Below are 72,089 nucleotides of genomic sequence, written 5' to 3' on the forward strand. Positions count from 1 at the left end.
GACTAGGGAGGAGCTCTGGAATCGGGGGAATGATATAGTCTCCAGTTTCCTGGGAAATGCCACCTAGATTCCTATGTCCAGTGCAATATGCTTTTGGACTGAAGGAGAAAGTCCACTCTTCTCACGTAAAGGACAAGGATGATCCCTTGCCAAGGACCGCTTAAAGGAATGGACATAGGAAGTTCTCCAGATAGGCTTTTAAAAATTCTTATTGTTAGTATGTGTGTGTGTGAATTTGTGTGTGTGTGTGTGTGTGTGTGTGTGTGTGTATGGACAAAGGAAGTTGTCCAAATTGTTTTTTAATTATTATTGCTATTTTGTATGTGACTGTGTGTATGTGAATTTGTGTATGCACATATGTGAAGGTGTGTGTGTCTATGCTTGCACATGTTGAGATCAGATGAGGACACTGGGTGAGTTCCTCTATCGCTCTCCACCTTGAAGCAGGATTTCTTACTAAAACTGAAGCTCACGGTTTTGATTTGGTATGCTGGTCAGTGCATTCTGGGGATTCACCTCTCTCAGACCACAATGCTGGCATCACAAGGACTTGCGACTATGCCTGGCTCTCATGTAGGTTCTCATGTTTTGTCTCAAGCTCTCTTATCCACTGCAACACTGTGCTATTGTAATATGTAGTGCTGGAGATAGAACCTTGGGCTTCATGCACTCTAGGCAAGCACTCTATGAACTGAGCTACATCCCTAGCCTCCGTATGACATTAAGGCGGCATTTTATTTATCTCAGAACAATGTGAATAGCAAAAGATCTCAAGGAAGTTGGTCAAGGCATATTTCTCGGCTCAGGTTTGCTACCTGTGAATTAGGGCAGTGTAAGAGTCCTCCAAAGCAAATGAATGTCTAGGTAAGGAAAGAGAGAAAGTCAAGATAATTACAGAGTGACACATGGCATGTGGTGAGCAAGTGAGCTTTTACTGACAACTTGAAGCAGCCTGGAGTCAGCTAGGAAGAGGAACCTCAACTGAAGGATTGCCTTGATCACTGTGGCCAACACTATCCCTCTGCAGGTAGATCTGGGCTGTCGGAGAAAAGCAGCTGAGTATGAGTGAACTGGAGAGCAAGCCAGTAAGTAGCAGTCCTCCATGGCTCCTGCCTTTGTGACTTTTCTCAGCGATGAACTGGTAGCTGGAATTGCAAGCATGCATGTGATTTGAACTCAGGTCTTCGCTCCTTCAGCTCCTGGACTGTTTTGATACATTTGATGGTTCTAGATACTGTTTCTTCCTCCAGGAGTCGCTTTTGTTTCTCTGCATCTGCATTGACTGCCTAGGTTGGTAGAGTGGCCTTCGGCTTGGAGTGATCATGCCTTACGCTCCAGTTCTTCAACACTAGCCAAGCAGAACCTAAAGAGCACAGTGGATGAGGGCAGCTTGAAAGAGAACGAGACAACCAGGCAAGCAGGCAGGGGCAGGGTGGGTGGATGGTGGCAGTGGTGTGGGGTGGGGTGGAGTGTGAGCAATGCAAAGCCAGAAAACTTAGGGAGATAAACTGACCTAGGCTGGAAAAAGCCCCAGATTTCACCAAAGTGTGATGCAGACAGCATTGAGATGGGCATTTGTGAATTACTGATCATCTGACCCTGGGGAGTGCCCTGGCCTCCGCATCGAGATATCATTGAGGAAACAGGGTTGGTGTGGATGTCTCTGGAGACTAGAGGATTCTCCTGTAAGAACACAGTAGGACCTTAGTAAATCTTATGCTTTCCACACTAGTGGCTCATTTAGGAATCTGAAAAGCCTAGGGCAGGGGAACTGCCCTTCCTTGGAAGGTTTCTTTCTGGCCCTGGAGAAAACCCCTTTGTCCATAGGCTGTTTTAAGGGTTTTGTCATCAGAGAGAAGAAGCCCAGTTGTTCAGAAAGCCTCCTTCCCCAGCTTTCACGCAACAATGGCTGAGCAGAAGATCTCTGTCAGAGAACCCTGCTGTGTGGCCCTGGAGGAGGATTTCATCCCAACAGCAGCAGCGATAAAGTTGGCAGGCACCCAACACACTTAGCATGAATAGCAGGCCACTTTGTCAATGGAACACTCAGCAGGGCTTCACTAATTAAAAGTGCCCCAAAGTAAGCAGTTATTGATTTGCAGGTAAAGATTAAAACAGCTCCACGCAGAGGCACTTCTGTCCAGCCGTGCTGAACCACAAGTCAGACTGCAGTCCTTGGCTTTACAATGACTTCCCAGACACTGGGGAAGTGAGGAGAGTCATAGTGGGGTGTCTTGGGAGGCCCTGGAATTCTTGTCATTCAGGATCATAGGCTAAAGGGAAGAAGGTAGCATGAGACCAGCTATACTGATTGAGGACTTGTTCAAGTTAAGACAGAGGAGGCACACAAATGACAATTATGGGTCATCATGGGATGGCAGGGAGGTGCTCCCTCTTATTGGACCCTGGACCAGCATTCGCCATGACCATGGGCAAGGACACACAGGTTCAAAGAATACCGGTTAATTTGCATGGATAGAGCTGGACAGTGAGAATGGGGCTTAGGTTTGCATGCAAGTGTCTGAGAGTCTTCTGGAGGGCGGACCTGGGCAGTCTCAGCCCCCTGTCCTTCCCTGCATTCATGGAGGAATGGAACTACACCCCAGAGAGTATAGCTTCTGAGAGAGGAATGGGACTGAAGACACCTGCTTTTCTTCTTCCTTTCCACTGGGGCTCAGGGCCTAACAAGGTCCTGAGGGCGAGGATGGGACCATTTCTAACCTGTGCTAAGTGTGTGTGTGCGCACACGCATGTGTGCACACGTGTGTGTCTTTTCCATGGCTGCCCAGAATTATACTAGGCCATGACTCATTTCTGGCTGCTTGTTTTTGTGAGAGTTTATTGGGATGGAGTGGGTGATATGTCTGGCTGTGGACATCCTGCCCTCTGTGCCTTGTTTATAGTCTGTGAAATAAAGATGGTTATAGGACCCAAATGAATGCTGTATCAAGCCAAGGTTTGGGGTTGGGGAATGACAGGTGGCTGGGATGGTGCAGGGGGGCACTGGAAGGGTTTAAAAGCTGCTGTGCTCAGGGCTTCTCAGTGTGACGTCTTCCTTGTGTGCTCACAGGGTCTGGTCAACTTGCCTCCTCCACACTGTGACAATGGCACCTTATACAGACAGCCTTCCTCCAGAGCCTCATTCCAGGCAGATGTTTTTATCTGGCAGCCATAAAGTGGGACCGGGGAAGAATTTACAATCTCGACTATAAAGTAATATCAGCAAAGGCTATATCATTGGGTTCAGGCAGAGGTGAGGCAGAAGTTCAAAAGTTCAAGACCTCCAGGCATTTCCTGAGTGGTTGACATCCTTCTCAGTGACGAGCTGTGCAAGTACTGTACCGAGGTCTGTAGGCTCTCTAAAGTTGCAAGTGGCAGCTGTGGATACATTCCATGGAACCTAATGAACCTTGTGGGCTCAAGTGGTACCCCTAAACAGAGCTGGGTTGGAAAGCACCCGATAAAAGGCCCTGTCTCAATGCTATGAGGATAGGAGGGTGTCTGGTTTTGTCTGTTTGGGTATATGAAGAGAAAAGTAGGGCATGATTACAGAATCATCTGAGGGGTGATGTAGATATCTCCATGGGTTAACGTACTTGACATACAAACTTGACAGACTGAGTTTGATCACTGGATACCAGTGTGAATGGGGAGAATTAGTTCCTGAAGGTTGTCCTCTGACCTCCATGTGCACACCACAGGCTCACATGCATGCACCTGCTCTCACACACACTTCATACATGCCCAATGGTAATAAATAAAATAAAAAAAATCACCTGAGTTTTCTGTCCTGTAGGGACAATAGACCTAAGTTTTGGTCCTCATCCTCACTAACAGTCTGACCCTGGGAAAGGCCCTCTGCCTCTCTAAGTTCTTATCCCCACTCATAGAGAAGATAGTACTTCTGAAACTGAACTCTGTGGGGCACAGAAAAACAAGCAGCTTAGTGCTCTTCCTTTGCCATCCTCATCCTTTCTTACAGGGCTTCCAGCTTTGCGGTTCCCACAAGTGGATCTGAATAAGCCTTGGGAATGAGTCTCAAACACGATGGAAGGTGAGGACTAGACCCAAGGGTGTCCTTTGACCTCCACAGATGTGTTGTGGGCATGCTCATACCCACAGTTACATAGATGAACAAGCACACATGAAATAAGCCTTGAAGATGGTGGCTCTGTCCCTAGCTTCCTGCCAGTACTCTGAGAAAACCCCTCCTTTCTGCAGCAGGAAGGGGATTCCATTGCTTTTTATGAAGTGCTCACTAATCCCTACAGCATCTTTGATAGTAGCCCTGACTTGGAGTTGTTAGGTGTGGAAACTGAGGCTGAGCTAAGCTGTGCATGACATTTTCAAGGACAGTGGCTACCTATGCAGCTCCATCATGGAGCTGTTAAAGTCATAACAAGTGGGTGTTCTTTGATCCTGTTGCATATCCCCATGTCAGAGCCTTTGTACTGCTGAGCTGTCATGCCAAGACACCTCATTCTTCTCAGGGATGGCTTCTACCTGCAGGGGTTCTTCCGGTACTGCTGGTCTCCTTGGACCATCTCCTATCACTAGCGGTTGTGTTTGGTGTGAAGTATCTCCCACAGGCTCACATAGTTGGACACTTGGTCCCTAACTGGTGATGCTATTTGGGAAGGTAGTGGAACCTCTAGGAGGTGGAACCCCAAGAGAGGAAGTGAGTCACCGGGTTTTAGAGTCCAGCCCAGTCCTGTTTACTCTATACTTCCTGACTGTGGACACCTTGTGACTTAATGTCTTCTGCTCTTGTAACACCTGCATTGGTATGGTGGACTATCCCCTCAGTCTGTGAGCAGAGATAAACCCTTCCTCCCTTAAGTCACTGCTCGTATTTTTCATAACAATGAGAAGAGTAACTAACACAATAACCCATCACTCATGTCAAACTGTCATAGTTCTCTGGTGGGAAGAGTCTCTTCTGATCTTCCAGTGTTTTCTACCCATAAGGATATGGGCATCACAGTGGCATACCGACTCACCTTTCACTTTATCTGGCTTAGATGATGCTTAAAATGTACAGCGCTGCCAGTGTTTGCTAACTGACCATTCAGAGGGCCTCCCCTCCTCCTGTTGGGGATGTCTCTGCTTCCTGGGGTGTCTGCTGAACTTTTTATGATCAATTTTCCCCTTTGATACCTTCAGAAAAGCCTTTTCCTGTCACCTTTGGAAGGAAGGTCCTTCAGTTGGTGACTTGTTATAGATGTTTTTCATCCTTTATTTCCTATTTCTCCAGGTCCTCTCAAGTGGAGTCTTCCTACCTGTCTTTCATAGGTGACCATAGCTAGATGACTGATCTCTGCTAGGGAAAGTCCCTACCCTAAGATCACAGAGGGCTTTGGAACAAGATCTCATTCAGGCCATTCTTAGCCCAAGAAGACAGTGTGATGACCAGATCCACACTTCCCCAGCTTTGCTGTGTGTTCATGTCTCCTGGTAGGAGGATAGGTTCAGTGGTCACAGTCAGAGGTACCTGGCTGTCACTGAGTTAAGATCTCTTGAGGAGCCTGCTTTTTGTCCTGCTGACCTTCATAGAACCTGGGACACACTATAGGTTTCTTTCTCTAGGAGGGAGGCCCAGGTCACAATCCCCCCATCTGTTTTCATTTGGGTACCCTTCATGAAATACCTACAGATACTACAAGTAGCCTTCATGTGAAGGATTGAGCCAGATATTTAAGGAGGATAGAACTTGAGAATATGGCATTAAGTGGGATGACTATGGTCCAGAAAGGCAAATATCATGTTCTCTCTCACATGAATATCCTAGTTTCTAAGATTCAGATATGTACATTCATGTTGGAGTGTGTGTAAGGATGGGAACTAGACAGAGCTGCAAGGCTGGGAGTGGGGTTCCACTGGTAATCGATTTCATGTGGTTTGAATGTGGAGGGGGAATACTGTGGTCAGAAAGGTACAAATTCTGGAGACATGGAGACTGGGAGACTAGAGAGTGGAGAAATCAACCGAAATGAAGCATGAAAACGTCACAAGAGAACAAGTTACTATGCATGCTAATTAAACATAAAGAAAACTGAAGGAAAGAAATCTCCTTCCCAGGCTCTGGCTACCATCTTTTCCTCCTGTCTACTCCTACCTGGGGCCATTATGTTCCACTTCAAAGAACATTGTGTTGTTCTTGAGGATAAGGATCCCTGTGTAATTGTTTGGAGCTATAAATGATTTAAATTGGTTAGGATACTAATTGCCATGAAATGACTTTATTACCTTCTGTTGATAAGAGGGCTGTAACCTTCCTCCCCACCCAGGGGTCACCCAGCGGTCAGGGCCCTCCTAGTGAGTCCTTAGAACAGCCTCATCTGGCAGAGGTAACTACAGTGGCACCTGTGTGGTGTTCCAACTTCCCTCTACCGTTCCATCAGCTTCTGGGGGCCATAACAAGCCTCTGCCAGTCTGTTTTCAAGTTCTGATCTTTCCCATAAAGAGTACCGGGGTCTGGCTCAATTTCTTTCTTCTAGTTGTGTAAAAAATCATAACAGTGGGAGTCAGAGAGACAAATGAATGTGGGAGAGAAAGATGTCTAATCACAAAACAGAATTTAGCTGTTCACCTAACATGGTACTAGGAAGGAGAATAGATAGCATAAATATGGGAGGCTACACATATGCAGGAAATACATAACCCACCATTATGGATTTATATGATTATAGATGTTGTACACAATTTACATGTTTGCATTAATTATAAACCATATATATACACATTAACTATATCATTATAATTTTGTGTATGTAGTGGTTCCATGTTTTGGCATCAGACAGAAATAAATTCTAAATACAGACATTTGCTGTGTGATGTGCAAGTCCCATTGCCTGTGGGACAATGTGAACCCATGTCATTGGACTGGTATGAGGCTCAGTGCTTGGCACAGGGTAGGACTTCAGAATTGGGTTCATATCATCACAAAGAAGGTTCACAGTGCTATGGGAGTGAGAAGGAAGAGACATCATAAAAGAGAAGGCAGAACTTATCTATAATTTTTATCTGTAAAGATAACTTTTTCCAAGCTACAAAATCACATGTATGTAGTAGCTATTAGACATTCTTTGATTGGATTATGTAAAAGATTGCCTAATTTCAGAGGGGCGAAGGGGGGCCGTGGGGCTGTCCTTTGATGGAGATGTGACACGCAGGTGGAAAGGCATCCCCACACAGAAGGGTAGACATTCCTGGCTGGAGGATGAGCAGGGCAAAGGGCAGAGATACAGAATGTTCGCAGTGCAGTCCAGGGGCCTCAGTGATGACACATTCCCAGTGCAGAGCTCTGAAGGGCATCTCTGTGAGAGGTCTGGAGAGGTGGGGGCTGAATGGGCCTTTGGGAAGCTTCTCTGTTAGTTCTTGGGGTTTCACTTAAGCCTCTTACTTTTGTTTCCATACTGGCGATGGCATTGTCCTGGAGGCCACAGAGAACTGACATGTGAGGTTGTCCTCTGGCTTCCACATGTACATATACACTTCTGTTCATACACATAAACATGCACAAACATACATATGATGCATATACAATGATAAAAATGTTTTAAAAAGAGAGAAATTAGTGACCCTTGCATTCTCTCTCTGGTCTTTAAAGTCAGCGCCTGTCAGAATGCAATTTGCCTTGTCTGTCAGGATTCCTGAGCCTCGGAGAAGCCAGGAAAAGGAGGGGTACCTTTTCCAGAGAAGAGGAAACACATGATGTTGATGTCTTTTGAGAGTTCCTTGGCATGCCAGAAATAGAATCCAGAGCTACTGGGAGAGCGCCTGGGTCAGATAATGCTGCTCCCGGCAGCAGAGGGGTTGAAAGACTGTTTGGGAAAATGACCCTCCCCACACAGGTTGAGTTATTGCCATGTGCAGAGGCTCTGATGTAATTGTCAATGTCTCCCACAGAGGCAAGAAACTTGTTGTTCTAGGAAGAAGTAGGTGGAAGGACATGTCCTTTGCTGCCTGAGGTTACACAGTTCATAAGGGTTTGGAAGTCCCAGGGGTATAGATAAGCAATTAGCTAGAAAGTTCTTGGGGAAGAAGAGTCCCCAGGGAGGAAGATGTGCCTCTGACTCAGCCTTTCCTACAGTGCTGAAGCTGAGCTTCTTGTAGTGCAGCAACTCGTGTCTCCAAGGCTGGAAAGATGGCTCAGAAGGTAAGGGCCCTTGCTACGAAGGCTTATGACCTGAATTCAATCCCTGAGTGACTTGGCACACTACACTGGGAGTATCTGAGTTACTGAAAAGCAATCTAGAAGCTACTAGAATAAATCCTTGCTTCTAATGCAGCCAGTAAATACAATGTTAGAGAAATGGCAGGAGCCACATTTGTATAATGAACTTCTGGCCACAAAATGGGCCCCTGCACCATGGTTTGAGCCTAAATGTCTCCAAAGGCTTGGTTAAAGCTTGGTTTCTGGCCCGAATGCTCATGGGAGGTTGGGGAAGTTGGGTTGCTGAAGGTGTGCCTTTTAAAGGGGATGTTGGGATGGCTATGCAGTGAATGGGCCTCTGCCACACCCTCCTCTGAGTGGTACTGTGCCACCATAGGCCCAAGGCCACATGGTCAGAGAACTCTGATCTTCAACCCCTGAAACCTTTTCTCCTTGTAAACAGTTTATCTCAGGAATTTTGTCACAGGCACGCAGCCCAATCGTGAGCCTTTGAGTTAATTTTCTTTTGTGTTTCTTCATCTGTCCCCAACCTTCTGTATGTCAGGTTCTGGTCTGAAGGGCTCAGAGTGGCTGACTACTTCTCAGTAAGAGGAACTGTGCTCTGTAGTTCTGGTTTACTGGTTTCCCCAGGACAAAGCTGGTACTGCTATCTCTAACTTACAGATGAGGAAACTGAGGCCGAGACTAATCAGAGGACATACAGAACTAAGACTTAGTCTTCCCAATTCTTGGCCTAACTCTGTGGTAGGTCAGGGCTCATAAAGATTTAAGGTGTTTTTTGATTCAGAATAAATTTTCTAGAACTTACTCTGGAGCTATACACAGAGTTCAACCCCAACTGCCTACCTGAGGGGAGCAACAACCACAAGCCTCTGAGACTTCTGGGCAGAAAGCAAGCCCAGCAGGAGGTCTCCCTGGTCTCTCTGGGACTAGAAACCTCTTGGGATGGGGACCCAAGCCATCGCCTGCCCAGGCATGAAATGCTAATATCATTCCAGTGTCTGCCCAACTTTCAGGCTTTTAAGGATCACTCCCCTCCTCCCAATGTCTCCTGGATGCTGTGTATCACAGGCCAGGTGGGAACCACTGCCTTTCTCCTAGAGACAAGAAAAACTAGACTCAGGTCCAGCACTGTGACCCTTTAATACAATTCCTCATGTTGTGGGCGTCTCTAACCATAAATCTATTTTCTTTGCTACTTTATTTTATTTTATTTTATTATTTTTTTTTATTCTTAAATTAAGATATATGCTTCCCTGCTCTCATATCCACCCTTCCTATATCCCAAGCACCCCATTCCTCCGAGCTCCCCCCGCTCTCCCCTTCACACTTTTCTCTCCCCATCTTCCCTTGGCCCAGTCTTGCCCAACCCTCAAGTTCCCAATTTTGCCTGGCGATAGTGTCTACTTCCAATATCCAGGAGGATTACTATATCTTTTTTTGGGAGTTCACCTTCTTATTATCTTCTCAAGGATCCCAAATTTATAGGCTCGATGTCCTTTAATTATGGCTAGAAACCGAATATGAGTGAGTACATCCCATGTTCATCTTTATGGGTCTGGGTTACCTCACTCAGAATAGTGTTTTCTATTTCCATCCATTTGCCTGCAAAATTCAAGATGTCATTGTTTTTTACCGCTGAGTAGTATTCTAGCATGTATATATTCCACAGTTTCTTCATCCATTCTTCCACTGAAGGGCATCTAGGCTGTCTCCAGGATCTGGCTATTACAAATAATGCTGCTATGAACATAGATGAGCATATGCTTTTGTTGTATGATTGGGCATCTCTTGGGTAGATTCCCAATAGTGGAATTGCTGGGTCCTGGGGTAGGTTGATCCCGAATTTCCTGAGAAACCGCCACACTGCTTTCCAAAGTGGTTGCACAAGTTTGCATTCCCACCAGCAATGGATGAGTGTGCCCCTTACCCCACAACCTCTCCAGCAAAGGTTATTATTGGTGTTTTGGATTTTATCTTTGCTACTTTATAAATGTAATTTTGCTACTGTAAATATTTTTGGAGATAGAGGTTTGCCAAAGGGGTTGCTACCCACAGGTTGAGAACCATGATCTAGCATCCCTGCAAAGAAACCAAGAGCTGCGCCAAGGGCTTTTCAGCACAGAGCCAGGCAGGCTAGCTGGGCCCTGTGTGCACAGAGAGCTTTGCTGTCTGTTAGTAATTCCAGTGAGGACGGGTCATGCTTCCCAGACCAGCAAATGATAGACACAAAATTCTGTTTTAAATTAAAAACATTTTTCTATTTTTCCTTATTCTGAGATTTTTTATATCAAAGTCAATAGTAATGTGCCAGACAGGATCCAAGTGCAAGGTCACCGCCATGTGATATAGGCAGAGGTCAGCATCACCTTTCAGCTGACCCGGGCAGAGTCCAATCTGTTCAGCTCCACATCTGTTTCCAAGTGTACAATGCTCAGTGTTCAGTACAGATGTCATGGATGGGTGCATGGATGCGAAGCCCTTCCTGGGCCTCCCCACATCTTGTGTTTCCCAGGGCTCATCTCCCCAATGCAAGGGAGAAAAGAGTTCTTCGAAAGAATCTGTTACAGATGAGGTACAGGGGGTGTGACTGACCAGCTGGAGGTGGCACAGCCATTAGAGAAAGCACAGGGGGGAATGGAGAGTGGCTTATTCTGGAGTTTATCCCCAGCCCTCAGGCAGCCAGGCTTCTGCACTAGGAGAATGACTTGGACTGGTGTGTTGTCTTTTGCTGCCATGCCAATGCAGTCTCCAATAGCAAGCTCTGGGTAGCTTCCCGGGCTGTGTGTGGGCCATTGATGGGTTGTGGGGGGATTTTCTCTGAGGTCCAGGGTTGTCTGCTATCACTGAGAGAGTAGAGTAGCTTGCTTGGGAAAAGAGCAACCAGTCCCTATGTTGAAGTGGCACAGATGCTGCCCCACTTGGGGTATGGAGGTGGCAGGATGAGGGTAGGAACACAAGGCTGTTGGATAAGATAGCCAGGCAAGGGCTGCAGATCCCATGGGTGCCATGGGACAAGGGTGATCTGGGCAGGGAACCAGGCTGAAGTGAGCTGAGTCTGAGAGTGTGGGTAGCAACCCGTGGGAGGCACCAACATGGGCAGAGCAGTATGTGTCAGCACAGGACCCTGTCAGGAAAGATCAAAGGGGACCGATGAGTCCTAACCTTGACCAAGAACTGTTCTTGCTGCTTCCCAGGTGCCTTCATGATTCAAGAAGCTGGTGGTGGGTAGTGTGGCAGCTGGTCCTGCAGTCCTGGGACTTTCAGCATACCTACCTGAACCTAACCTCACAGCATGGATAGCAGCCATGTGTCTAGGATTTCACCTCACTCCTCAGAGAGTCACTTCTTCAGTAGCAGACCATGAATAGAAGATTCTAGGTCTTAGTCACTTCATCCTGGTCAAAACTTTAGTACTGACCTCTAAGGAGCAAGGTGCCTTTTCTATGGCACACTGTGATGTGGGATTTGAACTGAGATTTGACACTGGGCAGTCTACTTTAGAGCTGACTGCCCAACCCCTGTGTTCTATGCTTTACCCTGTGACTCTTTTTTTGTGAACTGTGAAGTTTTGTACAAGTGAGAATACCACTGTCACTCAAAGGAAGAGCCAGCTAGTGAGATACTTGTTCCAGATCCCCTCTTTTAGGCATCTCCTTGGGCTTCCTATTTCTGGAAGGATTCGCATTGTGCTCACTACTGTAGGCACCTTCCCCAGGGCTACCTCACAACAGGGCTGGGGTGAGATGAACCCAGACGACTGTCCCTTTAGCACCACTTGAGGACTGAGCCACTCACAACCATGTCCATGTTTGAGGGCAGGGTCAAGCTGGCCTCACCAGGCTGCTGCGATGTACTGATGCTTCCAATCTTTTCCTGCTTCCTCCTCTTGGCTCTCTGATTCTGGAACCAGATCTGCAGTCAGGGAAAGAAAATGGATATGTGTCAAGGAAATACATTCCAACTACTAGCCCCGCCTCCCCATCTGGTATCTTCCCCCAAATGCAGAACATTAGCATCCCCCAAAGAATGAGCTCTTCACAGTTTATAAAATCACATTTTGGGAGGAGGACTTCATTGCATGTTGAGTCTGGAGTCTTCAGGGAAGAGACCAGGGTAACAGGAGTTGGGGACATGCATAAGTGAGAACTGAGAGGGTTTGGGTGGGGTCTGTGGTCAACAGAGCTTGAAGATCTTAGGGCCTGCTAACAGCTGCCTCCTGGAAACAGGAGCCAGCGTGTCAGATTCATCAGTCTCCAGCCTCCAGCATGAAGAATCTTGATTATCCTTCCTTCTTTCTGTTTCTTGAGGGCTGGCATTGAGTTCGGGAGTGCTGAGGTGAGGGGGGAGGGAGGAAGTACGTAAGACAAGCCAAAAAAACTCCCTCCCTCCTCCTTCCACCTCACTCACCTCCCACCCTCCCTCTCTCACTCCCTCCCCCTTCCTTCCTCCCTTCCTTTTCTTTTTTTATGTGAATGCTTTTGAGTTTTTAAATGCCGTGCAGGCCATCTGTGGGCTGTCTTCCATCAGCGGGCCACCAGTTTGCAAACCCCGTGGGCCACTTGGCATCTATAGGTTGAACACTGGCAGATCTCTGCATTCCTGGGTGCCCTGATGGTCTCTGACATGCAGCCATTTGTACTTGGTGATTATGGGGAAGCAGGTGTTGGTTTCTAGACTTGATGGCAGATGCAGGTGTTATACACAGTTCCAAGTAGGAGGAATTTAGCCAGACTAAGACTGGGCTGGGCTCTAGCCAGAGGAAGAGAGTTGAATGGAACGTGGTACATTGGGCTGGACCTCTATTTTGGTTCTGAGTAAGAGCAAATAAGCTGCAAGTTTTTGTTTTTTTAAAGAATGATGTCGAAGTCTCTGTGTTCAGAGAGAGTGCCGGCAATGTTGCTGTGAGACAGAGCAGAGCCTCATGCCAGCCTGAGACTTTTCTAGCAGAGCGTGGTGGTAACAAGATGGCAGATGTTAGATTAGGCGGTTAGTATAGAAACCCTGTCTCTGACCATGAATCCTTGCTCTGTCTGCTGCTCTGCTTCCACCAAGGAGATAGAGGTGTTCTTTAACAGGCTGGCCAACAGTGCCCTGGTAGCCACGCCTGTCATTCCAAATGTCGGAGTGGCCCTCCAGCTGAGAGGGATTTGCACAGTTTTAAACCATTGAGAAAAGAAACAAAAAGAAGAATAATATTTCCTGACACTGGCAGCTTGTACAAAAATCAATTTTCTACACTTGTAAATAAAATTTGGTAGGAATGTCACCATGCTCACCTGTTTCTTCCTTGGCTGTGGCTGCTTTCAGGCCACCATGGCAGGGACAATGGCCCTCTCTGACAGTGACTGTGTGTCTAGCAAAACCCAAAGTGATTTCTCTTAGTAAAAATGTTGGTTAACACCAGTCCTCAGTTGCTATGGCTGATAGCATGGATAGGCATTAGAAGTATGAATGAGCAGCTGAGAGGGGGCATGGAACAGAGATGGGTGGAGAGCATCCCAATGGAGAGATTCTTATTAGACGAGGGTAGTCTCATAGCCTGAAACCCAGGAGATAAAGTTGGGGCAGCCCTGCAGGGCTGAGGGCCCAGCAGGAAAGTGGGTGAAGTGGTCACTGTACCTGTACTCGAGCTTCAGGCAGGTTGATCCTGGAAGCCAGCTGGGTCCGGACATGGATGTCGGGGTAGTGGGTGAAGTGGAAGAGCTTCTCCAGTTCCTGTAGCTGCTCCGTGGTGAAGGTGGTGCGAACTCTCCGCTTGCTCTTTCTTTCTTCTGTGGGAGAAAGCATGCAGGTTGGGTCGTGTTGCTTCATTCTCCAAGCCCATGGCCACTGCTGAGCCTTGGTCCCTGGCTCCTTGGTGGTGGGGGCTGCAGGCCCCTGGCCCCTTGACTTTATTTGATTGCCTCAGACCCTTTGCCTGCTGGAATGAAACAACTTGTTTCCCTGTGTCTTAGCTACTCTGAGCGTGAGACAGGGGAGTGGGTTCTGGTGGCTGCAGCTGAAAGATCCGGAGACCAGAGCACCATATAAGCTTTCCCTGAACACAATAAAGTTGGCATTCTTGTTTCAAGAATGACCTGTCTCGTGCAGGTGCTGCACTATGGGCATAGTACTGTAGTACACATAGCACAGACAGACGCTACACCTTGGAATTGGAGGTTAGCAGCAATGTATTCTAGAACCCCCTCTAGGCTAATCCTCTTCTCCCCAGTGAAGTCAAGTTAACCTTCTAGAAAATTTTCTGATTCTGTGCCTTTCTTCTGTTTAAATGTCTTTAAGGCAAACCCCTTTGTCTTTAATGAGAGATGGCAAGCAGACCAAACCCATCCTATTGTATTTTAAAATAAAGTTTTATTGAAACAGAGCTCTATGCATTTTGTATCATCTCTTACCAATTTTGCATTACAATGGTGGCACTGAATCATTGCATCTGAGAGCATATGGCTATAAAGACTGAAATAATTACCATCTGGCCCTTTACAGAAAAAGTATGCCAACCTTGTCTTACGTAGTGCAGGTCAAGCATGGTGGCCGCACAGCCCTGCCAACTTATCTCCAACCCACCTGACTAGCCTCAGTTCCATTCAGGTTTGGCTCTGCCATTTATGGGGCCCAGCACAAAATGAAAATGTGAGGGCCCCTGTTCAGAAGAGTCCAAAGTCTTTTCCTTTATTACCTAGATTGTCACTCTCTGTCATGGGATTTATTTGTTTATGTGTAAGTATATGTATGTGTACATGCCTGTGTGTTGTGTATGTGCAGGAGGACAAAAGGTGCTCTGTTCTGTCATTCTCTGTAATATTCCCTTGAGACAGGGTCTCCCACTGAACTTGGAGCTGGCTTGGCAGCCAGAAAGCTCCAATGATTCTCCTGTTTCTGTTCCCAAGCGGGTTACAGCTGTGTATATAGATACATCCTGCTTTTCTACATCTGTGCTGGGGATTTGAACTCAGCTTCTCATGCTTTTACAGCTAATGCTCATATCCTCAATCCTCGTGGTGACTTTTTAATTTTGAGGGAGGAGACAGATTAAATGAGAACATTCATGGGGTATGCTAGTTTTTCCAGGGACCTGGGAGTTATCCCAAAGCTTTGAGAGATTTGACCCCATCCTGCAACTTGGTACCTGACTTTGAATATCCTGGAAGTTATAACTCAGCCAGCCCCTTTCCAAGGTGGAAGGAGGTGGGAGCAGAGGATGGGAGGCAAGAGCCCATCCTAGGGCAGCAGCAGTGGGAAGAAGGAATTGATGGATCCATGTTCTGATATTCTAGCCTTTGCTTGATGCCTCACTAGGCTCCTTCTAAAACAAATTCTAACCTTTGGTAAGGAGTTCAAGAGAGTGACCCTATGCATTCAGCTCTACCTGTGGGACCTCCCTCTAGGCACAGGTCTCTGTGGAACCATGGTGGTCACTCGTACTGGCATACCCAGCTCTACTGCCCTCACTCTGCCAACCTTTGTACCCAGACTCATTCAAATTGCTCAGTTGTAGCATATCCCATAGCTGTTTTCCTGCAACAGATGATAATTTCTGGGACAGACATAATTCTGATTTATACAGGCTCTTTGGGACATAAATTCAATCTTAAAAATATTTATATATTTTATTCTTTGATCTTTACTTGCCTTTGGGTACATAGGGTCCAAGGATAGACATCAACTGATGGGCCTCAACACAGAAAAGGCTCAAAGTAAATATGATAGAAATAATATTTCCTAGTGACAAGTAAAAAGTTAGAAGTTATTAACAATTTCATAATAATTAGTACCTATGGTCTAATTATTAACTGTCCTTCTTTTAGATGAAAGAACAAACCAGTGATAATATCAAAGCAAATGTTTGAAAAGAGAAGCAATTAGAAAGGGTTTATACCTAGAGAAATAAAGTGGTACTATTAGCATCATTATTCTCACAATGATGGACATATACCAAAGGAACAAACAGATACAACGAGCTTTCATAATTAATAAATGTCCATGTCATTATTTGTGAGCTGGTGGCCCAAAGAAAAATATGACTACATATGCACAGCAGTCATACAAAAAAAGTACTATGTACACTTTCTTCTCCCAGGGAGATCTTTCAGAATGGGAGATTCGGCCGCCTTTATACGTTCGCCACTCAGAGAGCCAAGCAACAGTGGATGCCGGTGGAGTGACCAAACTCTGTGGCCAAGGCATCTGAAGATAAAGCTGCAGTAGTCTTAATTGGACCAGTTACAGAATGTAGAAAAAAAGCACACAAACTCTCAGCCCAAATTGTCTTCACTTTCAGATGAGGATAGAGTCTAGTACCAGGGAAGACTCAACACTCATGCTTGGAGGACACAAACACTGGGGAGGCAGCTTATATCTGCCTCCTTTCTGGACAGCGTACCCCTGGAAGGCAGGAGGCTCTCAGATTAACCAAGTAACCAATGCCCAGAGAGCATCACCAATATTTGTTCCAAATGAATAGCCTAGAGGATAGAGGACACATTTTTATAAAATACACCTGAAATTTTGTAGAACATCTGTTGTCATGTGCCACATAGATGACTGATGAGAGCTGACGTGCTTTAAAAGGAGAGGAAGAACTGGGAAATGCTGGCAGTTTAATAACTGAAAAGATCCACTAACATTCCTCTCTTCTTTTACAGGGGATGATGCTTGTCACAGGATGGTAGAAACCACACCACAAGACCTGAGCTCGTTCTGGTTAACCTTCACAACTTGAGAACATTTAATTTACTCTGTACTGTACTTGCTGTCTATAAGGTGAGTAGGAGAGGTGTTGAATCATAGATGACCAAATACAAATCCACCCTGACCAGATTCTGCAATCCTTCTCCCCAGGGATGCTTGCCTGGGGACCTTTAGTTGATGAGAAAAATGGCATGTGCATGTATGCACTGTGGGGTGGGGATTGTAAGTGAAGTGGGGGTGTGTACTTCTCTTTTTCAGAATCAACCATGTTGTTTCCTGTGTTGTAGGAATGAGATTGCATGGTCCATGCATCCCTAGTATACCAACTTTTATTGTTAATCCACTTTTAAAATCTCCTCAATTTGGCTTTTTACTCCACTCTTTTGACTTCACAAGTTTTTTAAGAATGCATGCAACGAGGACTAAAGTATCATCTCCCAATAGCTTTTGTGCTGCTTCTTATTGCATCTATTTATTTGTGTGTGTGTGTGTGTGTGTGTGTGTACATGGACATTTGCTAGGGAGAAGATATGGAGGTCACAGAACAACTTGTGGTGGAGCGGCTTTCTCAAAGATTAAACTCAGTCATCAGGATTGACGGCAAGTGCCTTTACTTGCTGACTCTTTTTTTTTTTTAGCCATTGTGGGCCATCTCTGGTAGAAATCTCACTTCTACCATCTGCTTCCTACCTTTCCAAGTCTACCCTGCTTTTAAGTAACAATAATAATAACAAAAACAACAACAATAACAAATTTATTATTGGACAAGGTCTTATGTAGCCAAGTCTGGCTTCAAATTTAATATGTAGTCTAGAAAAATATTGTATGTCATTGGCCTTGAGCTACATGTGCTCTGAATGATTTTTTTTCCTGAGGGATGATAATGCGATGGTGGTAGGAATGTTCAGTCACTCTAGTGATCCTTCCTAGAAAAAAGATCGTACCTAAAATTCACATGCATGGGGACATGGAGGCTGAGTTCCAAATGGACCTGCTTAGCTCAAGATGTCAAAGCCCTTTTTCAAGACTGGTTGTGGTTCTTGAGATATCAGTAGTCAATGCTGATTATTTTCTTTTTATAATATGACTATTTCTTTGTCCTTATATTTATTGTGATTTTTCGTATAGCTTTTTTTACAAATAGTATATTTGATTATATTCTTTACCCTTCTAATGCTGATTTTTATTTTACTTCCCTTCTTGGGAACAACCTCAAACCAGAGAGACAAAAGTGGTAGTGAGAAAACTCTAGAGATGAGGTCACTCACTCCCAGTGGCTGGGTTCTCAACTAAGGTTAAGTCCATTTGGGAGAGACACAGATAGACTTGAACCCTAGAGTCAGGAAAATAATTTAGGACCAGAGGCTGGACATCATGCAGAAAGATCAAAAATGTGTTATCCAAAATAGCAGCTGGTAGATCAAAGTGGCTATTGAAATAAGTAAAATAGAAAATTCAGCTGCTCAGCCATGTTATCCATAGCAGAACAGCCAAGTGTAGTGAGGGGCTACCATTTTGGACTGTAGTTGTACAACATAACCATCACTGTGGAATGTTCTGTTTGGCAGCTCTTTCTCACTGAACTGTCTGCTGGATTCTGACAAAATTGTATTCTGGGCCAAGTTTTGTGTTTTTTTCTCCATTCAATATCATATATTTGCCACTAATCTCCAGAAAAGGACATATGAGATTGGTGTGGTGCCAAATTTGATGGTCTCAGAAGAATCTGAAGTAAAGACTTTGCCATACTTGCCTCTCTACCTGTGTCTGGGAAGGAGGGGGCTGTTAGCAGTAGAGATTGTGTCAAGATTCTCTGGGGTTTACTCAGAGTCAACCTCACCATGGACTACACGACTACAGGGAGGGTGAAGATCAATGCTTTAACTTTCCCATCTTGTGCTGATAGAGGTTGCCAGAGGCCAGGAAGGTTGTTGCCAGGTAATTGACCATAATCCGTCACAGGAGACGGAAGCAGGTACCAGAGGAAGAGCAGTGTAAGCAGATTATGGATAGAGGAGAGACTGGAACATGATGCAGCCCATACATTTTTGGATCCTCGGAGATTTCTTTATCAAAGCATTGAAAATCTGAGCCCACCAGGGAAGCTGTTCCAGGCCTGGGATGGAGTCCTTTACAGATGCAAGAACCGGACATTCTGTATCTCTGCTCTGAGAGGATTAGGAATCATCAAGCCCCAATTTTACAAGCAGGAAGGGTCACTGGTAGAGAGTAAAACAATCCTAGGGTTCCTGGTCCAGGCCTAGCATCTTCTTACCAGGTTCTTGGCCATTTTGATCTAGAAGTTGCTATTTTGGACAACATATTTTTGACCTCTGTGCAGGATATCCAACATCACGAAGCCCATGACTCCAGCTCATCTCAGCAACTCCATTTTTGAGATGGACAAGAACACCCGGGGCAGGGAGAGGTGGATGAAGGCAGCCAGGACAGCTACCTCTTTCATGTAGCTCTTTCTGGCCATTGTTAATTCTGGGAGGTGTGAATCACACTTCAGTGAGTCTTCAAAGAGAACGAGTTAGCAGAACTTAATTAAAACTGAGCCATTTAATACATTGATTATAATAAATACACAATTTGTGCAGGTGATTAAGCCACCTAATTATAAACTGATGTTTTGCTCTCAACTCCCTTCCCTGATTGTTCCTTCTCTGCGGTTTGCTAATTGGCCCTGGCTGTGCAGTTAAAGGCCTGGGGGTGTGTGGGTAGGTGACATGAATGGGACAGAGAAGAGAGGAGAGAAGAAAAGGAAGGGAAAATGATGTGGGATTCCCCTCTGTATGCTATGAATACCATTGGTTAATAAAGAAGCTGCACTGGGCCTATTGCAGTGCAGAATAGGGAAAGGCAGGAATTTCAAGCAGATAGAGAAGGGGAGAGCAGGTAGAGTCAAGGAGAAGCCATGTAGCAGTGGCAGGAGACAGACACTGGACAGAACTTTACCAGTAGGCCACAACCATGTGGTGATACACAGATTAATGGAAATGAGCTAATTAAGATATAAGAGCTAGCCAATAAGAAGCATGATGTAAAAGCCCAGCAGTGTTGTAATAATACAGTTTCTGTGTGATTATTTTGGGTCTGAGTGGCCAGTAAATGAATGAGCAGCCCTCACCAACAGATTGGTGTGCCAACATGGGCTGACTATACCCACATAAAATCTGAGAGAGTTTGAAAAGAAATTCTAGACAAAACCAACAAACCAACCAACCAACCAACCAACCAACCAAACAAACAAACATAAAACAGAATTTAGTGCAGCTTTTTGGTACCTGAATTTTTCCCCATGTGGGCTCTGTTTGATGGTGGCAAGCAGGGGTGCTGTGGCTCCTTTAAGACAGGTCTTCTTGATTCAACATTAGCAGCCAAAAAAATTCCCATTAGGTTTCAAAATGGTGGCTTCCTGGTTTGTGCTAATTGCACAAACAGTTCTGGCTTTTTCAGGATGCTGAACACTTAATTGGGGTTTGTGAGCAAAGTGCTACAACTTGCTTAAAGCAACACAGACCTGCTGCTGTGTGTCTGGAAGTGAGGCTGTGAGCATGACTCACAGAGCTAGCACTGAATGGGCCTCTGCCATGTTGGACTGGGTGGATCCAAAAGGCAAAGCAGCCTTAGTCCTGTCAGAAAAGGATTACAGATACACAATAAAGACAGATTAAATGAGAAAGATCTCTACATCGGATAAATGTATGTAGGCTTAGGAAAGAGAAGAAAAAGAATATAAATAGTTATAATAGGAAGTAAATGATTTTTTTTAAAACCAAATCTTTAAGGAGACAGAGTAAAGACAGTCATAGAGTAAAGGAGTAAATAAAAATAAGCCACATAAAAATGGAACATACACAGAGAGTCTGGATTATGTATATTGTGTTTTCTTTGAATTTTTTGACTGCAGAGAGATATTTGATTCTGGGGGCTGCTAAGCTAAACCAACATATATACTTTAAAGATATCTTAACTTCAAAATTTGGGTCTAATGATATGTTGCTTTGGAAAAGAGGTTCTGCTTTTGTTTTCACAGAGGATGAGAACCTGTGGATTCCTTCCAGACTAATATGGTTCAATAGAACCCTCTGAAAGGTCTCTATAAACCCCTAAAATTACTTTACCCAATAAAAAGCAGGAAGCAGTTTGGAGAGAACTATGCCCAAATTCCCCAATATTGTTTGTAAATGTTTGTTTACATAAATGGGAATATGCTATAAAGATAAATACTTGCATTGGTATGGATCTTGGGATATTGATACAAATTTAAGGTCAATTTTGTTATATGTATATTTATGCTTTTGATTAAGGTGTTGTGTTTGTGCAGCTCATTTAAAAACATAATATATAATTAAGAAAAACAGGTTACTAGATAATCATCTATAATAGTCAAGACTGTAGTCATGTTAGTTACGTTTTCTAGATGTACAGAGATATATTTCAGAAGGATAGTTATTGTTCAAACCTTTCAAAGACTAACATAATTTAAAATGTTTTAATAACTTAGGACTTTTCATGACAATGAGACACATCTGTTCCTGGTACACGAATCTACTTCAAAGAATGATGGGCACTGAAGAGGCTCCTTATGGAGTTGGTTAGCCATTTGAGCAAGAAACTGCTTTTGCCTGGCTATCTTGATGTTATGCAATATGAACTGATCATGCAAGACCCACAGAAAAATGATTGCTGAACTTGCCTAAGGGTCAGATGGCCCTTTGGGATTCCTGCTTCATGGAAGAGTCTGCCAGATGTTACACAGGACACAGAAGAAAGTGATTGACAAACTGCCAATATAGGTGGAACTGTCTTTGAAATTTCCTACTTAATGAAAAAGTATGCCAGACATTATTTGGGATGCAGAAGAAAGTGACTGACAAACTTCCAATATAAGTTGAACAGTCTTTGAAATTTCCTGCTTCATGAAAATGTCTGCCAGATACTATGGGCCTATAGTCTGAAGATGGGTGCTCCAATGTTACAGAAAAACTTTGGGTGACTGTTCAGGCAGCAAGATGTCTGTCAATTCTAGAGTTTTGGAAGTTGCTTACAATGCACTTCCTGTTAACTTAGGTAATATATTCTTCTGGAGTTGAAGAATAGATAGTTATAATTATAGTTTTTCTTAGTTATAATAAAAGATAAAATAGATATAAATATTGTAAATGAAATTCTTGCTTGTTACCTGTTTTGTTATATGTAATTTTACTAGAAAGGTTAAAACCTTTCTTTTTATTTAGACAGAAAAGGGGAGGTGATGTGGGATTCCCCCCTGTATGCTGTGAATACCATTGGTTAATAAAGAATCTGCTTTGGGGTAGCCTATTGCAGCACAGAACAGAGCAAGGCAGGAATTTCAAGCAGATAGAGAAGGAGAGAGAAGGCAGAGTCAAGGAGAAGCCATGTAGCTGCTGTAAAAGACAGATATCAAATACCAGATGGAACCTTACCAGTAGGCCACAACCATGTAGCAATACACAGATTAATAGAAATGGATTAATTTAAGATATAAGAGCTAGTCAATAAGAAGCGTGAGGTAATAGGTCAAGCAGTATTGTAATAATACAGTTTCTGTGTGATTATTTCTTGTCTGGGTGGCTGGGAAATAAACGAGCAGCCTCTGGCAACAGGAAGAGAAAAGAAAAATGAAGGAGCATAAGATAAAGGGGGGAGCAGTGAAAGACCTGTGAGAGGTGTGATCCTGCCCCCAAAGATATGCCCAAATTCAAACTCCTCTTAACAATGAATGGGATTTTATTTGGAAATAGTCTGTAGATATAATTAAATTAAGACTCTCAAGATATGATCATTCTGGAGATAGGGTAGACATGAATCCAATGACTGGTGTCCTTCAGAAAAGAAGGAGGGTCTCTCTGTCTCTCTCTGTCCCCCCATGCATGCCTAAGCACACATACACACACACAAACACACATGTGCACGTGCACACATGCATAAACACACACACACACACACACACTCATGCACTCATGTATAAACACACACACACAAATACACACAAGTGGGAGGGAGGAAGGACTTCTATCACTATGGAGGCTGTCAGAAGCACTCACAGACAGGAGAGAGGTCAGGGAACTAACCAGAGGGAGCGGAGGAGGAGAAAGTAGCATGGGGAGGAGACATGGTTTTCAAAGGCTGAAGGTACAGGGCATCTGAAGGGAGGAAAGGTTCAGAAGTACATATCTTGTGCATAGAGCAAGAAGGTCTGAATGAATGATGGAGATGAATGGAGACACAAGCAGGTCAGGTGTGTGCAGAACCTTGAATAGCCCAGTAACGAGGCAGAGGCAGAGGCTGAGCAGCCAAAACATGAGGACCAATGAACCTACTGTCTTCTTTTTGAAAATAAAGTTTTATTAGAGCACAAATATATCTATGCTTTTCACATTGTCTATCGGTGTTTTCAACCTCCATGGTAAAGTAATTGTGACAGAGACCATCATTAAAGCTTAGAATTACATTATTATCTTTTGCAGGAAAAAAAATCTTGGTGACCCTTGCTGTACGATATTCCTCAAACACCCAGAATATCACTCTGCCCAAGTCAGCTCCATCAGACAAGATAAGCACAAGGTAGCACTGCTCCATGTGAATCTGGCAAGAACTATCTCTGCAATTGGCCACAGCTTGTTATATGTGGTGTTATTCCTCTTTACATCCTTAGTTGCCTTCCTGCCAGGGGAACACACTTACTGCTTCTTCACCAAGGAAGCCAACAAACAGTTCATGAGCAGGGGAAGGGATGTAAGAAGATTTTGCAGAGGCTGGGTAGTTCACACAAGCCTCCTTTTCTCCTAGGGCTAGGGTTTCAGAGGTTCACCAGTGGGCTAGGCAGAGATGACATCTTCCTTTTCAGGCTCTGAGTCTCCAGTATTGAGAGAGGTTTCTTCTTGACTGGCTTTCCCTTGACTTTGGAAGGTCCCTGGGTGAAACCCAGGTCTCTGAAGAGGGCTAGCTTCTCCCAAGAGAAGTAAATGGTGGTTGAGTCCAATATCCTTTCACAGGTTTCTACTGATTTGAGATCTGAGAGGGTCCCAAAGGGAATGGACCTTAGTCCTTGCTAGGAAATTCAAGCCATGGGCAATACCCTGGATTGGCTTGGGAGCCTGGGTGACAGGTCCGGTTCTGGCTCTTTATGAACTTTAGATCTGAACAGCCCATTTTACCTCTTGGAGTTCCAGCCTCCTCAAATACCGTGGACACCAGATTCATTTCGAGCTTCTAGATTACAGATCTGTGGCCTTGCCTCAAGCTGATGTCACTATCTTAGACACGGAACCTGAAATGCCACAGTTAATCCAAGCTTCTTACATGGTGGGGGTAGGGGTGGAATTGGTTATTTGCATGGAGCTGTGACTATAAAACTTGACAGGAAAAATCCATCTGGTTCATAGTTTCAGAGGTCTGTAGTGCACAATGGCAGGGGAGGCATGGAGGAGCAGCCCAGGACATGAGACATCACGAGCTGTTTACTTTGTTGTAGGCTAGGTACAGAGTGAAAGAGAAACTTGGGGCCAAGATATATCTTCAGAGACCCACTTAGTGGCTACTTCTTCCGGGAAGGCCTTCTCTACTAAAGGTCCCATAGTTCTCAAAATAGTCTCACTAGCAGGGAACAAGCATTCAAAACATGAACCTGTGGGGGAGGTTTCAGATTCAAACCATCACTGAAGGTTAAGTCTACCAGCTACTCCATGGAGTACTGTACATGTAAAATGGAACAGTAAGGGGCCTGAAGCTTTGCTGCTGCCCTTGGATACTGCCCTTCTGTGCGGGGGGGGGGGGGGGGTGGGGGGTGGGTGGGTGGGTGGGGAGTTCTGTCCCGGAGTAGGGACAGAACACAAGGAGCTTAAGGGCAATGGCCAGCCACCACATCCTGAGTTATACCCAGGGCTCCTCAGATGGTAGAGAGAGACAAGGGTGGTTGACAGGGTCTGCCTACTAACCACCTTGCTCCTTCCCACATGGCATTGTGACTGGACTTTCTGCATAGAGGAAGTCTTTGCTAGGGAAAAAATGACTCCCATGGCCTTCTTTTGGGTTTTCCAATAGCATGTCAGAGCTGGGAGGAACTGTACGGAGATCTCTCTCTGCTCTTTCATGTTACCTTTGAGGAAACTGAGGCCCAGATGAGGAAGTGATTTGCTAAAAGTCCTCCTGTGCACTGACACCGTGTCTGGGCTTAGTAGTCAGTGATCTTGAGTCCCTTCCGTGTGCACCCAGCCCTGTGTACCCAGCACATCCCAGACATCTGCAGCCACCTTTGTACTTGCTGCCACATTGTTGCCTGTTTGCCCTATGTCTGCTTCAGTCTTCTTCATCTTTACTTTGTGTTTTTGCTCAAATGCACACCTTTGAAGAGAGATCCTTCTGTCCTGACCACTACCAGTTAATCCGCACTATTGACACCATAGGAAGCTAGGGTAGTAAGCAGTAACTCCAGAACTACTGACATAGTGGCTTTTCATCTGTGAGTAGCCAAAGTCATGAACTGCCAGAGGGACCTGCTCCAAGGGTTGGGAAAACTTTAAACTATGACCATAAATTACTTCCCTTGCATGGCCATAGGCCTCCAGGGCTCAGGGCTAGTACTAGCTGCTTATGCAGTTTTTGTAGGTGATTTCTCACCTTTTGTTAGGTTGGCCTTCTCTGAAGTGACCATGAACTAGAACAAGGAGGAAAGTACTAGCTCAGGGCACCCTCCAATGCTGTGGTTGTTATTTTGGCCAGCACTGTCTGGTGTCTGCTCTGGGCTTAGCAGGAACATACAAACGGAACATACTAGAATCTTCAGTGGAGGTTTAGAAAGAGCAGTCTCTTTTAGCTATCAGTAGCAGTGGCACCTCCTCTCTCTCTGTGATGGGGAAGGTGGCATTCATTTATACAGGTGCAGCAGATGAGACCCAGGTTAAAACTCCCAGTGAGCTGGCTTCTGTGAATTCTTAATTGACTGGAAGATACCAGCGAACTTCTGAAAGCTGAGCCCAAGCCCTTTTCTATCAGGAAACCAGCCACCTCCCCTGCTGCTGGTGGCAGCATCTCCCCCAGCTGAGCACAGCTTCTGTAAGGAATCTCTGTGGGAGACTGGCTGGGGGCGGGACTCTGTGTGGGGAGGTAATGTCATTAAGGAACCCCTGAGCTTCCTGCCTAGCATTTTCTTAGATGAAAGGGGTGAAAACAGGAAAGACCAGGGTCTGGTGTGAGATACTCCAGGCTCACAGACTTGTGACCAAATGGCCTTTGAGACTTCATAAGCACTAACATCCCTCACTCCTATTACCTGAGCAGCTTCACAGAGTAAAGCTGAGATCAGAGAGAACAGGAACTTCCCTAAAGTCACACAGCAGACTAAGACAGGTTGGAGACACCCTCTGCCGTCCCAGATTCCACAGCAAGGGGTATCCACTGCCCTGAGTGAATGCTGACTTGAAAAAAAGCTGAAAACTATCTGGTCATTTATGTAGGTGTATGTCCTTGAGAAGCTACAGACTTGGGTATGGGGAATCTATGAGGACCAGACCCTGGCAAAGCTTCATCTACTAGAATCCATGCAAGCTGATGCAAACTGAGCTCAGCTCATGGGGAGAATGTGCTAGGGGCAAGGTTTTGGGTGTGCCAGGGCCTGAGTTCAGCTTGTGGCTTCTAGTTTTGTAACTTGGTGACATTGTCCACCGCTTTATCAGCCCAGTTGCCGTAATTTCTGCCCAAATGAAAGGACAGTACCTACCACTTCATCAGTGCAGGGTGAATGTGACTGACAGTTCCTGGTCATAGCCTGGTCAACAAGAGTAAGCTCTATGGCCCTGCATTTTTCAATCGGCCGAGCCAATGGGCTTCTGCGCTCTGAATAGCACGGTTCTGATTCAGACTGAAAATCTTAAAAAGCATCTGGCCTAGACCTACTATCACTTTGGATGTCACAGCTCCTTGTTTTATTGATGAGAACTGTCAGAACCTCCCCAGAGCCCTCGGAACAAAAGCGAATGACCAGAAGTCACTTACCTTGGGACTGATCCTGTGGGGGCCTCTCTAGCCTCGTACCTGGGGTTGCTGTCTGTCTGGAGTCCTCTTCTCCTACACTTTGCGGTCTGGGTGTGTTTCTTCTCTCTGAGGGCCTCCTCAGGATAGCGTCAATGGAGAAGGACAGGCCCAGCTTCTCCCGAGCCTCATTGTACCCTGAACTCTCCTTCTCCATGTCCCCGTGGATTGTAGGGCCTGCCTTGGCCTGCCCCGAAGCCAGCTGGGAGGGACACTCTGTGTGTGCCCAGGATGATGCCAGCAGAGGGTGGTGTACTTTCATCCTGGAACTCCTGGGGACTCGGAGGGCACACAGAGGTGGTGTTCAGGGATCCTGATGCTGTGTGACTCGAGCACGATCCCTTGGGCACAGGGACTTCCATGGACCTCGGACGCCTACAAGATCAGGAGTGGCTTCCAGCGGAAGAGCTGACAGCTGCTTGTCCTGTGTCCACAGGTCACATTTGTCACCAGACAGAGGTTCAGTTTTCCAGAGAGGGTCTTGGAGGTGATGCCATTCCCAATCAGCAGTCACTGCTCAAGGGTAACAGAAACAGAGGGAAATGATGCAGAATTGGTAGGGAGAGGTCTGGAGCCAGCGTCCACCTTTGTCTTCTTTTCTGACTTGTGTCCCCTTCCTGCTGACCTCAGATAGTCCCTGAGAGGCTGGGGTGCCACCTATGGGCCCTACGTGGCCAAGTGAGCCCTGAGCCTCCCTGTGACTTGAGGGGCCTTTGTAAATGCCCTCTGGACTTCCTCAGATCAGCTTCCAGTCTCTAGAATGAAAGAAATTTCCAGGGCCCATGTGCCTTTGTAGATCTTCAGGAAGGGTGGCGCTGGGTCACTAACACACTGCGCCTGGCAGTTTTCTTCTATAGACCTCAGGCCTGTGTTCTGACTGCCCCCTGCACACCTCCCCCCGCTTTGGCTGCTGTTGGCTCCGTTCTATTCTCTCCCTGACCTCCAGTCACATACTAAACTCTTTAGCCACCTGCTTCTCTTTCGTTTGGAGTTCTTTCTACTTCTTTCTTGCTTGGTCACCCTTTACCTGTCTCTGAGACAGTCCCAAAGTGTCTTTGTCCAATAAACCCCAGGCTTGGAGCTGACAGTCACTGCTCTATCTTGCCAGGAATTCCGTTCAAAGGATTGTGTGTAATAAAGGAGGAGGGTTGGCTGATAAGGGGAATAAGTCCCACCCCAGGAGATGGGATGGGATTCAGGTGTTGGAGCAGAGAGCTGTGGGAGGCAGCCAGGATTGGAGGATAGATACAGGATGCCACGCAGAGGTGTAGTGCCAGAGAAATGGCCAGGTGGGACAGACGAGCAGAAGGTGTGGGAGGAGTGGCCAGGCCCAGTAAAATGCGTTTATACGCTCAGGCTTAGGATCGCTCATAGGATTTGCAGAGGCTTAGAGACTGAGCCAGGGTGTGGTGGCGAGGGTCAGCTCTGGGTAGTCCCTCACAGATTTGTGTTCCTTGCCTTGCATGGAAGACATTCTAAAACCCGTAGGGAGCATGTGGAGAAATCAGGCTCAGACCAGAGGGATACAGGGGATGGGAGGAAGGACTTGAGGACTCCCCTGGGAAACCTCAGGCTGTTACAACAGAGTGACTGGTTTCATCCAGGGTTAGAAGAAGGAGGTGGGGCTGGCAGGGCTGAGCTGTGGAACAGGCCAAGTGGTCCTGTGTGCTGGAATCTCGGGGTTAGCTGGGAAAAATGAGGTTCCGCAGTGATCTAGGGGGTCACCCTTGGAAGTCTGATGAAGCAGGGATTTTCTGACAACGGAGCCACTGTCTTCTGATTTAAGGGAGGGGCGAGAGCAGAGTGGAGAGGTTAGTGAGTCAGAAGTGGAAGTGGTTTATGGAATGTCTGCTCCTGCTGGTGGGCTGCTGAGTCATGTGACTAGCTCCTCTGGTTCCTGGTGCTTTCCTTAAGCACTCAGAAAATGATTGGCATTTCACTTCTCTGTCCTCATCTTGACTTTAGGTTAATATTTCACACGGCTCAAGTAAAGGGTATGTAGAAGCCATGTGTTAATGAACTGTAATCAGACAAATGGACAGTTTGCTTACATGAAAGTTAAATTTATGCATCTTAATCTAATTAGGCCACAGAAGTATATATAGTGTGACATATACTTCCATTGTTTTATTCTGCACCGTGTAGGTAAGTGTTGGGAACGCCCACAGGCTGTGTCTCCAGGTTATTGCCTATTACAGAGCTCAGCGAGTAATTGCCACCACTAAAACCCCGAAGCTGCCTCCAAATTCAACACTTCTGGTTTCAAGGAAATGATACCATTTTTTTTTGCAACTATGCTTTTAGATAACTACTTAATTGTTACATAAAAGTAAATAAATGAATAAACAAGCCAGGCGAGATGGAGAAGGATGAGCATTAGGCACACTTGCTGCCTTTGCAGAGGATCTACGTTTGGTTCCCAACACCCACGTGGCGGCTCACCACTTCAACACCCATTCCCCCAGATCAGATGCCCTTTTCTGGCCGGTCAGTACTGCACCCATCCATACAAGCACTCACATACACTATAAAAAACAAGTCTTAAGGAAGTCTGTATGCAATACAAAAGTATAAAATAGACACCTTACGATATACAAATCAAACTGTATTTGTGGTGGAAGAGTTTGTAACATGTGTTTGAAGATGTCTTTCCTTTCCTTCTATTTAATAATTAAAGCATGTCTTTGAAGCCACTGGTCAGTGCATGTGTACACAGAATAATCCATGAATTAGTACTAATAAGAAATTTTCTAGTGTTCTGTTTAAACTGGATCTAACCAGCCAATCATTTAAATGCTTCAGCGAAGACACAGGAAGTGCATCTTATATTTTTTGGCTTTGTACAAAGTTATAACCACTTTGTTTTTGGTATTTAAAACTTTAAAAAAGGTAGAAATGAACCAAATATGTCAATGAGTGTGGAGATTTAGAGATTTGGTGGTTTTGCATTTTAAAAAGAAACAGCTTCCTTAAAATCGCCTCAAATTCTGATGGAAATGCTTACAGAAACTGGTAACAAAGACCTAGAGAAGCAAGTTCAGAATGCTGATTTACTTTGGAAGCAGATGGTGTTCTTTTAAGACTAATAAAGGTGGACAATTTCCATTCAAGTGAAGTGGGCTGTTTCAAATACTTGAGACTTCCAATAAAACTTTTCGAAAAAAAATGTTTTTTTTTTTTTTTTTTTTTTTTTAAAAGAGCTAAGTGGATGGGGAGAGCAGCTCAGTGGTTAGAGCATTTGCTGCCCTGGTGTAAGGATCAGTGTCTGGATCCCCTGAACTCATGTAAATGCTGCATGAGTGGGGTTGTCCACTTGTGATGCCAGCCTTGCGGGGAGGAGACAAGACATCCTCAGAGCAAGTGCCTAGCAAGACTAAACACATTGGTGAGATTCCCTTCAATTAACAAGATGGGAGAGCCATTGAAGACAATCCTTCAGCCTTGGGCTTCCACACGCACATCTATGCGCACCCACATACGACGCGCCCCCATACTTGCAGAAGATGTGCACATGCATGTACATACACACACCAGAAAATCCAAACAAATGGAATGAGTCTGTTTCCATTGACAGCAATGTAGTGCCTATTAAACAGTGATTCAGAAATAAACAATTCCCAGAATTGAAACATAGGCTTATTTTAACAGTCTCTAAATTTACTCTCAGTCAGTAGTCCAGCAGTTTCTCCTTCTCAATACAACACAACACAGTACAGTACAAAACAACGCAATACAGTATAATACAATACAATACAACAAAACAGTACAATACAACATAACACAATACAGTATGACACAACACAACACAATACAATATAGGATAGTTCAATACAATGCAACACAATACAGTACAATACGACATGACACAATACAGTAAAATACAATACAACAAACAGCACAATACAACACAATACAATACAGTTTAGTACAATAGAATACAGTACAATACAATACAACACAACACAATATAGTACAATAAAACACAATACAACATAATACAGTACAGTGCAATACAATACAACAGTACAATACAACACAACACAGTATAGCACGAAGGCAGAGTCCCACAGAGGAAAGTCCCCACTAAAGAGGACATCTTGCCAGCCAGAGGTAGTCAGAGGTGAAAGGAGGGCTTCCAGTTTATGAGCAGTTGAGAGATTAAAAACAGAGAGGCAAGGATAATGTTCTTTGGGCTCAGGCTCATGCCAGGGTCTGAGTACTCACTGTTCTCTTTAATTCACTTTATAGCTCTAACACTTAGGTGTTATTGAGACTACTTTTACAGCTGAGGAGATATGTCGGAGAGGTGGAGTAGAAGAAGCAAAGCTGCACAGCTAACCAGTTGAAAGTGCTGCGTTAAACCCTCACACTTGGTTGTCATCCTCAGAGTCCATCGGCCGCAACCCTCTCATTTAACGGTGGAAGAACTGAGTGGAGGAGAGATAAGTGATCATTGTTGCTATACCTGAGGCACGGTGGGGCCATAAAGAGTTCCTAAAGCCAACAGTTACTCATGAATTGGCAGCTCCAAATGAGAAGTATAAGAAGTGAGCTTTCCTAGACATGGAAGTAGTGTACATAACATTCTTGATCGGTTCCAGTTGTTGTTCCTTGGGGGAGCCCTTAGTTATGATTGTGCATGTTGGTTGCTTCCTTTGATTTAGTCTTTCTGTATCCTGGGCATGCAATAAATATGCTCAAGCAACAAATAGCTCAAGTTGCATTTTGCTGTTTGCTAGTCAAGGGAGGTTCACCTGGCTTTGGCCCTCAGGCCTGCTGGGTGGTAACACTGCAGAGCACAGAAGCACTTCACCGTGACAGGGAAAGGTGAAGGGTGGGACGTGATGCTTAGAGTTCCCCCCAGGCAGCACAGTGCTGTGGGCAGTGTTGTGGACAAGTGCCCTCTCACCTACTGGACATCAGGGAAAGGGAGGCGCATGGATCTGGCAGTAAGATGTGGCCAATTTGCTTGGGCTGTGTGCATGTTTGGGAGGCAGCGGGCCTCAGCTTGAACTCTGCAGATGATCCAACGCCCTCTCTGGAGGCTAAACAAAGGGGGCTTACTAGCTCACAGAGGGAAGTGCATAGGTGGGCCGTGCAGGCTGGGTTCAGCCAGTCACAGGAACACGCGAAGGCCAGGGCCTTTTCTTTCTCTCTTGCCATCCCCAGGAGGCTGTTCTATTTTATCTAAATAAATTAAAGCATTTATTTAATTAAAAGATAAAATCATATATATTTATGATATACGACAGAATGCTTTGGAATATATGTGGCATGGAATGGCTGAATTGCACTTAATAGAAACAGTTCATACATTTAGTATTTCTATGATAAGAACATTTAGAATTTATTCTTAGAGATTTTAAAGATTACAATACATTTTTTCTAAGCCAAGGTATATTTTTAATTGGTATATATTTTTGTACCCCGAGTTAGGACCTCCAAAGACCAAACAACCAGATCCAAGGCAAAAGCAAAGAGCCTTTTTAATTGTGAGTTTGAACCAGCGTCTCTCACCCGTCAGGCACAGCAGTTGAGTTGCAGAGACCCTGGGTGACAGGAGAACAAAGCATTTATTGGGATTGGGCAAGCGGGAGATCTGTGGGTCAGCAAGTTACATAGTAACAGCCTCAGAATTGGTGCATCTTTGGACTGGGAGTACCTGTTCTGAGTTGATTTGTCAGCCGCAGCTGTGGAAGGTTGCTGCATTTTGAAAACATCTGGGGACCGTTACTATGGTTACCACATTTTTCCCTTATCAGTAAGACCTGGTCAGAGCCCACTAGCTAACTTCTGATTGGTTCCTTACCATAGAGAGGATATTTTGTAGTTGACCCCAATAGCTAGGGCAAGACCCAGGGAACCATATATCCTGTTATATCCTGCTGAGTCAGGAGCCTATATCCTGCTGGGTCTCTCCTGCAGGCAGTCATGGCTGGGAATGGCCAGGGCAGGGGTCTGGGCAATAGCTTGGGTTCTTCATATATTTTTATATAAAACAACTTTTCAGTATTTTCATACATATATACAATGTATTTTGATCATATTCACCCCTCTAATCATCCTTCCCTCCTCTTGCTACATACCTTTACTGAGACAGTCCTCTTTCTACTTGAAATCCAGACTGTGTGGATGAGCGGAGACACGTCATATCTTTCTGAGTCTGGCTCATTTTGTTTGACATGGTGATCTCCATGTATATCCATTTCCCTGTCAGTGGCACAATTTCATTCTTTTACATGACTGAATTATACTGCACTCTGTAGCACATCACATCTTCTTTATCCATTCATCCACTGACAGGCATCTGTCCTGATGAGGAATCTTGGCTGTTGTGAATGGAGCTGTGGTATTTGTATTGTGCCGTATATACTATATAATACATTGCCTATTTCTATTTTTGGGTGGCTGAGTAAACTCCACAGTGGTTTTCACATTGGCTTCACTGCTTTGCACACCTATCAAAGTGTAGAGGGTTTCCTTTTTTCTTCTTATCCCTGTTTTCTTGATAATAGCCATTTCAGCTCAGGGGACATGGGTCTGACTTGGATGAGGCGTAGTTTTGATTTGCATTTCATTTTGGGCTAAGATAGTTGAACATTCTTTCATGTACTTACTGGCTATTTCTATTTTTGAGACCTGTTTGTTCACTTAATGTGATGTTCATTTACTAGATGGAGAACTTACATTGTGGATATTTAATTTTTGAGTTCTTTATATATTCTTGAAATTAGATAAATATTTTAAAAAAGATTTTCTTCCATATGTAGGCCTTTCTTGACTCTGTCCATTGTTTTCTATTCTATGTTGTCTTCTTAACTTCATGTAATCCCAGTTACCAGTTATTGGAATTATTTACTGAGCTATTGAAGCCTTTTTCAGAAATTCCTTGCCTATGCTTATTTTGAAGTGTTTCCCTTTAGGAGTTTCAAAGGTTTAGATATAACTGTGCAGACTGAGTATCCTAGTTACCTTCAACTCTCACCCAGGGTCATCTGGTAAGGGAGTCTCAATGGAGGGATTACCTATGTCAGATGAGCTCATGGTGGCACCATTCCCTGGGCAGGTAGTCCTGTGCTGCAAAAGTGAGCTCCTAAGCATGAGCCTGTGCACAAGCCAGCAAGCAGCATTGCTTTGAGGCTTCTTCTTTGTTTCTGTTTGAGTTCCTGCCCTGACTTCTCCACTGATGAGAAGTGACTTCAAAGCACAGGCTAGATAAACCCTTCCTTCCACTAAGTTGCCTTTTCTCGGTGTTTTATCACAGCAGAAGGAAAACTAGAACAGGCAGAGACACTGGTATGGCTCCATCGACTTGTGAATATCCACTTTCACTAGCCGCACTCTTAGGGGCCATATTTTCCCTAAGATATGTTTGTGGCATCTTTGTTGGGAAGCATATGGGCTGATTTCTGGCTCCTCTATTTTTTGGTTGGTCTACTTGTCTGTTTTGCTCTATTGTCCTGATGCTTTTGTTCCTCTTTTATTGGAAGCAGGTACTGGGGTATTTCAGCCTCATTCCTTCTGCTTAGGATAGCTTGGAATCTTTGGGGGTCTTTTGTGGTTCCATATGAATGTGGAATTGTTTGTCCTAGTTATGTGAAGATTACCATTGGAATTTTGATGGTGATTTCATTGAGTCTGTAGATTATTCTTAGAAACATAGCCATGCCACAATAATATTCTGCTTAACCATATGCTTGGAAGATCTTTCTATATTGTAGTGTTTTCTTAGATATCTTTCTTGGTTTTCATTGTAGAAATATTTCATTTCCTTAGTTAAGTCTATTCCTAGCTATTTTATTTTATTCTTTTGAGGCTATGACTGCCATAGTGTGCACATAAGCAATGTTCAATTCTCTAATCCTTAAACAAAAGTTAAAAAAAACCAAAAAAGAAGGTATCAGTTTGGATTCTGTGGTTTGGACCTGGTTTGATTTCCAAAGGTTCATATGTTGAAGACTTAGCCCCTACTATAATGTATAACAGAAACTGTAAGAGGTGTGGTTTAGTGGGATTAGGTTATCAAGTTACTGTCCTTAGAAGGGATTAATGCTTGCTTCTCAGAACTGGGTTAGTTACCATGAAAGCAGATGCTTATAAAATGAGCTTGATTCTCTTGTTTGCATTCTTATTTTCTCTCATGTCATATAACATACTCTCTCTCTCTCTCTCTCTCTCTCTCTCTCTCTCTTTCATTAACTGATACCATATACTCAGTTGTGATGTAGCCTGATGGCTCTCAGCTGAGGCCAACAAGATGGGGGTTTCTCAAATATGGAATTTCTGTCTCCATGATATTTGAACCCCAAAGCCTTTTCTTTATAAACATTTAATCTCAGAAATCCTGTTATAGCAATATAGATGTCAAGTAAGAAGATATTGACTACTATATCCTATATTTACATAAAAGATCCAAATATTACTATTTCAGTGTGTAATTATTTTATATTAAGTTATTTATTATCATTGAAGGTGTGTATGTGCATGCACATGTGTATGCACTACACACACGCATGGAGGGGAAAGGACAATTTTGTGAAGTTGGTTCTCTTCTTCCACTTTTACCTGGGCTCTAGAGAATCAAAGTCAGGTGATAAGATTTGCATCTTTTGGCAGGAAGTGCTTTGCCCTCTGAGCCATCATGCTGGCCTCCCATGCGAGATGTCGAGTGGAAGGTTTACCTTCTCTTTTAGTGATAAATTTGCAGTCAGGTGGGTAGCTTGCACTTAGAGCATGTCTTGACTGGCACCTGCCAAATTTGTGGTGTTGAGTAGAGAGATTGCTCATTCTCTTTAACCCTACAGCATGATCTCATGTTGATGTACCCAGAGTGCAGATAATCCCACTTGTCAAGGACTCCTTTTCCATCCTCCACCCTCTCTTACACTACAAATGATAGACTCATTGGGCTACATTCCAACTAAGCAACCTGTCAGTTTTCCCTTACTTAAAATTGTAAGTTTGGACTTTGCAAGCTGATATTTTGTTTGAGGAGTCCCTGGATTTCAGGCACATTTATTCCACATGATAGGCCTTTTTATTCATACCACTTGTGCAAAAATTTGTCAGGAACAATGTAAGAATTGCAACAGCCATGATCGATTTTGGCCTTTGACTTAGTGGAGAAAAACTAAGCATGCAGATGACAACTAATTATGAGCTAAGATGCAGACTCTTGATTAGTCTCCCATGGCCACAGGAACTTAAGCAGAACTTGCACCCTAGCTCAGTGTGAGGCCAGGGTGGGTAGTTTCAGCCGCTCTGGCCCCTGTCCCCTTTAATGGGTGTTTTATGGCTTGAAAGATTTTCGGATGAGCTGAATGAATTACTCTTTGCTTTGGAGAACAGGAAATTGGAGGTCTTTTATATGCACATGACATGGTTTTATTGTCACAAACCAGGAACAGCCTCATGAGTCTAAAAGGAAATGTGGCTCACAATGAGTCGTTTTAAACCCCCTGATCATCATTTTGGCAGATGACCTCCCAACATTGAGTTGGCTTTTATTCAACAACTTATGAATTGCCTTTACTCTTTTAGCCAGTTAGGCTACTGGGTCAAAGGACTCACCCAGGAGGCTGTATTTGTTTAACATTAGGCATCTTATGGGTGCAATACTTGGGCTTTTTTAAAGCCCTTCTTGGGAGATTAGTAAAATGTACTTTGAGAAACATTTTAGCTAAAGTTATTTTGACTTAGTTTGATGTGCTACCACGTTGTTTTTTCACGATCAGATCCACAGTGGTGGTCTGAAGGAAAGCAGCTTTCTACATAGGATCCCAGTAAGGATTTCTACAGGCAGTCCTATTGCAGTGTTCTCAAAGACATTCCACATGCATTCTTACAGATATACCTCAAGGTATTTTGCAGTCAACCACACAGATTCTCACAGGTGTTGTCACATGTATTTCCACATGCTCCCTACAAGTATTCTCACAGAAATTTTTGTAGTATATATTTATATATATTTGAGTGCTTGTGTATGCTGTGTGTGTGTCTGTCTATGTGTGTATGTGTATGCTTGACAAAGAGGCTAGAGTTTAATGTTAAGTGTCTTCCTCAATCACTCCCCATCTTGGATTTTGAGACAGGGTCTATCATTGAACCTGGAGGTCACCGGTTTGACCAGACTAGGTGACCAGCAAGCCCCAGCAATCTTTCTGCCTTTCCTCCTCAGTTTAGGATCATGGGTTTTGTACCACCATTCCTGGCTCTCTACATGGGTGTTGGGAATCTGAACTCACGCTTGTGATTTTAACAAACATTTTACTGTCTGAGTCAGTTCCTCAGCTCTACTCCCAATAACTATTCTCACAGCTATTCATCAGGATTCCCCATAGGGTTTCTATAGACCCCCTGCAGGTATCCTGACAGGGTTCCTGTGGTATTCTCACAGGCATCACACACAGGTCTTTCCAAATGGGCTATTATACATTTCCACAGATTTCTTGAAAACTTTCACAGATATCTCTCAACGTATGTTCATAGTAGGATGGCTATGTATACATGTGCCTGTAACCCCAGGGCTGGGTTGACAGGGACAGGACGATTCCTGGGGGTTTCTGGCCAGGCACTCTTGACCAAATGGATAGGTCCGGGTTCAATGAGAAGTTCTGTCTCAAAAACAAAGTAGAGAGTGATAGAGGTGTATGAGGAGACCAGGTATGTCCAGGGTGGTATGGCTGTAGGCAGAAGAAGGCACCTAAGTTAACCCCTGGGCTCTGTAAGTCGAGCGTTGGCATATTGACTCCTTTGTTCTCTGCATTATGATATTTATCAGTTTCCTGCTTTACACGGCTATGCTGGGTTGAATATGTTCAAAATTCTCCAGTCTTTTCCAGGGCTGTGAGTAGACGCTGTATAAAGAACCAGATGATCTATTTGCTAAATGTGAGTGTGGAGTGCTGGGGCCAGGCCTCCTGACTGCCTGGCTGGAGTCTTCATGTTTGCATGAAGTAGACATATAATTCTAATTTACTGTGGGGAAGTCAAAGAGAGACTCTCTGACTAGAGTGTGACCACAGAGTTCTCTCTATGTGATTTCCAGATGCAAGCTGATGAGCCCGAGGGACTGCAGTCAGGCAGGCAGCCACGTGGTGCATGCGAATGAGTGTGTGCACGACTCGCTTCCTCATCTGGATACATCACAGATCTCAGTTCTCAGCTCTGTGGAGTAAGCTTGTGGAACCTGGTGACCCTAAGTTTGAATCCCAGGTTCTCTGGGAAAAGCAGGAGGTAGAATCTCCGTGAGCCTTTGTCATCTTATCTATGGAATGGCCCTCAAGGCAGTGACTGCCCAGGTCTGTCTCACGTAAGCTGAGATGAAGTGCAGTGCTGACAGAGCCAGTGAGCAGCAGAGCTGGTACATGACCCCCGGGATGTGCTTCTCCTCCAGCCCCAGCTGAGCGGGGAAAGGCTGTTTGTGTTCAACTGTCACCACGGTGACTCTAGACCTTCTTGCAGCTGTCTCCCTGGTGACAGTTGCTATGACTGTCTCAAAGGTCCAGCGGCTGCCACCCGTCACATGGGAGACTGCATGACTTCCGTCTGGAGTCCTTTTAATCTGCGGTTTATTAGGTTTGTTATCTGTGATAAGTTCTTAAATGAGCCACAAATTAAAAAGATTATAAAGCATCCCTGGAGTTTGAGATGGATAACTTGTGCTGTGGGGTCCATTTATGGACCAATTATGATCCATTGACATTTCCACAAGCATCACCAGGCAGTAGCATACAAACGGCTCTCTTATTCATGCCCGGGAAGGAGAGGGAAATGCCAGCTGAGTGGCGGTTATGGGGCTATGATGACTGAACATCTTTTCTATTGTACCCACCAGCTCCCTCTGTTCCCAAACCTATTGTTCATACCCTTTGCCCTCTTCTGCATTCCATCCAGCCCTTTCCCTGGGTGATTGACATGTTCATTCATTCATTCATTCATTCCTTTCTACATTCCTTTCTTCTAGCCCAGCCTTTTTAAAAAATGTGTGATGAGATCTCCCAGCTCTTTGAACAGATGTCAAAATAGCATACACAGTGGGGATGAAGGTAATGATAATTAAAAAACAAAAACAAAAAAGTGGGCTGTTTGTGAATATTTGTAGGCTCCAGGAACTCTACTTTTCAGAGTTGGTGACAGGAGCACAGTAGTAGTCGAATAACTTTGTAAGATCGGAGAGGGTAAGTGCCTTGTCCAAAGCCACACAGCAAAGAGAGGAGTCATGGAAATGTGGTCTATCTCTGTTTCTTCTTTTATAAGATGAGCTGTTGATAGAGCCAGTATGACACAGGCTAGACTTAGGGCATCTTGGCAGGGCTTCTCATAGATGGCGGTGCAACTTTTCTTTGGATGGACTCTGGAAGGATCCACCAGTCCTGTTGTACTGTTCTTTGTAATGATTACCTAATTTATTCTATTATTAACAAAAACTAGGGAGTCAGATTGTAGGGCAAGAACTTGGTTGATCTACAAAGCGATGGAGAAAAGCTCAGATGACCCTCCTCTCTGTTTTTCCAAGATCCAAAAGGGCCAGCTAAAGTCCTAAACCCCTTCTCCTTCCTTCTTGTGTCCCTCTCTGAGTTTGCCAAAAGACTGTTTTATTCTGGGCAGCTAAGTGTGGACTCCATCATCTGAATCAAGGTTCAGTTTATTGGCAGTTTCAGGGGACAGAGGGAATAATATCCCACAATAGTTCTCGGAATGTTAGCATTCACAGATGTTTTGAGTAAAATGAAGCTCTTCTAAGCTATCCAGGAAGAGTCGGCCTCACAAAGAAGGTTCCTGATGTCTAGATCAGCTGTGGAAAGGCAGAGATCTGTGGCAATGGGTCTCTCAGCCTTGATTCTGCCACACAGACTGCAGCCACCCGCCCTATAGAACAGACACACAGAGGGAAGACACTTGCTTTCTCTTCTCTCTGATCCTGTCACTTTCTGATTCTGAGATTTTTAATTACATCTCACAACTCAGTTTCCTTTCTTGTCATATACACACATCACACAAATCCTGCCAGTTAGCCTGTCGGACATCACCCACTTTCCACCACCGCCACAGTGGACCCTGTATACCAGTGTCCTTGGGTCCCCACCCGTCCTTCCCAGCAGGCAACACTGACGGCTTCTACTCCAGCCACCCTGTTGCCATGAACCCAGATGATAACCAACGGCATGCCAGGTTCTGGGAAACCTCTCTCCTCAAGCAGCTTCAAGATCCTGCAGCAATATCTTCTTGGCTGTGCTTTTCTGCTCATGATGTTCCATCTGCCCAGAATGTGTGTCCTGATGTACTCTCAAGACTCATTCCTTCCAGTTTTTCCAGCTTCCACTTTCTCAGACAGACATCCAGTGTCAGTCCTGCTCTGGCACCCAGATGTCTTCGTTTCTTTCTCCACTGAATCGCTCACCTACTTACTAAGCATGCCTGCGGCTTAACACTTGTGCCCTGCCTTCTCTCCCCAAATTGGACTTTGGGCCAATAAGGATCAGGTTTTTTTCTTTTTTTGTCTATTTATTTGTTCTTATACCTTCAGTCCATTGTTCTTCCCAATAAATACTTATTCATCAAATAAAGGAATTTGGGCTGCATAGATAGGTCCATGAATAGAGTGTTTGCTGTGCATGAGAGCCCAGGTTCTATTCCCAGAACCTATTTAAAAGCCAGGCATGGTGGGCATGGACCTGCAGTCCCAGTACTAGGAGGCAGAGACAGGAGGATCTTGGAGCCTTGCTGTCCAGTCAGCCTAGCCTAATTGATTCTAGGTTTAGTGAGAGACCCTGTCTTAAAAAAAGTGCACAATGATTGAGGACTACAACCTGTGGCACACACACAAACACACACACATACACACGCGTGCATGCATGCACACATGCATGCATGCACACACACGCACACTTGCATACACGTGCACACACATGTACACGCACACACACAGAAACCTGAAGAGGTTGCATGAACTTTCCATGGTGTGGGCAGTCTCTCTGGGCATAATAATATTTATGTATTTGTGTCATAAGCTTTGAAGTTCAGGCCTCGAATCACATGATGGTTGCTCAATCCCTACTGTGGCAAAGATCTGTGCACTGAGACACACTCTATTGCCACGTGCGTTGTGAGCACCTGCACCTACATTTCATGTGCATGGCATCCTGGGAGCTCTGTGCTCCACTGTAAATGCACCTGACTTGCAAGTGATGCAGGGATATCATAAGCCACACAGAAGGTGGAGCTAAGTGGGGACTGGGACACCTGAGGGAGCTGGCCACTCCATGTGATGTATGTGTGTTTAGGCACATGTGAAGGCCAGAGGACAATGTTGGGTGTCATCCTCAGGTGGCATCTACTTTTGCTCACTAAGTAGGCTATGCTGCCAGTCACGGAGCCCAAGGGGTCCACTGTCTCTGCTTACCAGCACTGGCCTTGACAGCATGGCAGCTATGACTGATTCTTATTTTTTTTTTAATGGATTTCAGGGTTTGGACCTAGGTCTTTGTGCTTTCAAGGCAAGTGCTATACCAAGCGAGTGTCCCTGGGTTCTGCCCCTTTGGAACTTTGTTAGTAATGGAGAGCATTTCTGGACAGCTCCTCCAGGGACAGGAGGATTCACAGCTGGCTGGGGAGCTAAGTGCCCAGGCTGTAGCTTGAGTTCTGTTTTGACGGAATGGAAAGACAGTCTTGCAGATTGGGCATGGCAGGGCCAGGGTTGAAGTCCAGAAGAATTTGAGAGAATGATATACCAAGGCATCAGTTTAGCTCCCAGTCCACACCCATTTTAGTTCATGTTTCTAGGGTGAAAATTAAGGAGTTTCTACCATATACCAGGGAGAAAAACATTGGCAAGCCCCCTTTTCAGACAAAGAAGCTGAGGCATGGTGTGAACTTTGGTAGCCTTGGCAGCCAGATCAAGACGGAAGTTGGCGTGTGGGTCTCATTGTGCTATCCTGCATTGCCTCTTCCCTAGGGTGGGAAGATGCACTCTCAAGAGTATGCTGGTGTAGGGAGGGTTGTTGGGGAAGACAGTCAGGTGGAAGGGCATGAGATCTGTCCCATGGTGAGGAAGTTTTCAGGATGTTCCCAGCCATCTTCCCGTGAGCCAATGCTTGGACCCTGTAAACCATTATTTTTAGAAAGAGATTTCTTCCCAGGGACTAAAGAAGGTTGACTCTTCAGGCAATTTCATCCATGTCACTTTCAAAACCCTGAGACTGCGTCACCCTCTGATTGAGTTCCAACAAAGTCTCTTTCCTGCTAGGCCCAGAAAAGTCAGACTGACCAGATGGATAAGGGCTGGGCAAGAGAGATGTGGAGTAAGGTTTGCAGCAGAGCCTCTGGGACAGAAAGGGAGTGAGTCCTGCTTCGTGTGCCAATTGCACACAATGTGTCCCATTACAGGGCTAATAAGGAATAAACCAGAGGTGCTTCTGTCCCCTGACCCACATATGCTCCGGATTGCTTAGACCTGGCCAGCCAGCTCCTGGGGGGGGGGAGCAGGAAGGCTGAGACATGGGCCAGAGTCTTGACTCACCCAGTGTGTACTGGAAAGGGGCCACATGTGTATCCCTACCAGTCTGCCTAGGTCAAACAGTCTAGAGGTCTGGGGTACACACAATTCCTTGTAAGATCTTGCCTGAAGTCATGAATAATTTTTTTCTTGGATACACATTGTCCCTTGTGAGATCTTGCTTGAAGTCATGAGTGATGTTTTCTGGGGTACACAGTATCCCTTATAAGATCTTGCCTGATGTCATGAATAATATTTTTTCTGGGGTACACACTGTTCCTTGTGAAGTCTTTCCTGAAGTCATGAGTGACGTTTTCTGTTTTGTTCCTGCTCTGAGGGTTCTGAGCTGTGGCTGTGGATTTGGAGCTATGGGCAGCCACAAGAGACTCTCCTAGGGCCATTGAGGTGCTGAGGAGTTTTGCAGGTTGTGGAATTGGGTTTTAGCTGGTTCTCTTTGCTGATTCTATGGTTTACATATGATCTCAGTGATCTCAGGCAATCTAGGAGAGAGAAGGTTCATAATGTGGGATTCCCCTCTGTATGCTGTGATTACCATAAATGAATAAAGAAAATTGGCTTGGCCTGATAGGATAGAATTTAGCTAGGCAGGGAAAACTAAACTGAATGATGGGAGGAAGAAGGAAGAGTAAAAGAGGAGCCATAGAACCACTGCTAGAGACAGACATGCCAAAACTTTGATGGTAAGCCATTGCTATGTGGCGATACACAAATTAATGGATATGGGTTAAATTAAGATATAAGAGCCAATAAGAAGCTAGAGGTAATGGGCCAGGCAGTGATTTAATTAATACAATTCCTGTGTGGTTATTTTGGGTCTGAGCTGCTGAGTGGCTGGAATGACCAAGTGGCCTCATTACAATAGGCTCAGAACAGAGCTTGGAGGAGAGCACATGGCCAGGTCTCAGGGGTCAGGCCTTGGCATGGCACCTACCTTGTCTCACTTTTGTCCTCACTTCTCAGGCTCTTGATCTGCCTGCTTCCCCTTTGCCGTCCCTGTTCTCTCTGGTTCCCTCTTCCCTATATCCTACCCCACAGGGATTGTGGGAAATGGTCTTGGGGTCCAGATGGACTCTGGAGGATATGAAAATGCTTATCAGTTTTAAATGAAACACTGTGTCCTCCAGAACCCAGGAAGAGCAAACCAATAAACTAAAGATGCCCAGGCAGCTTTACAGAAGGGAGAGGTGCACAGGCAGCCCTACAGAAGGGAGAGGTGCACAAGTAGCCCTACAGAAGGGAGAGGTGCACAGGCAGCCCTATAAAAGGGAGAGGTGCACAGGCAGCCCTACAGAAGGGAGAGGTACACAGGCAGCCCTACAGAAGGGAGAAGTGCACAGGCAGCCCTACAGAAGGGAGAGGTGCCGTCAGAATGCAGGCACCACACATCTTTGCTCACTTTAAGCTTTTTTATTTGATATGTAACTCTGTGGGGATGTCTTTTTGGGAAATCTTAGAATGTAAATGTTTCAAATTTTGTCTTTTAACCCCCTCCTAAAACACTATAATATTCAAATGGGGCTTCAGAGAGGATGTTTCCCAGATGCCTGCTTAAAGCCACATTGCCTTGGAGCTAGAAGTGTGCAGATTGCTGTTGGGATCATGATGTACATGGAAACCAAAAGACTGGCGCAAGGTGGTCATGGGCAGCATTTTGTAGCCAGGCATGCATGGCATGACCCTCCCTGACTGTCACCTTGGCAAGAACCTTTTGGATGCTGAGTTTAGCCACAGAGTGACATCTCTAAAAGAGTAAGGGCAGAAATCATGGATTGCCTCAGCCCTGGGAATCTCGGCCTCCATGCTTGTGAAATGATTATATTTGTGCTTCCTCTGCTGGTTCACTGTCCATGATTAGTTAAATTAACACATGCCATGGTCTAAGCACAGAGACAAAACAGATCAGGAGTCAAAACTGTGCCTTCAGATGAGGAGAGAACACAATCCTATGTACAGATGAGTGAGAAGCAGTTCAGAGTGACTTGTCCCATTGGGAGCTTGTACAGTGTTTATGGAACGGCCTACTGAGGAAATAGGACCTGAGCAGTGAATGGCTCTGACTATCATGCTGGGAGTTTTCTGTTTTCTCTGATCAGGGTAGGGGTGTAAATTAATTCATCCTTTCCCTGCTCAGGGCAGTAAACAGTTCTTTACCAGTGGATGCAATGCTAAATATGATCTGTAGGGGGCACTGTAGGAAAGGAGTTTCTCCAGGGATAATGCTGTGGTTTCTTGCTTCTGGGCAGGCTGACTGTGAGCAGGGGCTCCTGTACTACGAGCCCATGTTTCCTTGTTAGAGATGTGAGGGAGACTCATGTTCCAGGGAGAAGCAACCAGTCAGTGTTGTCCCTCCTACTGAGATCTGAACGTGTTCCCCATATTCATGTTGAAACTTAATTGACAATATAATAATTTGGAGGAGATTATGTTATAAGTTCAGCAAGCTTGTGATGGGTCTCGAGGGAGCTAGGTAGGCCCTCTGCTCTCCCATCCCTTTCCTAATGCACAATCATGCATCTTTCATTTTTTAAATTTAAATTTATTTTATACAGAGTGTTTTGCTTGTATTGTATGTCTGCATTACATGCATGCCTGGTGCCTGCAGAGGTCACAAGAGGTAGAGGTGTAGAAAGTTGTGTGCCTCTGTGTGATTTCTGGGAACCACACGTGGGTCTTCTGAAAGAGCAGCCAATGCCCTTAACTGCTGAGTCATCCTTTCAGTCCCTCTAACAGACTTCAAGAAGCATTCTAACAGGTCACAAGGCCCAGCCGTTAAGGTGCCTTCTTAGGAATAGAGGGCAGCGCTCAGACACTGAACCCAATGTCTTCTTCATCTTGGACTTCCCAGATTCTAGAACTGTGGCTCTGGATGTGTGTCAGTCTTGTCACACCCGGCCTGTACCCTGTGTACCCAGCACAAATCACCCAGCCTGTCCTCTGGCTTTGCTGTGGAATAGGGCTTCTTTGAAATGCATACCTTCCTTCTCAACCTCAGCACTATTGATAGAAGCTGTGCTTCTCTTCTTTATTCTTAGTTGTTAATCCTCTTCTTGCTGCTAGCTAGTTGACAATTCCCAGTGTTAAGCTCCTCCTATATAATCTTCTGGCTGGACCCGGACCCCCATAAGGCTGCTGTGGTTTCGAGGGAAGACCATCAGATCCTCTGGGATGAGACTCGGGCTTCTCAGGCTCTGTAGCATTGCTTAAGTCACTCTCTGTCTCTGGAACTCAGATTTTAACTGAAGGGTCTATGCTAAGTGACTCTAGTTCCTCCCTCCAGCTTGGCTCAGATGCTGCTATTGTGGATTGCTTTTATGGCAGTTGGGGAAGGCAATGGGAGGGCAGGCTCAAGGACCATCCTTGATAAGGGGTGAAGGCACCAGGCAAGTGCACTAGACTGAAGTCACAGGGCCCAACTCTTGGTGTGACTCTGCCTCTGAGGTGCCAGCTGATGGCCAGCAGAGATCTATGGAACTTGGAGACTCAAGATTTCTCGAGTGTGGGGTCTTCATGTTTCTCTGGCTGTGGAAACACTGAGCTCTGAAGACTGCTGATCAGTCTCTGATCTACTTCAGAGGCCAGGGAGGCACTGTCCAGGGTACTGCCTCTCAGGAGCTGTGTGACTTGATTCTGTAGACTGTGGATGTCCCCAGACCTCAGATTTCCTGGGGTTGAGACAGAGCTGGCCTTGCTCTGAGCTTCTGTGTCCCTGGGTAAAGTGGGGAAACAGTCTTGTCACACCTTGATGTTGCTGTAAAGTAAGAAATCTAAACCATGAGTCCTGTGGGAGGCCCACCGATGTGACAGTGCACACGTATTAGCACATTTTGGATTAAACTCCAGCCAAAACCTCACAGCTTGGTTTCCTCAATATGTTACCCCATGCCCAGGGTGTCCATGATTCTCTGAGGCTGTGGCACCAGATGGTCACCAAGAGTTCTGTCTTAAAATCGCAGCAACGAATTCTCTCAGTTTTGGCAGCTGGCAGTCTAAAATTTAGGTGTCCCTAGGGCTGCACTATTTCAGAGGCCCATCTTGGTCTTTTCATGGTACTGGCATAGAACACCATGGCCTGGGTAATCCACATAGGAAAGACATTCATTTCTCACGGTCCTGGAATCTGGAAACTCAGATCAGGGTGGCAGCATTTGATGAGGACCTTTTCTGTGCTTGTCATACGGTGGAGAAAAACTACTATCACAGTTTTTGAGCTAAATTTGAAGCAAGCTTTTTAAGACACTGATCTAGAAGATAGACACTGGCCAGATCCATACCTTAGATTCCCAGAGAATTTTGTTAGTCAGAGTGATATAAAGGCAAAACCTACAAGGCTACACACTTCCTGCCTTTGTCCAATTGCACTTCCTGTCTATGTACTTCCCGCCTATGTGTGATCAAGCACATCCTGTGCAGTTGGGGCAGACAACCTCTATAGCAGTGGAAGCACGTGGCTTGTTCTTCCATGAACCACAGCCCCCAGTGTTCCAGGAAGTTATCTGTCCTTGAGCAAGTGTGGCTTATAGGTTAGAGGCTTTTTTTTTGGTTTTACAGCTCTTTTAAGCTCAGTAATTAAAACTTAAACATAACTTTATCCCTTACAGTCCTTGCCTGGTGCAGGAACAGAAGAGAAAGTGAATTCACTCCCAAAGGTCCTTTCTAGAGTAGTGCTAATCTCCTAGCCAGAGTCCCAATGCTGATACTTAGGGAACTAAATTTTGATGCATTTGGGCATAGGTAGTCAAAGCCCAGCAGGTCCCTAGGAAGCATCTGCTACTGCCCCATCTCATAGGTGAAGGGGCGTGGTTGACCGGCAGTTATGATTAACCAGACTAGCTTTAATATATAATATTCAGCTTTAATAAAGGAAAGAAAAGGGAACTTACAAAAGCCAAGGTTCCAGCGAGGAGCGCAGGAAACAAAGAGAGGGTGGGCCACACACCCGCAAGATTTTATAAGTAAATTTTAGCCTAAGGGAGACACGCCTTACAAACAAGGTGATTGGCTGGGCTTTCCCTTCACATAGGCTCTGTTGTTGCCAGCACAAGCCTTGATTCTCCTTGGCTTGTGAGTGTCACTCCCATTCCAGCCTCTGTTGTCATGTGACCTCCTCCTATTGCAGGGTGAGGGCCTGTTCGCTTGTCCCAGCTGCCCGGCTAGCTTACACCTGAAATAACCACACAGAAATTGTACTAATTAAATCACTGCTTGGCCCATTATCTCTAGCCTCTTATTGGCTAACTCTCACATCTTGATTTAACCCATTTTTATTAATCTGTGTATCACCATGTGGCAGTGGCTTACCGGGAAAGATTCTAACCGGTGGCGTCCATCTCAGGCAGAGGACTTATGGCTCTCTGGCTCTGCTTTCTTCCTCCCAGCATTCTGTTTAATTTTCCCCACCTACCTAAGTTCTGCCCTATCAAGGGCCCAAAGCAGTTTCTTTATTAATTAATGAAAGCAACACAAAGACAGAAGGACCTCCTACATCATTTTCCCTTTTCTGTTTAAACAGAAAGGAAGGCTTTAACACAGTAAAATTACATATAACAAAACAGATATCAAACAAGAATTAAAGTTACAATATTTATATCTACTTTATCTTTTATCATAACTAAGGAAAACTATAACTATAAATTCTTTAACTCCATCAAAAACTCCAGAAGGATATAATATTACCTTAGGAAACAGGAAGTACATTGTAAGCAACTTCCAAAACTCTAGAAATGATAGAGACATCTTGCTGTCTGGACAGTCACCCAAAGTTTTTCTGTACCAGTTGGGCATCCATCTTTGGCCTTCAGGCCCATAGTATCCAGGAGAATTTTTCATGAAGCAGGGAATTTTAAAGACAGTTCAGTCACTTTCTTCTGTATTCTGCACAGGACACTGTCACATCAGCATACCCACATGACCTAAACCCCAGAAATCCTGTTTTCAGGAAGGTCTTGGGGGTTAGAAAGTAAAAAACTCTGATGTCTCACATTAAGTGAGACCTTTAGCTTGTAGACATGACCTTGTTATTTAACAAGTAATCATAGTGAGGCCTGAGCATGCAGTTCATTTCCCAAGTACTGGGTAAACTGGGTGTGAAATCATGCTTGCAAGTCCATTGCTCTGGAGGTAGAGGCAGGAATATCAGAAGTTCAAGGTCTTCCTTGACTATGATGAGGTCAGCCTCAGACAACATGAGATGTTGCCTCAAAAACAGAAAATCACAATTTTCATCACTCTGAGGCTCAGAGGAGAGGCAAAGCACACATAGGCCCTTTTCATGAACCCTGGGCAGACCCAGGGCTTACCCTGGGCATCTTCCTCATCTGCATAATTATGTGGCATATGTTCTAGCTAGTGTGATAAGAAAGAAACCATGTGCATGCAGGTGTTAGCTGCAGAAGGCATCAAGGTGAGGCAGAATGGTGCCAGGGTGCCCATGATTAGTGACAATTTTGGAACTAGGCTTTAGCATGGGTGACCCCCAGGCCAGAGCACAAAGGTAAACTACTCCCTTTGGGGCTACCCATCTGAACCTGTTTGGTTGCCCATGTCAGTTCATAGGAGTGTGTTGGTTCTGCTTCTAAAATATACCCCAAGTCAGAAGTCCCTTAAACCTCTGGTGTCACCATTACAAGTCACTACTCCCTCTTGTGGGGACAGCCATGAGACTACAGATTTCTTCCTGTAGTCAATTCCAGATTGGCCCATTTAAATGCGAATTAGTATTAAAACCTGTTTCCAATATCTAGAGCCTTCTTGAGTCCTGGTGTTTTTATACCTAGAGGTGGCTTCTTCTTCTGCCTCCTCCTCTTACTCCTCTTCTTCCTTCTTCTTTTCTACTTCTTCCTCCTCTTCTTCTTCTCCTTCTCCTTTTTCCTTTTCATCCTCTTCCTCTTCTTCTTTTCTCCCTTTGATATTTTCTTTCCAACATTATATTTTTATGATTATTTGGGAATTTCACATCCTCACTTCTTAGTCCTCGCAGGGCCACCCATTCTGATTTCTTCATTAAAGGAGAAGAAGAAGGAGGAGGCAGAGGAGGAAAAAGAGGAGCAGCAGGAGAAGGAGGAGAAGAAGAAAACATGTTCAATTTGTATTGCCCATATACCTATTGGAGCATGGTCAAATTCCCTGTGGCCAGCCCCTTAATGGAAACTGAGTTCTCACCCACACTTTTCACCAAAAACCATCAACTGCTACACTCAACATCCTGTCACAATTTTAAAGCCTTCTCTTCCATGGTTTCCTGTCTAGGCTGTTACTTTTTGGGGTGGGGTGGGTGGAGGTAGGAGTTGTCACAGAAGTCTTCTATGTCCTCCTTCCCAACTGGGAGACTACAGTCACTGATACCACTGAAGAAGTAGCTTCCTTGCCTTTTACAGTCAGTGGGACCATGGACCACAGATATCCACATGGTCTCTAGTGTCAGCACGTGCTACTGACCTCAACATGGTTTCAGGTGGTAGTACAGACCACTAACATTGACACGGCCCTCTGTTATACACCACAGACTATGGATGTCATCATAGTCCTTGACAGCATCACAGGTCAAGGACGTCAACATGGCCTTTGGTGGCAGCATGGTTCAGGAACATCAATATAGCTTCAGGTGGTGGTATAGACCACAAACATATGAACGGCTTTTGGTGGTAACATGGGCCATGGACTTCAATACAGTCTTTGGCCACAACAGGACCATGGACCCAAATATAACCCTCAGTAGCAACACAGACCATGCACTTCCAAATATGGCCTTAGGTGATGAACAGGCCACTCACATCAACATGGTTCCCAGCAGCAGCACCATGGTAGAGTGTAGGCAGATGCAGCTTGTCCATTTCCCGGATGCCCAGGTCCAAAATAATCATGCTTAAAACTATATTAATTGCAATACATGGGCAAATGACTCTAGTGTATTCCTAGATAGCTCTTACATCTTAAATTAACCCATTTCTATTATTTTGTATTTTACAATGAGGCTTGTAGTTTACCAGTAAGATTCTGGGGCATCTGTCTCCTTTGGCAGCTACATAGAGTTTCTTTGACTCTGCCTACTCTCTTTACATCTCTTTTCAGAATTCCTGCCTAGCTTTACCCTATTAAGTCATTGGCTGAAAGCAGCTTCTTTATTAACCAATGGCAATAAAACATATTCACAGCATACAGAGAGGAATCCCACATCAGTAGAAGCCTCTTCTTGTCCTTAATTCTGTCCTTTGATCTCATCACCAGCACTTATCTCTCCCTTTCTTTGAGCTTGGTCTTTTGCAGGACTGTTGGTGCTGGGCCCCTCCACATGGGACCTCGCCCCTCCTCCGTCTTCAGGATTGTTGTTTAGATGTTCTTGCTAACTGTTACTTTTTCTCATTGCATGACCAAATTCTGACAGGAAGCAACTTTAGGGACAAGGGTTTGTTTTGGCTTACTGTCCATCATCGTGGGTAGGTCATGTTGACAGGAGGATGAGGCGGCTGATCACATTATGTCCAGAGCCTCAAAGCAGAGAGTGACAAATGTCACTATTTGACTCACCTTTTCCTTTCTTATGGAATCTGGAACTATAGCCTGAGGAGTGTGCCGGTCACACATATTCAGGGTACATCTTGTCTCTTCAGTTAAATCTTTCTAAAAACACATGTAGACACACCCAGAGGTTTTTGTTTCCATGGTGATTTTAAATCCAATCAAGTTGACAATAAAGACTAACCACACTGAGTATCTCCTTAAAGTACCCACTCTCTGCCCTGTGTGCTACTCCACTCACTTTAAAGTGCCCCACCCTGCCGTGTGCCACCATCCTCACTAGTTTCCTCCAAACTGAGTCGGCAAACCTTCCACAATGTCAGAAAACAAGTATTTCAGGGTTCATAGGCTCCCAGTCTGTTGCAGCCGCTGAGTTCTGCCCTGAACCTCAAAGAGTCATTGGCAATGTTTAAAGGAGTCTGGCTACATTCCCATCACATTTTATTTATGGAATTTGCATTTCATAATTTTCATGTGCCATGAAATATTCTTCTTTTTCTTCTTTTGATAGTTTAGAAATGTGGCAGAATATTCTTAGCTTGTAGGCTGTGTGTAAAAACAGGCCTTTGGGCTACAGTTTGCTGGGTCCTGTGTGAAATTCAATACAATGCGAGAAACCTATTTTGCAAATTACAAAGTCATGTCTAGAGAGTTGTGGAAATGTCTTCCACTGAGAAAACAGAATTCTGCATCTGGGAGGCTACAAGAAAAAACAGCTTTTGCCCATTTCCAGGGTTCTCAGGTACTACAGATAAGAAGCTGGTACAGGTAACTCTATAGTATACAATACTAAGGTATTGCCATGAGCTCTTGACCTTGGTTACAGGATGCTTGGTGCTTCAACTAGGCTTTTAATAGTAATTTTATTATTTGTGAATGTTTTACAGTGTTTTTCAATTATAATTACCCCTTCCTTACTCCTCCGATACCCATTTCCCTTCCTTACCTGCTTAACTTTGTGCCTTCATTAAAAACAAAGAAGCAAGCAAACAAGTACAACCTGGGCTGCCCACGGGCCCTTGGTTTTGTGACTGCCCATTGGAGTACCAACTACCAAGGGACCACACATGAACCATCGGTGGGACTAGGAGCGTAGTTCAGTCGGTAGTGGTTGTGCCGAGTATGCAGGAAGCCCTGGGTTTAGTCTGCAGCACAACATAAAAACAAGGTAGCGCATATCTGTTGTTTCAGTACTCTGTGTTTGGAGGCAGGAGAATCAGAAATTCAAGGTCATCTTAGGCTACCTAGGGAGTTTGAGACCCACCTGGGATAGATGAGACTCTGTCAGAAAGAAAAGAAAAGAAAAAAGGAAAAAGAAATTATGGGTGATGAACATGAACAGGGTAAGCATGAGTTCATGATAAGTTTGTCCTTCCTCCATGCTTGCTATTTTCCTTATAGCTAATGATCTTTCATGCTGGGGAAAAGATATCCCTGAGTCATCAAACTCTGTACTCCCCACTTGGGTGGGAACACCTGCTGCCTCCACAAGTCTTGACCCGGCTGGTGCTAGGAGCCCAACCTGGAGCCAGGAGAGCTCAGCCATCTGTCTGCAGCCTTCTCCTCCTGTCCGTGAAGCGCTCCCTGCTTCCAGCTATCACCTAGTCTCTGCTTTCCTCCCCCGTCCTCTCTTGTGTGCTCCCAAGCACTCTCTCTCCACTTAGTGGTTCATTTACTGCTCAATCTGTGATTAATTTTTTTTTTTTTTTTTTTTTTTTTTTTTTTTTTTTTTTTTTTTTTTTGGTTTTTCGAGACAGGGTTTCTCTGTGGCTTTGGAGCCTGTCCTGGAGCTAGCTCTTGTAGACCAGGCTGGTCTCGAACTCACAGAGATCCGCCTGCCTCTGCCTCCCGAGTGCTGGGATTAAAGGCGTGCGCCACCACCGCCCGGCCCTGTGATTAATTAAAACAATTAAAATAACTGTGCTGATGCTAAATTCATTTACAGCCACCTCCGTTGTGCTCAGCTGTGGGAACACAAGGGAGCTGTGGAATAGGCTTCGACGGGTGGCTGAGGGGCACTGTGGCCTCAGCTTTGATGGACTGTGCTCTTAACTGGGTCACCCAGTTGGGTGCTAGGTACCTACCTTTTGCTTTTGTCCACATGGCCACTCCACACACTCTCAGGCTCTAGAGATGCCCTGGGATAATCCAGAATAGGAAACATCAGCGAAACAAACATCTTTCCTTTGTTCTAAGTCATTGTTTGCTCTAAGTCATTCTCTTTGTGCCCAGGGAATGAATGGCTTGCTAGCAGAAGGGAAACAGGCAGGCTCTGTGAGAGGAAAGACTTCCTAATAGCCTACCTTGAAAAGGCAAGGGAGATTTCTAAATCCTGTGACTGGCAACCTTGTAAGAGGCATGGGCACAGAAGGAACATGTATAGAAAAGGCTAGGTCAGGACAAGACAGAGCCTGGCACCTAGGACAGCAGATCTCTCTCTACCCTACAGAGCCAGCAGGCCAGAGAAGCTCAGGCTTGTAGCTGCAAACCACCCTGCTTGTTACAGAAAGCCGAGGTAAGGTTAAGCTAGAAAAGAAAGCTACATGCAGATGGCGTGACTCTGCCAGGCTCTTTGTTAGATGCATTCTCTAGTGTTTCCTAATGGAAATCTCACAACAGCCAGGGTAACAGACTAGATTAACACCTACGTTTGGGGAGAGTTTGGCCAAGTTTCACAGCTACTGCTCAATCTGTCTGCTTAATGTCTACCATCCTGTAGTCCTGAGATCCCTTCTTGACTAGGGATATGACAAAGATGGGTAGGTTTGGTCGGTGGGCTCAGGCAGGATCCGAGGATACTTACTTTCTGAATAGGAGTACACTTTGATACATCCCAGTCTTACACACAGAACTTCAAGACCCTGTGTTTGTGGCAGCTGTCTGTGTTTGAGTTAACATGGTATGAAACCATATGCATCGAAGTGATCTTGGGTGAGCAACTTCTTTTCTCAGTGAGGAGATTTAGACCTCAGGAGAGAGTTGGGAAATGTTTCTCCACACCGATAAGCCTCTCTGCCAATGCAATAATTCAAATCAAACCAAAATCAAATTGAATTAGAAAAAGCCCATGCTTAATGGATACAGCACTCTTGGATGATTTTCTAGCCTCCCCAGAGAGGAGATGGGAAAGGAAGAAGGGGAAGCCACATGTCTCCCTGGGGGAGAGGCCATCATTTGGCGGGTTTCCTGAGATGCAGCAGGGTTTGGAGAGAGATGGGGTGGGGGCTTGGGGTGGAGGTTCCACCTGAACAGCTTGGACATATCTCTCCTCCTCATCCCTGGCCACTCTCCTGTTACCCGCTTTCCTCCTCTCGCCTCTGTGGTCTCTGAGACACAGCATTTTCACTGGCTGATGCCAGGATCTGGCACAGTCTGCCACACTTTCGTCAAATGCCTCCCCACAAGGCTTCTTATACCACCTTGTTTGGAATTGCACTCCCATGCCTTTTCTGAGCTTATCCAATCCCTCTTCTTACTTTGCTTTTAGAATTTTTTTTTTGTTTCTTGAGATAAAAGCTTACAAATGGATCTATTTGCCTCAGCTTCCCAAGTGCTAGGAATACAGGTGTGCTTATGCTATTTCTGGCTAAAAATCTCTTTAAAATAAAACTCAGTAGAGTGTTCTACCTTCTAACATCTCTCACATATTCTTTCTCTCTTTCATTAAAGGATTTAATTTGTTTTAAGTTGTGTGTGTGTCTGGAAGAGCAGGTGGCAATGGAGGCCAGAAGAGGGAATCAGGCCTCCTGGAGCTGGAGTTACAAGTGTTTGTGGGCTGCTCACTGTAGGCCCTTGGGAACCAAGTTGGGTCCTCTACAAAAGCAGTATGAGCTTTTAACATCTAAGCCATCTCTCTAGTCCCACATTATTTATTTCTTTTAAAAAGATTGATTTATTTTATAAATGTGTATCTGTGCATCACATGCACGCCGGGTGCCTATGGAGTCTAAGAGAGAACATCATATCACCAGAGACTACAGTCATGGATGATTGTGAGCAACCATGCATGCTGGGAGTTGAACCCTAGGCCTCTGGAAGAGAAGCCAGTACTTTTAAGAGCTGAGTCATCTCTCTAGTCCCATATCACTTTTTTCTTATGTTTCTGTTTTGTGTCTGTCATCAACAAACAATTCTTTCCTTTTGTGTCTTTTATTCACTGATGTATGCCTCATGCCAAATGTACTACTTGTTCTTGATCTGTGAGTGTCTAGACTCTGTGGGCATACTCAAGGTTCCATGTGTTCGTCAGTTCCAACAGTGCTAACTCAGTGGATGTCTAGAATGTGTGGACACACTCAAGGCTCCCAGATGTCTGATGGTAAAGAAGCCAGCACGGCTCAGTCTCACCCAGGGTACTTCAATCTTACCTGGCCATGGAATCTACTTTCTCTCAGTCTCCTACCATCTGATAATCTGCAGAGGATATTGATAATTACTGTTCTGTTCCTATCCTGCCTCGGGACATGTGTGGGTTAAGATGCTATACATAAGGGGTCAGAACCTTGGAACAAACTCGGGGAGCATTCGATTGTACTCAGGATAACTCTGTGGAGCAGTGATGTCAGAGCCCAGGCTGGATGGTTCCACACAAGTCCTGGACCCTGACTGCCTAATGGCTGGGCAGAGTCCAGCTAGGCAGCCCTTTCTTCTGTGTCCATGTAAACACTGTGCATTAGAAGACTTGGAAAGAGCATGTGCCTGGGTTTCCTTGAGGGCATCCTGGAAGTAAGCTGCAGCCTGCTTCACCCGACCAAACAGGAACTTGGCAGTGTTGTGTGGAAGGTTAGAGTGTGTGTACAGAAGACATGGCCAAATTGCTCCCTCCTTGGAAACATTTCTGAGGAGCTAGGCCCAGCTGGACATGGGCTGCAAGATGCTGAACCCCAGCCTTCATCTCGAGACCACACATGAAGGCTGAGGGCATGATATCCACACTGGGGTTGTGTTAAAGAGAGGATGGAGACAGGGACGGTCCTTGAGTGGCAGGTGGATTTGATCATTGTGGCTGTGAAAGCCACTGAAACTTAGGAGAGGTGAGCTTAAGCCCTTGATGAGTCAGAACCTTCTGGAACTCTGATGCTCTCTGGACACTGGGTTTAACAAAGTAGGGCAATGCTATTCTTTTTTTTTTTTTTTTTTTTTTTTTGGTTTTTTGAGACAGGGTTTCCCTGTAGTTTCTAGATCCTGTCCTGGAACTAGCTCTTGTAGACCAGGCTGGCCTCGAACTCAGAGATCCGCCTGCCTCTGCCTCCCGAGTGCTGGGATTAAAGGCGTGCGCCACCACCGCCCGGCTGACAATGCTATTCTTAGATGTGCTCTAGTAGGGTGTTGGTGGCCATTCTGCTCTGGCCACACAGATATGTGCCTGTGGCATGAAGATGCCAGCAGGTTAAGTCGTCTGGTGGTGAATGGAGGAACCATGCTTTCACGTGACAGGAGAATCATGGTCAGGATGGCTAACATTGCGTGGAGCGTCTTCTCTATGGGCCTTGACCCCATTTATGAAAGAGGAGCCCCCATGGTCTGACCTGACCAGCTTTGAAAGACTCACCTCTTCCTACCTTGGTCAGTAGGTTTCAACAATTGAGTTTTTGAAGGAACAGAGTCAAACTATATCTCTTACTGAGGTAGAGGTGGGAAAAGGCTAACACTGTATGAAGACTGTGAAGCACTATAACTAGAGAGGAATTTTGACACATTTTATTTTCAACCTGACATCCAAAATTCCCATGCACTTGCTTTGAGAAGCAGCAGCCATAACTCCTTGTGTCCCTCTTGCTTTATCCATTCTTCAGTTGGGGGACATTTCCAGAAACAAATTAGTTTTTTCCAGTTTCTGGCTATTATGAATGAAGCCACTATGAATATAATTGAGCAAGTGTATTTGTGGTAGGATGGAGCATCCTTTGGATATATGCCCAAGAGTGGTATAGCTGGGTCTTGAGGTAGATTGAATCTCAGTTTTCTGAGGAACTGCCATATTGATTTCCAAAGCAGCTGTACTAGTTTGCATTCCCCCCAACAATGCATGAGTGTTCCCCTTGCTCCATATGCTCATCAATGTGAGCTGTCACTTGTGTTATTGATCTTAGCTATTCTGGCAAGTATAAGATGGAATCTCAAACTAGTTTTTATTTGCATTTCTCTGATGGCTAAGGATGCTAAACATTTCTTTAAGTATTTCTCAGTCACTTGAGATTCCTCTATTGAGTGTTCAGTGTTTAGATCTGTATCCTATTTTTTAAAACATATTTTTGGAATTTCACATCATGTACCCCAATCCTACTCATTTTTTATTCCCTCCAGATCTGTCCTTCACCATTATAGTATCCTCCCAAAGAAGAAAATAAAAAAGAAAACTATTAATTAAAAGCAAAATTAAAGCCACACTAAGAAAAAAACTGTCCTTCACTCCTCTGTTTTCCCACCTTTCTACCACCTCCTCATTTCTCTTGGTGGCGTTGGGAGTTGTACAGTTTTACTTGCAATTGTTCATTGTAATGAGTTCTTGGTCTGGTGTTGTAGGATGTTTATTTGTATGCTGCAAATATGTATTGCTTTTATTAGTTCATGAATAAAGCTGCTTTGGCATATGGCATGGCCATAAAACTAGGTGGGAAATTCAAGCAGAGATATGATGTGGGATTCCCTTTGTATTCTGTGAATACCATTGGTTAATAAATAAACTGTCTTGGCCTGCACAGGGAATAGAAGTAGGTGGGGAAAATGAAACTGAATGCTGGGAGAAAGAAGGGCAGAGTCAGGGAGTAGCCATGGAGCAGCCAGAGACAGATGAGCTAAAACTCTGCTGGTAAGCTACAGCCTCATGGCAATGCACAGATTAATGGAGATGGGTTAATTAAGATATGTGTTAGCTAATAATAAGCTAGAGATAATGGGCCAATCAGTGATTTAATTAATACAGTATCTGTGTGATGGTTTCGGGGCTAAGCAACTGGGAGCCAACAAGTGACTTTCTCCTTCAACAGAGATACAGGTGAAGAATGGCAGCGTTGAGAGAGATAATAGTGAGTCGCCGGACCAGCAAGATATCCTAGAGAATAGGTAATGCCATAAAGCCACGTGGGGATACACATATTATTAGAAATAGATTAATTAAAAAATAAATTTAATTTAAGAGGTAGCCAGTAATAAGCCTGAGCTTATTATAATTAATAAGTATACTGAGCAAGTATAATTAATATTAAGGCTCTGAATTTTATAAGAGTTGTGGGGACCAGCAGGTGGGACTGGGTGAGACACAAAAAAGCTTCTAGCTACAATTTGGTTCAAGGTCTCTGACTTTTGGTATACCATCAACACCGAATCCTCCCCAAAACTACTCTTGAATAGTCTACTGTTGCCCCTAGTCATGCCCTTTCACAGATCCAGATGGTCATAGAAGGTATAAATGTTGGGGTGGGCCAATTCAAAGCAGTGGACAGGGGTCTGGGTGGCAGCTGAGTTGGTCAGTCTAGGTATCTGATCAGATTGTTTCCATCAGGTGAGAGGCAGAGCTAGCTCTCCTGCATCCATGCTCTCAGGACCAGCTCTTCCGTACCAGCTCTCCCAGTGCTGGGAACATCAGGGCCATCTCTCCTACTGCAGGAGCCATCTTTCCCAGGGTCAGCAGAGGACAGGGCTAACTCGGCACGACTCTTGGATTTCAACACACACATGAATCAATGGCCCTTGGTGGTAACATGGACCATGTAGATCAACAGACCCCAGCTGTAGCAGGGCCATATAGTCCTTAGCAACAGCCTGGGCCTGAATGTTACCATGACTCTGGGTGGCAGAATAGGCTACTCAGATTAGCATGGTGTGATGAAAGCATGGCTCTCAGACACCAACATGGTCCCAGGGATTGTACCCAACTCTGAGCATCTTCATGGTCTTTAGTGTTAACAGTAGTTATGGACATCACTATGGCCCTGGATAGCAGTACAGACCACCCACATCAGCTTCTTCCTCCCCATCTTTTCTTCTACAGTTCTGCCACTTTCCAAAGCACATGAACCATTCTATTTCTCTTTCTCTCCAATTTCTCCACCCTATAGTTGCTTTTTGTAATGGCATCTTCCCTGGCTGAGCAAGCTGTGGGTGTCTTCCAGCTGTCTGTTCTGTACCACATTTTAAAATTGGATTATTTGGTTTGCTGATGTCTAGTTTACTGAGTTTTTTTTAAAATATATTTTGGATATTAGCCTTCTGTCACATGTGGAGTTGGTGAAAATCTTATTCCATTCTATAGGCTGCTGTTTTGTCCTGTTGATGGTATCTTTTGCCTTAAAGAAGTTTTTGAGTTTCGTGAGGTCCCATTTATTAATTGTCAATCTTAGTGCTTACATTATTGGTGTTCTTTTCAGGAAGTTGTATCCTGTGCCAATGTGTTCAAGGCTATTTCCCAGTTTCTCTTTTATTAGATCCAGTGTACCTGGTTTTATGTTGATATCTTTGATCTACTCATACTTGATTTTTGTGCAGGGTGATAGATATTGATCTATTTTTGTTCTTCTACATACTGACATTCAGTTAGACCAGCACCATTTGTTGAAGATACTTTCTTTTTTTTATTGTGTATTTCTGGCTTCTTTATAAAAATTGGGTAATTATAGGTATGTAGATTTACATCTGGGTCTTTGATTTGATTTCATTATCAACCTGCCAATAACATGTGGTTTTTTTTTACTATAACTTTGTAGTAGAATTTGAGATCAGGGGTAGTGATACCTCTAGAAGTTCTTTTATTGTACAGAATTGTTTAGCTAGTCTGAGTGTTTTTTTTTCACATGATTTTGCATATTGTCCTTTCAAGGTCTATAAAGAATTGTGTTGGCAATAGAAACAGAAGGAACATTGCAAATCCTTTTTTAAATCAGGCTATAATTACCCTGATACCAAAACCACATAAGGACATTACTAAGAAGAAGAAGGAGAATTACAGACCAATCTCACTTATGAACATTGATGTAGAAATACTCAGTAAAATACTGACAAATTGAATCCAAGAACATCAGAAAAATTGTCCACCATGATCAAGTCAGCTTCATCCCAGAGATGCAGGGATGGTTCAACATATAAAAATCTGTCAATATAATCCACCATATAAACAAACTGAAAAATAAAAATCACACAATCATCTCATTAGATGCTGAAAAAGCCTTTGACAAAATACAATATCCCTTCATGATAATGGTCTTGGAGAGAGCAGGGATACAAGGAACATACCTAAACATAATAAAAGCAATATACAGCAAGCCAACAGCCAGCATCAAACTAAATGGAGAGAAACTCCCAGTGATCCCACTGAAATAAGGAACAAGACAGGGTGTCCACTCTCTCCATATCTATTCAATATAGCTCTTGAGGTCCTAGCTAGAGCAATAAGACAACAAAAGGAGATCAAGGGAATACAAATCAGAAAAGAAGAAGTCAAACTTTCACTATTCGCTGATGATATAATAGTTTACATAAGCGACCCCAAAAATTCCACCAAGGAACTTCCACAATTTATAAACACTTTCAGCAATGTAGTAGGATACAAGATTAACTCAAAAGAATCAATAACCCTCCTTTACACATGATAAAAGGCCTGAGAAAGAAATCATAGAAACATCACCCTTCACAATAGCCACAAATAGCATAAAATATCTCAGAGAAACTCTAACCAAACAAGCAGAAGACCTGTATGACAAAAACTTTAAATCTTTGAAGAAAGAAATTGAAGAAGACATCATAATATTGAAAGATCTCTCATGCTCTTGGGTAGTAGAATTAACATAGTAAAAATGGCAATCTTACCAAAAGCAATCTACAGATTCAATGCAAGGCTCATCAAAATTCCAGCAAAATTCTTCACAGACCTCAAGAGAACAGCACTCAACTTCATATATGGAAAAGAAAAAAATCCAGGATAGCCAAAACAATACATATACAATAAAGGAACTTCTGGTGGCATCACAATCCCTGACTTCAAACTCTACTACAGAGTTACAGTACTGAAAACAGCCTGGTATTGGCATAAAAACAGACAAGAGGACCAATGGAACTGAATTGAAGACCCAGTTATTAATCCACAAAGCTACAAACACCTGATTTGTGACAAAGAAGCAAAAAATATAAAATGGAAATAAGAAAGTATATTTAAAAAATGGTGCTGGCATAACTGAACATCAACATGTAGAAGAATGAAAACAGATCCGTATCTATCACCATGCACAAAACTCAAGTCCAAATGAATTTCTAATACTTCTATTATGATGGGGTATTAAATTTTGTCAAAGGCTTTTTCAGCATCTAATCAACACTGAGCTCAGAGTCCCTCAGATCCCTCCTCCTCAGGGGTTAAAGATTCTACTTGCTTAATGTACACCGATAAGGAAGTCATTCATGTTAGCTTCCTCTTAAGAAACAGAAAACTCAGATGCCTTGAGCAGTGAGCACAGTGTGGTACCTTATTATCATGCATTTTTTCCCTTTTGTTTTGTTTCTATGGTGGATTGCACTGACTGATTTCATATGTTGCACCATCACTGCATCTTTGGAGGAAGCTTACTTGATCATGGTGGATAATCTTGTTGATGCATTTTTGAATTTAGTTTGCAAGTATTTTATTAAATATTTTTCATTTATGCTCACAAGGGAAATTGGTCTGTAATTTTCTCTTTGTTGACTCTTGGTTTAGTTTGTGTATCAGCATGTCTGTGGCTTCAAAATAAATTTAGCAATGTTCCTTTTGTGTCTTAATTCGGGTTTCTATTCTTATGAAGAGACACCATGACCACAGCAAGTCTTATAAGGAAGACATTAGTTGGGCCTTGCTTACATTTTCAGAGGTTTAGTCCATTATTGTTAAGGTAAGAAGGATGGTGGCATGCAGGCCAACATGGTGTTGTTGAAGAAGCTGAGAGAGCTACATCTTAATCTGAGTGCAGCAGAAGAAGTTTGTGTCTGCAAGGGCAGAGGGCAGATAAGCAGGGATGGAAAATGAATGGGATCACACTGCATGATGTGAAAGACAGAAAGAATAAGTAGAAAGTTAAAAAAAATTGATAAAATTTAAGAGAAAAAAGTAAGAAAAACAATGGGGAAACTCCATGGAAGCCACAGTGAGACACAGTGAGTCATGCAATCAACCCCTTTGTCCATACATCCTTATTTGCAAGTGATCATTGTAAAGAGTCATTGGTTTGGTTTGAGGCCTCTGGTTTCTGCTATTCTATCGATGCTGGACCCTAACTGGAGCTCCTCTTGGTTATTCTGCTTGAAGCCTTGTGTTATAGAAATCTTTAGCTTTGAGTCTGTAGGACCTGTCCCCTCTTGAACTCCAGAAGATCACAGATGGGGTGTGTTAGGGTGGGCCAACACATAACCCCAATTCTGGGCCTGGTTAGTTGCAGGAATGGTCAGCCCGCCAGCTCTCCCTTGTCCTCACCACTAGGGTAAGACCTACTGCATTGCCTTGGTAAGTTCACCCTTTGCAGTGATGAGTAAGGGTTGGGGCCTCCTCCTATTTTCAGGTCCTCAGGATCGGTTCTCTCACACCTATCTATACCTTCAGGGCCAGCTCTACTGTGTTATCCAGATGTGACATAGGGGCCACTGTCTTGAGTGCTGCAGCAAATGAAGGGCAGGGCTGGCTCTCTCGCTCTGATGACCTCAGGGCCAGATTTCCCACCTGCCTCAGGCACTGATGAGCCAGAGTGGGTGGCATCTAACTCCCACCCATGCTGCTATATGACAGGTCTTCTATGTTCACTATATTGGAACTGGCTTACCCACACATCTGTCGATGGGGTTAACTCTATTGTGATGACCATGAAAGGTATAGAACATGCTCTCCCAAGTGTTGCAGCTGATGGTGGGCAGCGCTGCTCTCCTACTCTTCTGACCTCAGGGTCAGCTCTTCCACCTGCCTCATGAGTTGATGGGCAGGTCCCCTGCCCATGCTACCACATGACAGGTGAGTAATGGGGATAGTTCTTCCATACTAAGAACTTTGGGGCTGGCTCACCTGCACCTCCACCAATGGGGTTGACTCTATTGGTTTGTCAATGTAGGGTGCAGGGCCTGCTCTCTAGAGTGTTGCAGCTGGTGGTGTGGCAGGGGCAGCTCTTCTGCCCTTCTGACATCAGAACCAGCTCTTCCACATGCCTCAGGTATTGATGAGGGGAGGGCATCTCTCCCCAATCCATGACACCATATGGGGGATGGGGCCAGGTCTTCTTTAAGGATCACTATCATCTTCATGAAGTTGGTTTTTACGTTGTTTCCTTGTGCTTCAACACAGCTTCAGCTGTAGTAAGACAGTTGGGCTTTGGTGGTGGCCTGTTGCTTTGGCTGTTGTTGATTGTGTTCTTATGCTAGCATCTACCCATTTGGCTTGGGGTAATTATTGGCCTAGGTGTTGATTTCTGGGTTTGTTTTTGTTTGGTGGGTGTTTTGTTCCTCAGTTTCTGTTTCCTCTCTGGTCTTCTGACCAGTGTGGCACGTGATTAAGCAAGGTTCTCCACCTGAGTTGGGGGCTGGGCTTCTGATGGCTGTGTGGGCTTCGGTCAAGCAGGGGACCTTCACATGAATGGAGGCTGGGATACATTGATAACAAGGGGAGGTGGACTGGAAATAGGGTGGGAGAGCATCAAGAGAGTTGGGGGAAGTCTGCAGGCAGAAAGCAGGTGGCCTGTGTGGCCTCTGAGCAGTTAGTCTCTGCCTGTGTTGGGGTCTGGAGCACGGTGATGAGGAAGTTGAGGGGGACTGGGGATAATGTCGGTGGGCACCAAGTGAATGGGAAAGGCCATGCGTGGATGGCTTATTTGTACTTTTGGCTGTCAGTGTGGTCTCTTGTCATGCTGTGAAGGTAGGTTTTAAATATAGACATACAGGTGGGTTTTGATTAATGTTAGCTTTTAATTGCTGCGACAAAATGCCTAAAAGAAGCTTTTAGTTCATAATCTCAGAGCTTTTATTTTGTGGTCACTTGGCTATGTTGTTGAGAGGCCTGTGGTAAGGAATCCAATTATGGCAGAAGGGTTTGGCAAACAAAGTTGCTTACCTATGGTGGCTTCGAAATAGGCAGTGAGAGATGAAGAGGGACAAGACTCAGGGGTGAGCCTTCAAGTGCTTCCTCCACTAAACTTTACCTCCTAATAGCCAGCTTAGCTTTGAATTCATCAGTGGGTCAATTCAATGAGGGTAGCACCCCTATAATCCAATCATTTCCCTAAAGGCCCATCTTTGAACATTTCTGGGAGCCCATAACTTCAGCACACGAACCTTTAGGAGAAGTTCATATCTAACCACAGCAGCAACCATATGTTTATGTTCTCAGGACATATTACAAAATTTGGGGATTGGTACAGGAGAAGACTTGAGGACCACACCTCCAGAACCTGGGTTTTACTTACCACCAGACTCTTGGAACTGGAGCTTGGTAAGATATGGTTTTGTTGTTTACTGCTGGTTCTGGTCCATCTTAGATTTTCAAATAGCTAAGAGTAGGTGCTTGGAGTGGATGGGGGTGGGATGGGGAGGTTGGTGGAGGGAATGGGAGGAGGAGAGGGACTGAGAACTGGGATTGGTATGTAAAATAAAAAAGATAATTCATTTTCTTTTTAAAATAAAATAAATTATTAAAAAGAGTAGGTTTTCAATAAAGGCTCTGACCAACCCTAGATGGAAGGATACATGTGAGGGTGACATGGTTAGGGACTGACAAATCTAGAGATGAGCAGGGACAGGGGATATTGTTGGCCAGTTTCATTTATGTGCTCTCTTACCCCCATTTATTTTTTGATTCTTCTGTCAGAATTTTTGCCATCAAGACAGGTGGTCCTTCTGGAGGGAGGGACAGAGCCAATCATATCTTGGTGAGGAGAGGGTGAGGGAGCCCATCAAATAAAATTATTTTTTAGCTACCCCATGTCCAAGGTGACTGTTTTGTGATGATGGAGTCATATTTGTTCAGCTTTAGAGTTAAGACTTTTAGGGCTAATTTCAGGTGCATAGAGAGGGTACCTTTGCTTGCTTTTATGTTTTCTTCATCACGCTACTGAGTGACTGAAGCCTAGTGAGGTCACAGAGAAAAGACAATGGCTTTTTCTTTCCTCGCAGGACCCTAATCTTAATTCTACATGATGGTGGGGTTATTGGAGTCATGCACGTCCCCCAGCCTGTACTGTAGTCAATAGTAAGAGGGTGACTTTGGTACACTAGTAGACTTCATGAGCAGTAAAGATTTCATAAACATCCTTAGGTTGCCACTCATGGCCTCTTTCTGCTGCGGGACCCATCTAGGGAGCCATATTGTATTTAGTTGTCACACATCATCTCTGGTCTACAATATTTCCTAGAATGTCCTTGAGAGTACTTGCCTTAGCTGGGCGGTAGTGGCACACACCTTTAATCCTAGCAGTCAGGGGGAAGCAGCAGGTGAATCTGTGAGTTCGAGGTCAGTCTGTTCTACAAGAGCTAATTCCAGGACAGGCTCCAAAACTACAGAGAAACCCTGGAGAGAGAGAGAGAGAGAGAGATATGCTTGGGCTCCTATTTTACTCCCTCACAACTCTTGATGTCCTTGTCCTCCATCCTCGCACTACCTGTGCCTCAGCTCTATGTTCCCAGCATCTTTTGTGCAAGAGTGCAAACATTCCAGTGTCTGTGATCAACACTGAGCTCAGAGTCCCTCAGATCCCTCCTCCTCAGGGGTTAAAGATTCTACTTGCTTAATGTACACCGATAAGGAAGTCATTCATGTTAGCTTCCTCTTAAGAAACAGAAAACTCAGATGCCTTGAGCAGTGAGCACAGTGTGGTACCTTATTGACGAAGTCTTGGAGCTGGAGGGCTGAGATGGGATCATTAGGAATCTTGGTGAGCTCACTGGGACTCTAGCTCTTTCTCTCATTTCTCTCCCCACTTTGGTTTTCCTCTTGTCCCATAGTTGTAGAAGCTGCCTTCCAGAGAGAAGGAAAGGAAAGGCCTCAGGGTGGAAGTGGAAGGAACATCTGCTTGGCCTCAGTTGATGAGGGAGGGAATGGGTGGGGTTTGTCTCTTAAAGGGACAAGACAGACCATTACAATTATGACCTCATCTACAACTGTAAATCTGATGGCCAGTCTGTCCTCTCATGACGTTACCATGCATCAGTCTCTCTACTTGGGCACAAGCATAGCTAGGTCCTGACAGTGCAGCTCCCTCCTTTTGCTCACTGCCTGAGGCCCTTAGGCACTGCCTCTTACCATTATATTCACCAGGCCTGAATGACTTGGCATTAACACTATGTGGTCCATACAGAAAAGGCTACCTTTCTGGGTGTGAAGAAGGAAGGAGCTATCATAGTCCCCTTTTATCATCCTGATTAAGGGTAACCTCTCTAATATCTAAATGCTCCCAAGGCTAGCATGCATTTAATAGTTGATAGGCAGTCAGACAAGAGTAGTCACTTGAAGAATGAATGTTTAGTCCTGTCTTCCTATGCTTTGGAGAGGGGCCTAGCAGTCACATTACATTGTTCCTTTAAACAGTGACTTTGACATTAATGGACAAAGCCTTTTTCCACCCCTGGCTTGCTGCTGTTATTCACTTTGCTGCTGCTGCTTTTATGCCAGGAAAAGAATGTGAACCAGAATTCCTATTTCCTCATCCTCAGAGGGGTGTCCTTCCACACCCACAGTGTCACACAGGGGTTGGGATGATGGGCAGCAATTCCAGCGTGTGGATCATAATCTAGAATCACTTTCATTCCTGTCAAAGCCAGCAGATTAAACCTTGCTCAGAAAATGTATGTGCACGCGTGCGTGCGCACACACACACACACACACACACACACACACACACACACATACACATACTCATAGGCTCACATGCAGAGAAAGCAATTAAAGGAACAGTGTAGTGACAGAGACAGCCTGTCAACTGTGCCAAGTTGACAAATTTTGCATTGTAAAAACAAAACAGCAACGTAATCGCTTCCCTCCCCATGAGTGTCACTGATACAACATGCCTCTGCAGCCGAGGAGTGGAGGTGACATCCGACCAGTAAACACAAGGCCATGCTGATAGAGGTGGCCACAGGAGGCCCATGGTGGAGACAGACATCAGTGTCCACTGATCCCTACAGGCTAGCCATGAAGGCAGCTGTGATTTCAGTCCTGCTTCACCATTTCTCACCTGCTGGCTGGGACCTCATGTTCTCAGGTGGGGATTCAGCCTGCTCACAACCTGTCTCTGACAAGGAAACCACCAAGGGCCAGTTCCAGTATTGTCTGCTCTGAAATCTGACATCTTCAGGTCACTGATCTCTGCATTTCTGTATCATGACAATCTGCTCATTTTCTTTCTTGTGGCCTCTTCTTTGTACCCTCCAATTTTTTTTTACCTTGACTTTGTCTTGTGCTTGAGATAGCTTATGTTGATCAACTATTTTATGGCTTGACCTCTAGTCTGTGCTGGGACACACACACACACACACACACACCACACACACACACACACACACACACACACACACACGCACACATACACACACACGTGCGCACGCGCGTTCTAGATATATTGAACAGAATAAGCCTACCGCGAATACAGTTCCCTTGCTAGAGGGATGACAGAAGGCATAAGATAGGATAGTGTGACTTTTTCTCTGTGCTGAGAGGAATGTCCTAAGTTGATATCTATCTATCTATCTATCTATCTATCTATCTATCTATCTATCTATCTAGAGACAGGTTTCAATATGTAGTGCTGTCTTGAAACTTACTATGTATACCAGACTGCTGTTGAACTCACAGAGATCTTTCCTGCCCCTGCCTCCCAAGTGCTGGGATTAAAAGTGTAAGCCGCCACACTTGGCTAGTGTTCTGTCTTTACATCATCTGATTCCTCATTTTTGGATTGCTTTATTGGGGGATAGAATACTTTGTTCACCATTTTAGGGATGAGGGTATATAATGAAAAGCAAGGAGGTAATTTGCTCCAAGAAATAGTTGCAGTTGGATTATGAGGTACTTGAACACAGAACCATTGCCTTTGCTAATGACGCATTGGCAGGACACTGAGGGGATATATGGGGCAGCTGCTGGGGACCCGGAGGGCAGTCAGAGGGGGATTCATGTGGGTACTACACAGTACTGCTTCTTTTCTGGAGACCATGGTACATGGTACCCAGTGTTCATTGCCTTTTTCTCTCCAGAGCATTGGATTCAGAACTTCAGGACTGAGCTTCAACAGTAAGTCCTTAAACTCTGTAGCCCAGACAAGCTTAGAATTGCCTTTGTAGTCCAGGCCACCTCAAACTTGCAACAGTCCTCTTGTCTCAGTCTCCCAAGTGTTAGATTACAGGTATCAGTCACCGTATCTGGCAATTTATTAAGAATGCAAATTCTTTTTTGTTAATATCTCTTCCTCTTCTATCTTTAATAAAGCCCACCCCAAATTACCTTTCATTTGTGCTATCAAGAGAATATTGAATTTTAAAGCAAACACCTGGGGTTGGAACTCTGAGAGCCCTGAATTTGTACCCAGCTCTGCTATTGCTTGCAAATTTCTGGGATAGATATTGTCTTCTCCCAGTATTGCCTTCTGTTCTGAAGGGAAGGAATCCTCTATGACCTATCTTTAATTATCTGTGTTTGGGTTAAAGTCTCACTCCAATCTTGGCATCCATATACCCAAAGAGCCTGGAATGTTTGGGTTAAGGCTTCACCCCAGTCACTGGCATCCATATATCCAAAGAGTCTGGAATGTTTGGGTGGGAGTTCCATCCCAAGCCCTCTCCCATGGGAGTTGCCTCAGTGCAGACTCCACCCCTGAGAAAGCCCACTAAACAATGACCCCTCCCCAGAGATGCTCAAGACCACTCCCACAGAGTATTTAAATTGCTCCCCCCCCCATGCCATAGAGAACAAACATGGTTTTCCGGTCTTCCTTTTCCATCTCCTCTCTGGGGGGGCTGAAAAGCCATCTGGCAGTGTTTGTATCCATTAAACCTGGGCTTTTCCTAATTCAGTTTAATTTAATCTGATTCAGATTATTGCATCAGCAGAGGCTTATTGGGGTGCAGAAACTTTTCAGTCTGGTCCACTGGGAAAGAAAGGTGCCTTTGCTAACTTTATGGCATATGGACTAGGTGATGTCACATCAGTACAAATCACCACTCAGAAGAGCCTACCTTCACATAAAGTCACGGATCCCCTGACCTTTTCCTGCATGTGGAACTTCCCACTCAACTTATTCTATCAGTCACCATGGTAGCTTCCATCCTGCCAAAGCTTATAGGCTTTGATTCTGATGTCTGGGAGGAGCAAATGTGTATCCTTTGTGTGTCTGCAAGAATCTTGCCTGAGAGGGCCTTCTGGAGCTCATTGTGGAACAGTTATGGGCAATGCCAACTAGTCAGGAGAATGGCTTCCTGGGATCTGAAGGCATAAACTCTTGAGCAACATAGTCAGTTCTATCACCTGCTAGCTGTGTGGCCTTAGTGAAGTCACTGAATCTTGCCGAACCTCAGTTTTTCCCTCTAGATTAAGGGTTGTTTTACCCGTGAGTCCGTGATGTACATATGAGAATGACCTGGGGAGGAAAACCGTGCTTTGAGATTAACAGTGAAGACTAGTGCAGAGGAGGAAGTGGCAATCCAGGTGTGAAGGGATTCTCCTGGGCTGCACCAGGATGGAAGCTGGATGGGGTGGGGACAGGAGGAGTGGAGCTCATTAGCAGCCAGAGAAATAGGAGCCTGGAGTGGGGAGTTTGTGGGTGGTGGAGCTGGAGTGAGAAGCACAGCAGAGGAAGGATGGCTCCTCATTTACACTCCTTTTTCTGTATTAGGTGGAGCTCTTGAAGTAGAACACTTTTTCTCAGTCGCCTCTGTTCTTCAGACCTGAAGAACATTCAAAGCACAGTACATGCTCAAAAAATATCACTAGGTACCAGTGTACACTTTTTACTACATTCTTTGGTTTGTCTTTTAACCTGACTGACTGCCCTTGGGTCGCATTCCTATTCTGTATTCTCTCCATACAGCCTGTAAATCCGTGCTCCAGATTATGAACTGTAGATCTCCTCAGGGTAGCATATATACCTCTGACTGTATTGCCTCCCAAGGCTGAGTCTGCTCCTAGATTTCAGATCTTCCTCTATTACCAGGTAGTACTAATTAATAAATACCAGGATTCAAAGTGAATGTTCCAACCATTCTTTCTCTGAGAAGCTAGGGGTCCATCTGGTTCCCCCAGCTCCTGAGTCCCCGGACCTTACATTTCATAGCATGGCTCTTGCCATCTGTGAGGTATGCACTTGCTGGTAGTTTTCTGGCCTAGTTTTTTTCACACCATGGTGGCTCTTAAAAAATATTTTCCTAGCAGCAAATGGGTGTCTTCCTGCTGGGAAGGAAGGGGAAGAAGAATTAGCAGCTTCCTGTCTGAGAACTTCCACTGGAATTGATTTATCCAGGCAGAAAGAACCCAGCATTTTCCTTTCAAATTAATATGCAAATGAGTGTAAGCAACACCTCCCACAGGCAGGTTCGGAACACAGTGGTATTATCCAGGAACGTTTATTAGCACTATTAATAGAGTTCACTGCTTTCCTCCTCCTCCCAGCTTTTATTGCCATTCTAATTATGGACCATTTTGTTGCATTTTATTTTATTCTCTGTGGTCTGGTGCAGGCCTGCTGCTGTTGCTGGTGAGGAAAGATGATCCCTGGGGGAGAAGCTGTGAAGGTGGGGGGCACATCCTTCATGATTACTTCCTTCCATGACATCACTCCCTCTTTGTAGTGGCCACTTTTTTACACCTCTGACACCATGGGAGCATGGGGAGGAATGCAACTAAGATCTGCTGTAACTGAGCAGGTTTGGGAGGGCGTTGGGCTTTTCAAAAACAGTACTATCACAGAGGATGTTCCCTGGGAACTCCAGACCCTTCGGGGATCCCTGCAGTGGACCAAGCCATTTCTTAGGTATGCTGTTTAGATGTTTGTCTTACCAAAGCTTAAATAGGCAATGATAGCATATCTGTTTTCCAACGAGGAAACTAAGGCATAGAGAGGTTAAATGACTTGCCAGGGCTGATGGAGTCTAGCTTTTGATTCTCACATCCAACCTACTGTTCTCCCCTGGGTTTCATCATTGCTCTCCTTTTCCATGGCAAGCAGTTAAGTCCTGCTTGGGCAATTCCTAAGAGGCCTACTGTAATAGTCTGTTCTGTCCCTTTAAGAGACAAGCCCCACCCACTCCCCCCCCAATCCACCAAGGCAAGTGGACCTTCCTTCTGCTTCCAGCCTGAGCTCCTTTCCTTTCCATCACTCTTCTGAAGAGGTAGCTGGTGCTGTGGCTACTCTCCTCTCCCCCTCCTCTCTCTCTCTCTCTCTCTCTCTCTCTCTCTCTCTCTCTCTCTCTCTCTCTCTCTCTCTCTCTCTCTCCCTCCCTCTGTGCTGCAATCTGTTCTTCTCCTTCTCCTTTTCCCTCTTTCCCTTCTCCTCCATAACGCATTAAATAAACACCCACTTTCTCTGCATGGCGTGCCTATCTGTCTCTGTCTCTCACCAGCTGTAGCTCCTCATGGACCAGCTGCCCTCATGGCCTGCTGTGCTCTCCCACCCACTGCTGCCCTAAACCACCAGCAGTGGCCCACTGTGCCCCTTGGGGAACTGCACCACAGCATTTACCATAACACCTACCCTGGAAGACAGTCTTTTCCTGCTTAATAACAAGACACTTTGGGTTAGAGATTGTATACCTTTAGAGGATACAGGCTTCCAAAGTGAATGCATCCTTTAGCTCTTGCTGAAGGGAGTCTGTTACTATTTAAAGTCACAAAGCCCCAAATCTCTTACCCTGCTCCAAAGTCCCCTCCAGATGCCATTCCTTACCTTTATTCTGTGCAATTGAGCTATGTGTGCTGGTGACACCCAGCCCTTCCCCACACCTAGGGTGTTTCAGGTCAGATGCAAGCCCAGTGATTTATGGTATTTACTCATCTAACCTCCTCACCCCAAGCCCTCTGAAAGTCATTCTCAGATGAGACAATTAAGTTATTAACTACTAAACCTGCTCAAGTCCTGGGCCTTTGGTAGCTCAGACTGGTCTTGACCTTGCAGTGATCCCCCTGAGTGCTGACTTGACTCTGTGATC

General features: G+C 44.7%; 1 protein-coding gene across 1 annotated transcript; it reads right to left on the reverse strand.

The window, feature by feature from the left end:
* Window positions 1–11,066: 11,066 nt before the first annotated feature.
* Isx (intestine specific homeobox) lies at window positions 11,067–27,191 on the reverse strand. The gene is made up of 4 exons (XM_038312330.1): window positions 26,894–27,191; window positions 13,799–13,950; window positions 11,975–12,091; window positions 11,067–11,303 (listed from the first exon to the last, which is right to left on the reverse strand). The coding sequence occupies exons 1-4, from the start codon at window positions 27,189–27,191 to the stop codon at window positions 11,067–11,069; spliced, it is 804 nt and encodes a 267-aa protein (XP_038168258.1).
* Between the last annotated feature and the right edge of the window lie 44,898 nt (window positions 27,192–72,089).

Source organism: Arvicola amphibius, chromosome 15, assembly GCF_903992535.2.
Source record: "Arvicola amphibius chromosome 15, mArvAmp1.2, whole genome shotgun sequence".
In the NCBI taxonomy this organism is placed as follows: Eukaryota; Metazoa; Chordata; class Mammalia; order Rodentia; family Cricetidae; genus Arvicola; species Arvicola amphibius.

What these genes read in the sequence shown, in the direction of transcription:
- Isx (XM_038312330.1), bottom strand. Translation starts at nt 27,191, where the DNA reads ATGAAAGTACACCACCCTCTGCTGGCATCATCCTGGGCACACACAGAG. An exon ending in CCCACAGGATCAGTCCCAAG is followed by an intron (nt 13,951 to 26,893) that starts GTAAGTGACTTC and finishes TTTCTCCCACAG; the next exon opens with AAGAAAGAAAGAGCAAGCGG. An exon ending in CCTCAAACATGGACATGGTT is followed by an intron (nt 11,304 to 11,974) that starts GTGAGTGGCTCA and finishes CTTTCCTGACAG; the next exon opens with GGTCCTGTGCTGACACATAC.